The sequence below is a fragment of the Nicotiana tabacum genome, chromosome 7 (genome assembly GCF_000715075.1).
Source record: "Nicotiana tabacum cultivar K326 chromosome 7, ASM71507v2, whole genome shotgun sequence".
Taxonomy (NCBI): Eukaryota; Viridiplantae; Streptophyta; class Magnoliopsida; order Solanales; family Solanaceae; genus Nicotiana; species Nicotiana tabacum.
This window is the reverse complement of record NC_134086.1, coordinates 70,897,578-70,969,666: the sequence shown is the minus strand read 5'-3', so window position 1 is coordinate 70,969,666 and position 72,089 is coordinate 70,897,578. Positions and strand designations below refer to the sequence as shown.

At 38.6% G+C, this 72,089-nt stretch overlaps 1 protein-coding gene across 2 annotated transcripts; it reads left to right on the top strand.

The window, feature by feature from the left end:
- Positions 1–42,715: 42,715 nt before the first annotated feature.
- Positions 42,716–58,417, top strand: LOC107809474 (folate-biopterin transporter 1, chloroplastic). Of its 2 annotated transcripts, none has more exons than XM_016634119.2 (9): positions 42,716–43,093; positions 45,836–46,065; positions 46,500–46,564; positions 46,645–46,807; positions 54,409–54,557; positions 54,658–54,903; positions 54,990–55,158; positions 55,264–55,356; positions 57,920–58,417. In XM_016634119.2, the coding sequence occupies exons 1-9, from the start codon at positions 42,835–42,837 to the stop codon at positions 58,073–58,075; spliced, it is 1,530 nt and encodes a 509-aa protein (XP_016489605.1). In that variant the 5' UTR covers positions 42,716–42,834; the 3' UTR covers positions 58,076–58,417. The 2 variants fall into 2 exon arrangements, with proteins under 2 accessions (XP_016489605.1, XP_016489604.1); XM_016634118.2 differs by having other exon boundaries at positions 57,782–58,417.
- Positions 58,418–72,089: the final 13,672 nt, after the last annotated feature.

Genomic DNA, 72,089 nt, shown 5'->3' with positions numbered 1-72,089 from the left:
GAGATCCGTCGCTTATCGTGCTAGTTGAGGCTATTGAGGCGAATGAAGAACTGTCATATGAAGAAATTCCAGTTGCCATTCTTGATAGGCAAGTCCGAAAGCTGAGAAATAAAGAGATTGCCTCTGTGAAAGTGTAATGGCAAAACCAGCAGGTTGAAGAGGCTACTAGGGAGGCCAAGGAAGAAATGAAGAAAAAGTATCCTTACTTGTTTGAATAACTATGTAATCCTTTTACGAAATTGGCACATATGAATTTTGTATCACTTGATCACTTAATGTAAAGGTGTTCCTTTTTTATTATATGTTGCTTATGAGGTTGTGGTTAGTGTTGTTTTGATGTTATGCTACGTTATTGGATCATGAGTATGTTGTAAGGTTATGTTTCTTGGGCTCTCTGACAGGTGGGTAGGCCCAGTTACAAAGGAAACTCTTGCGAAATATTTGGAAATTTTGGGAGTTAGTCAAAATTTGGGACTGCTGGTGTGTAGTATGGTAGTTGTGTCGCATCGGATGCTAATAGTGAACCTTGACCCTCATTAGAGGACTAATGATCTTAAGTGGGGGAGGATGTAAGGCCTTGTAAAATTTCACCTAAAACCCGGGATTTTGTGGTGTCGAGTTAGGCTTATGTGTTAAAGGAAATGTTGGTAGAAAAAGGTTTTGGTGCCATTCTCGCAACCCATTATGAGACCGTAGAACCATTTCACAAACCGCACACTTATCGCAGATCCAGCATGGAAGAAGTGTCAGAGGGAGGTTCTGTAGTGCAATATGCGGTCGTAGAACAGGTCTGCGAACCACAGACTGGTCGCAGACTGAAGCAGAGAATACTTGTTCCGGAGGGCTAATTACGCGGCCCATTTTGTGGACCGCAGAAGCATTATGTGGTTACATATGCGACCGTAGATCTGTGTCAAGGCTCCTATTTTTTTAATTTTTAAACCCGACCCTATTTCATTAAAATATATGTTATGTCCATTTTGAACATATTTCTGATACTTTTAGAGTGAGAAAGAGTTCGTAGAGTGAAGGAGTAACCGTCAATTTATTATCCAACAATTCTTGCTTAGTTCTTGAAGATTATCAAGAAAAGTTCCCATCCTAAAGGTAAGAATCTATACCCTAGCTCTTAATTTCGAAAATCAACCAGAAGTGGGTAATTAGTAAGATGGTTCATGTGTATGAGAGTTGTTTATTTTGCATGCATGTGTGATAAAAGAGTGTAGGAAGATTGTTGGCTAAGAATGGTAAAAGATGGGTTGTGGGATGATAGAATCCTCCATATAAAGAGTCTTGAAACCTTAAGTCACACTTAGTGTTTGATAAAATGCTCAAGTGAGTTAGAACCATGATCGTTTTCCTAATTTTTAGTTCAATTTGTTATATTGCTAAAATAAATTGAAGTTTCTAAGAGTTTCGGAATATTGTAGAGCTTAAGAAGCTCAATTGAGGTATATATGGCTAAAAACCCCTCTTCTTAGAATTGAATCCCATGGTGTTCATGCAATCGGTGTAAGTCCCAAATTAATCATTATAGAAATTGTTATCCCGAATGTGCTTGCATTGAAAAATATTTGTGCAATATGTATTCCCATTCTTTCATAATATTATCTCACTTGAGGATGTGTTAAAAATATGGAATATGTGCTAAAAATGCCTAGACATCAAGTCAAATTCTAATAAAGATTGTTACGCCAAATTGTGTGAAAGGACTCTATGTGTCTTGGATTCTAAATTGCTCATGTGTGAAACCAGAGTCTTGGATGAAAGGACTTGTTGTTGATAATTATGATAATAATGTGGAATGTGGAAAAGAACTTGAATTATGAAATGCGGCCAAGTGCCAAAGTATAATGTTAAAATTATGGCCACTAGCGCCGATGAAACTGAAAAGATATGAAAGAAGAATAAAGCGAGATAATTGATAGAAACAGTAATGTCTCGGGTGAGGTGGCCTAGCCGATCGAGCCATGATCGGATGCCATGTCACACACATAGTGGTGACTGTGCTGGAAATAAAAATTGGAAATCAAAACTTGAATTATGATTGTGGTGGATGTCTCAAGTGAGACGACCTAGCCGATCAGGTCATGATTAGACTCCGTATAAAAGTACGGTGGTATTGTGAATGATGGTATATCGGTACTAAAGATGTCCCAACCTAAAGTAGTGGAAACTTACTTGAAAATTTATGTGATTTCTAATTTGATGTTATGGTATTGGTTATGGCTTCTATTGATTTCATGATTATTCCTTCTTGTACTATTGTTCATTCTAATGAGATGGTGTTTAGTTATATATAGTAGTACCATTCAACTATACTAACGTCCCTTTTTGTCGGGGGTGCTGCACCTTTAAATGGATGCAGGTAGTTCCCTAGCATGCAGTGTTGATCAGCGCTAGCGGTACATCCTCCTCCTAGCGGTCTTGGTGAGCCCCATTTCATTCCGGGGTCATGTATCTTTTGTTCCTTATGTATTGTACATGAGGTATAGCTGGGACCTTGTCGCCAGCACTTTTGTAGTACTCTTTTATATCTATTTAGAGGGTCCGTTGACATAGTGTGGGTTATTTGTATATGGGTGCTGGGAAAGTCAAACAGGTTATGTTGTGTTTTGGATTATCTATTCCACTTAAAACTATGAAAAATGTATGTATTTTGGAGACTAAAAAAAATGAAGTAACTAATGGAAATGATTTAGTATTGTATTCATGATCTCTATATCGCTTAAATTCATGAGAATACGTCTTCTCTTTATTCATGAGTGAGTTCAGGTAGAAAGAATCTAACAGGCTTGCTCGGCCGGGTTCACTCGGTTGAGCAACGGTCGCACTCCCCGAGTTTGGGGCGTAACATTAACCTAGAAAGGCAATAAAGGCAAGGTTTTGTTCAAACCCTCGAACACAACCTCATTATTTCATGCTAAAGCATTACAACATTTGTGAACACGAATGATAAAACCAAGGAAAAAATTTGAAAGCCGAAAAGGGTAGAAAGCCTTATATATATGTATAAACGATCGTTTTACAAAGTCCAAATTGGCTGAGTACAAAATTTACAACAACCAAAACGACCTCAAAACAGATACAAAAGAAAGCAAAAATACAAAGGCCTAAGGCTACTTTTACTTCAAGTTCAAGAGATCATCCTCGATCGCAAAGGCTAAAAGCTACTTTGATTTGGGTTCGAACAAATCATCTCATTTTGTATCTACATATAAAGCCTAAGGGCTACCGTATTTCAAGCTTGAGCAGGTCCTCACTCGATCATTAAGGGCAACCTCAACTCTAGTTCGAGTAATCACTCAGGGTCTATCGATTAGAAATGGTCGAGGACAGTACTTGTTATCGGTCTTTACCATCTCAAACCTTGGACCTTTGAATACAACTTCATAATTTTACGATAAGGCACTTTGACCCTTACATAAATAAAAAAAGGACAATAGATTTAGAAGCCATAAAAGGGAAAAAGGTTTATATATTCATCAAAGTCCTTTTTCAAGGGCCATATGGCCCGATTAAGAGTTCTTGCCAATCGGCCTCAATTGCCATGCCCCGAACTTGGGGAGCGATACCGACACTCGGTGCCTCACCTATCCTTACGTACCAACTTGCAACTAAGGGACTCTGAACATATCATGTCATACTTTGGCCATGGGCCACATTGCAAGACAATTTGCGAAGAAAAATATAAAATTGAACTAAAACTAATGCTGACTAAATATCAATATAAAGTTTGGCCGACAAGGTCGTTATAACTACTACAGCTGACAAACTAACCAAAATATACATACAAGGCCTACAAGCCCAACGTACTAACTAACAGGATATGTCCACAAGCCTCTACTGATGGATGTACTATGATCGGAACAGGGCCTCGACCTACTCATAACATATATACATATATACACAAGATGTACACAAAACTCTAGACCCGACAACTCTAAAGGACATGGAGCTTACCGATCAAGCTAAACTAGGGCAACACTTGCTAAGGAGGTCTACTTGTTGGTCTATCTGAATCTGCACGCATGAAACGCAGCGTCCCCAGAAAAGGGACGTCAGTACGAAATGACGTGCTGATTATGTAAGGCAATAAAATAACTGAAAGCTAAAACTAAACTGATAATATAATAACTGAAAGTAACTGGGAGTCAAATATGATCTGGAGATATACTTACCAACTGATACTGACTCTAACTCTCTCAATATAGTAAGTAAAACAAATGTTTGTCCCTATAAGGCTTGGAACGTGTAACTGCTCTGCCGTAGTAGGCTCGCTCATAGGCGCTCGGCCATACTAGGCTCTGTATCTCGGCCATTTTGGGCTCGTTCATAGGTGCTTGGCCATAGTAGGCTCGGTATATAACTTATCATTTGATCAGAGGTTGCCCAATAGGGGCCTACCTACTAATTATAGCACTATGGTGGTGAAAATACTGTAATATTGTATATATATATATATATATATATATATATATAGACCCTCTGCTCTCTTGACTAGAATAAGACAATACTCAATTGAATATAAAGTCCCTATAAGGGAGAATACTATAACTTATGAGACTAGGATAATGTATATAAATTCGGGAGTATGAACTTCTCTTTATGCCTCGTTATCAAACTCATGTAGTTACGAGATCATTCCAAAATGAAGGAAGGTCTTAGCCTTAACATGCCTGAGTCGATTCTCTTGACAATCCCTCTAACACACGTTAATTGCGACAAAACACGTGACAGCAAGATCGGACTAGGGAAAAATCCATACGATATTCTTGAGAAAGATTGCACAGTACTCCCTTAAAATTGCAAAATCTCACGTTGCTAAAATGCTAGGAAATCTGTTTGAAATTTTGTTTCAAGATCATCACTTCACAACCATATGAATCCATCTATGAAATAGCTGAAGCTTTAATCCCTCATATTGTAGAGATATCAATTTCCTTAAGTGATTTAGTGGGATTATTTTAATCCTTGGTGGGTGTGGGCCCCATTAGGTGATGACCTAGGCATCAAACTGTCTCAAATGTGCCACCTTGCAATTTAATTAAAGAGTCACTAATTTGAATGGTGGGCTGCCACGTGGGAGGCTTTGTCCCCACCTGCTAATTATCCACAAATCCTTAATTACATGGTTAATTTTCCATTAAACCAATAATTAACCAATTACCCACATAATTAATAATTATCTCAACTTATTTAAAATATTACTCACTTTTAACTCACTTTATACATCATACTATCATGGTCATGTGGTACCTTGTATACAACTAGTCCATAAATACCGGGTATTATAGCTTGGATCACATTTTATCCCAAAAATTCAAACGTCGACGAAACTTATTTTCTTCGATTTGCTTACCCTTTCACTTTCACGAATTTACTTATCACTTGTTTGAAATAGCATAATGCTTATAATCTCAAAATAATCTCATTCCCGAACTTATGTCGATTAACTTACACCAAAACTTTAACGTATGAAAATGCAGGATGTAACATCTCATTTCCGAGATTTCATTAATTTACTTATGGCGTACTCTCACGTACAAAAATATGGGTGTAACATCATTCCCCCCTTTGGAACATTCATCCTCGATTGTTGACTGATGCACTTATCATTTTCATAACCTATGTCTTCCGAATACTTTAGTACTCTTCTTGCCATCTAGGCAACTATTCTGTAAATAAATCCAAAGGCCAGGGCATTCCCCCCTTTAGGACTCTTTTTCACACCACGACTTATAGTTGGAATCCTTCCAATCTCGTAACTGTTGCTACCTTATATCGTGCAGCTTGTACGAGACTGACCTTGTAAGTGCGCATATGCGACTCTTCTCTCCTTTTTGCTCTAGTTTCTAACTAATCTTTAGGCCTCACTTTGTAAACATATATAGATCTTGCTAAAATGTCCCTCTGGGCATCTGTAGGTATACTGAAGTTCTTCGCTCGGTACTTTGTCGAACTTACCAGTATTGTTATACCTTATTTCATAGATCTGTTTATCCATCCATATGATATTACTGCATCTAGAAAGGTCATACTATACCATAACTCTTACTTTGATTTATCGTTACTGAGGTCTGCTACGAAACTCCAGGTTACTCTCGTTGCTTATCCTTAAGACTGATGGCCTAATATCATCTCATACTTTGTAACTTTTATCCATCCATTGTTGATTCACCTCAATATAGATCTACAATCTACCACTGATAACTTGAATCTTCTTACGTAATCACTAGGGCTGATGTCTCATTGGGGAACATCTAAAATGATTAGATTGATTCACCTGGGGGCGATACGATACTATACTTTCATAATCGTATTTAATAGCATCCTAACGTGATTCATTTTATGGGGGTATTCTAATCCCGTGTCGTCCATGAAATCTTTTCTTCTTCTATTTTTATCCCTTTTTTATCTTTAAATCATTACTCAATCGAAAGCCCAAACATCATTATTTATCTATCACAATTACACCCTTATTCTATTACCAGGGCAGCAATCCATCTCTTCTAAATGCTACTAGTCTTAGACTCCTTTGAGTTCATTCAGGCTATACCTAGCTTTCTATAACTTAGAGAAACCATCAGCTCTCTTTTTTTCATGGGCTTAATCCTGAGGACTTATCCATTCTCGTCACCTTCTCACTCGCCCTTTCTTATCCTTACTCCTGTCTTCCTAAAACCTTGTCGCAACCTTCCTTCAACTTGCTTTCATCGTAGATTTCCTTGTGTTATTCTAGAACATCAAGCGAGACATCATATTGTCTCTAACTCTTCTTTACTCTCTTGGCTAGATCTCTCGGTACCTAGAAACCATAGGCTGGAAGATATACCATTGACGATGCCTCTCATTCCTGGATACTGAATCCCAATGCTTTGTTACGCCCTGCAATATTACGTCGATATTTTGTCCCCCAGTATTATATTATGATGATGTTAGACCTTGCAGTATTGCATTACGATGATGTTACGCTTCGTGGTATTAAATTACTACGATGTTGCACCCTGTAGTATTGCACGTTGAATTTGTCGTAAGGTAATTGACATCAGTCCAAGGAAATGATTATTTGGAGATTATAAGGATTATGCTATTTTACAAGTGATGAGTAAATTCATAAAGGTGAAGGGGAAACAATTCAAAGAAAATGAATTTTTGTCCAAGTTTGGCATGTTGGGATAAAATTTGGGCAGAGCTTTAATACCCGATATTTATGAACTAGTACCATACAAGGTACCATATGACCGTGATAGTATGATGTATAAAGTGTATCAAAAATAAGTAGAATTTTAAGTAATTCGAGACAATTCCTAATTATGCGAGTAATTGGTTAATTATTGGGTAACGAGACACTAACTAATTACCTAATAAATGGATAAAGGTTGACATTTCCCACCTTACCCCCACGTGGCAGCAAGGAGCTAACCAAACAAATGACTAAGGGTCATTTGTGGTTAGGTGAAAACATAATATAATGATGTCAAGACACCTTATTCTAGAATTTTGAACAAAAAAACACATTTCCCCTTCTAACATTTTCAAAACAAAATATGACATGAAGATCTTGCAAAATTAGTATGTGACTTTTTACAAAATTCATACCGTTTTCCTAAAAATTCCCACAATAACATTAAGCAACGTGATTGCTACAAGTTTCAACAATTCTAGTGTGAATTATTTACACATTACCAAAGTAAGATTTTGCGATTCTAAGGAAGTACGGTGCTACCTTTTCCAAGAATATCATATGGAGTTTTCCCTACTCCAGGTATATTAAGGCTAAGCCCTTCCTTCATTTTTTATGATCTCGTAATTACACAAGTTTGATAACGAGGCATAAAGAAAAATTCATGTCCCGGAATTTACGTATATTTTTCCTAGTCTTGTAAGTACAATATTCAATTGAGTATTTTCTTCTTCCAGCCAAGACAGCAGAGAGTCTATATATATAGTATTACAGTATTTTCATTACCATCAAGCTATAATTGATGGGCAGGCCCCTATTGGGCAACCTCTGATTAGATGGTAAGTTATATACCGAGCCTACTGTGGCCGAGCGCCTATGAGCGAGCCCAATTGACCGAGATACAGAGCCTAGTATGGCTGAGCACCTATGAGCAAGCCTACTACGGTAGAGCATATATATATACCGAGCCTTATAAAGCCGGACAGCTATTTTATTTACTATATTGAGAGAGTTGAGTCAATATCAACAAGTAAGCATATCTTCAGATTATAATTGACTTCTGGTTACTTGTAGTTATTATATTATCAGTTCAGTTTTAGCTTTCAGTATATTTCCTTACATACTCGGTACATTATTTTATACTAACGTCCCTTTTCTAGGGGTGCTGCATTTCATGTGTGCAGGTTCATACAGACAGACATGTAGACCTCCTCATTAGATATTGCCCGAGTTCAGCTTGATCGTTAAGCTAGATACCCTTCGGAGGTGCCGAGTCTAGAGCTTTACGTATATCTTTGTATATATGTTATGAGTAGGTCGGGGCCCTGTTCCGATCATAGTATATCCATCTGTAGAGGCTTGTAGACATATCATGTCAGTTAATGCAGTATGTTGGTCTTGATGGCCTTTTATGTATATTTTATTGGTTAGTCAGTTGTAGTAGTTATGACGGCCTTGTCGGCCTAGCTTTATATTTATATTTAGTCAGCATTTGCATTTGTCTTGCAATGTGGCCCATGGCTAAAGTACGACATCATATGTCCAGAGTCCCTTAGTTGCAAGTTGGTACGCAAGGATAGGTGAGGCACTAGGTGCCAGTATCGCCCCCCAGGTTCGGGGCGTGACACGCTTCTAGCCTTTTGTCTGAAGCATGGCCAATTCACAACATTCTGCATTTGAGTATCTCGTACGTTGTTCACCCTTAACTTACTTACCATAAAAAATTTGCATCACATCTTCTATCTCTTTCATGATCTCCCTTTCACATAGGTATAATTCATATCCATAATTTGGAGCTCTATTATAACAATTGCACCTCTGGTGCATATACAATCCGGTGGGAGCTTTATATTGACTTCTTATAAGGCTGGTACTCTTTTAACTGGCTTTATCGTAGGGTCGTTGTAGAATATTGCTACTATACTATCTCTCTTGTACCTCTGATATTAAGAGTGATCCTGCAATGTTCTTAATCACGATTTCTATAATTTTCTGGGTCCAATAATCAGACTCCTGATTTATTTGGTTAATGTAACTCTTTACTTTCCTCTTCTTTCTGATTAGCCTTTATGTAGGCTTAAGCTATCTTCCGATCTACTGCTCCTGGTTTTAGTTATTACTTTAGCCTTTCATGGGCGCTATAGAATATCCATGATACAATCTTCTAATAATTCAATTTGTTGTCTATGCCCTGGGCTCAATTATTTATTTTAACTTATACTAGAGTCCTCTACAACTATATGAATGTTAGTATATATTTTGCATGGATAATATTCTAAAATCTTAAGTGCGTTCATGACGTAACTAACTCTGGATCACTGATCGAATAATTCCTTTCATTCTTTCACAGCTTTCTTTAAACGTAGGCAATTACTTTTCCTGGTCTTTGTGCCCCCTTGTTGCATGCATACTTAGCTTATCTTAGCGCCCATACATATTGGAATTCCATACAACTCATGTGATCTTGAATATCACTTCTGATTTTTACTTCTCGTCCATTAGCCACGGTAGGTGCCACTTTCTTATGGAGTGCATACAACATTGTTGTGAGATTGTTATAAGATCACTTCCTCTTTAGGTCATTGTGCTTAGGTTGAAACCTTCTTCCTTACTTCCTCCGCTAGTCTTTCATTGTAGTACTTAGGGAGGATCCTCTGATTCTTGCAAGGCTGCGAGCTTATTACATCATTTACCCGGTGGAATTTTTGATGTTCTTTCTTACTTGTAATTATCCTTACTTACTTACCTTTATGCCCTTATGCTTGTAGGGTTGCTTCTGAGATGATATTTTGATTGTCTTCACAGTGGCACTCTCTTTTATCTCTATAACACTTATACGGTACCTTTAACTACCCTAACCCCTATCTTAATATTTCTCAAGGTTACGATGTTATATTTGTGAGACTGAATTACCCATGTTGGGGTTTACTATGTTTATCTTGCATGATCTATTGATTTGTATGTACACTCTTGTCTAGTCATAACTAGGCTCTTTCTGAATTAGCTGATAACTACTCATTGGTCCATTCTCATATCAATGTTCCGCGGAATCTTTCTTGGGTTATTTCCTTTGTCTTAACTTACATCTCCTACTGGTTCCTTATTTATCAATAACATCCTGGGCAAGAACCCTTACTTCCTTTCCTTGACGTCGTATTTGCATAATGTTCTAGAATCGTAGCATATCAGTAGGAATTGAGTAAGTGTAATCTCATCCCTTTCTCATTTTTATCGCATTCTTCCTTTGTCATTCCATAATTACTAAAACCACTAAGATCTAGCACTACGATGATCTAGTTATAGATGTTTTACCTTTTCATTTTAGTATTTTCTCACATCATCGATGACCCTTACTCGCCTTGCGGTAATCCTTCTGCACCAAGGATAACAAGTTTCCTTACTCGTGAGGGTGAGACTTAGTGTAACTGGCACATATGGTCCTTTAAGCTTAACTTTGCTCACATTGTTTGCTTTAGGGAGCATCTCCCTGAATGATCATTCTCTGAATTTCTCATGAATCTTCTTTTGTTGTTCATTCTGTTATCACCAGAATGAAATCTGAAATTCTCATGATGTCGACCATTATCAACTCACTCAGTCCTTAATTCAAGTTTAGTTTATCTTGTTCACCAGCCCATATTGATTTCTAGTACTCTAGTTCTAACTTTTCCTTTTGGTAGTTGCATTGGAGTCACAAACTTATTTCTCGAAATGAGGATATGACTTTATGGCCTATACTCTTTTGTTGTCTCAAGGCCTGTCACCTCTCGTATTTTCCATCACTTGAATATAGACTCTTTAATACTGTTATCTTTATGGATCTACTGTTGTCATCCATGTATCACATCTTACTCATGATGCTTGATTAATTCTCTTCTTATTTCCCTGCTAACATTTACGCCTATAACCTTATTCTGAGAACTCCAACAAGATGTTTTTTTGCTTTTAGCTCCCCTTACTCCATTCCCTAGTTCTTCGGGTTGCCTAACATTCTCACTCCACTAGGGACGGGAGCCATACTAAGGTAATATTTAACCCTTCCAGATTTCCAGTGCCTATCTTTTGTAGTACTCATATCTAGTTGTACTATTTTAGACTATACCATCTGGGTGTCTCACAAGGAGATCTATTAGCACATTTTGCAACATCCTTCAAAAATATCAACTAACGCAACTAATCCATCTATTATTTTGGGTCACTCTAACCCCAGTCGGATCCTGATATTCGTCCTTCTCTTATACTACTTCTGTTAGCCCCCATGGGGCATAAATGAGATGGGCTTGGCCAATTGTACATACCTCTGTTATTATTGAAGGTAACTCAAAAGGCTTATATTCCTCTGCCTGAATTGTAAATACTGATAATGTTCATTAGCTAGGTACCTCGTACCCTTTTTCAACTTGCTTCTTTTACTTGCTGAAACTTATGTCTATCTTTCGATTTTCTTATTCTTTTTTACCGTAAAAGTGGATAGGCATTCTTGCCTTAGGGATACTTATTAAGAAACGTACACATCTTAGTATACACATGATCTGCTGGTACCTAATATTTATCCATCATAAGCATGATGCAAAAAATGAGTTCCTCTGACTCAACTCTTCCATGACTATATCTCTTACCAACCGTCTTTCTAGATGTAGGCATCGTCGTATCATGAATAAGATAGAGTTTATGAAATTGATTTCTTACAACTGAGCTTTACCACATGATCTAGAGTAAGAAGAACGAGTGACAGTCCTAAATGCCATGTAGCCTCCAGCTTATAAGTATGGTGCACAACACACCCATAAACAAGACTCTGCTAGACATGGCTTGTAGACTCCCTAGGACAGAACTGCTCTGATACAACTTTTGTCACGCCCCGAACTTGGGGATGAGATTGGCACCCGGTGCCTCACCTATCCTTATGTACCAATTTGCGACTAAGGGACTCTGAACATATAATATCATACTTTGTCCATGGGCCACATTGCAAAACAATTTGTGAAGCAAAATATAAAATTGAACGGAAACTAATGCTGACTAAACATCCATATAAAGTTGGGCCGACAAGGCCATCATAACAACTATAGATGACAAACCAACCAAAATATACATACAAGGCCTACAAGACCAACATACTACACTAACTGAAAGAATATGTCTACAAGCCTCTACTAATAGATGTACTGTGATCGGAACAGGGCCCCGACCTACCCATAACATATATACATAAGATGTACACAAAACTCTAGACACGGCAACTCCGAAGGACGTGGAGCTTACTTATCAAGCTAAACACGGGCAACACTTACTAAGGAGCTCTACCTATCTGTTTATCTGAATCTGCACGCATAAAATGCAGGCAATAAAATAACTGAAAGCAAAAACTAAACTGATAATATAATAACTGGAAGTAACTGGGAGTCAAAGATGATCTGGAGATATACTTACCTGTTGATACTAACTCAACTCTCTTAATATAGTAAGTAAAATAAATGTCCGACCCAATAAGGCTCGAACCGTGTAACTGCTCTGCCTTAGTAGGCTCGCTCATAGACGTTTGGCCAAACTAGACTCTGTATCTTGGCCATTTTGGGCTCGCTCATAGGCGTTCGGCAATAGTAGGCTCTGTATATAACTTACCATCTGATCAGAGGTTACCTAATAGGGTCCTGCCCTATGATTATAGCCTAATGATGGTGGAAATACTGTAATACTATGTGTGTATATATACATACCCTCTACTCTCTTGATTGGAAGAAGACAATACTCAATTGAATATAAAGTCCCTATAAGGGAGAATACTATAACTTATGAGACTAGGATAATGTATATAAATTCGGGAGTGTGAACTTCTCTTTATGCCTTGTTATCAAACTCATGTAGTTACGAGCTCATTCCAAAATGAAGGAAGGTCTTAGCCTTAACATGCCTGAGTCGATTCTCTTGACAATCCCTCTAACACACGTTAATTGCAACAAAACACGTGATGGCAAGATCGAAGTAGGAAAAAATTCATATGATATTCTTGAGATAGATTGCATCGTGCTCCCTTTAAATTGCAAAATCTCTCGTTGCTAAGATGCTAAGAAATCTGTTTGAATTTTTATTTCAATATAGTCACGTCACAACCATATGAATCCTTGTATGAAATGGGTTGAAGCTTTAATCCCTCGTATTGTAGAGACATCAATTCCCTTAAGTGATCTAAAGGGATTCTTTTAAACCTTTGTGGGTGTAGGCCCCGCTAGATGATGACCTAGGCACCAAACTCTCTCCAATGAGCCACCTTGAAATTTAAGAGTCACTAATTTGAATGGTGGGCTGCCATGTGGGGGGTTTTGTTCCCACCTACTAATTATCCACAAATCCTTAATTACATGGTTAATCGCTCATTAAACCAATAATTAACCAATTATCCACATAATTAAGAATTATCTTAATTTACTTAAAATACTACTCACTTTAACACACTTTATACATCATACTATCATGGTCATATTGTACCTTGTATGGCACTAGTCCATAAATATCGGGTATTATAGTTCGGACCGTATTTTATCCCAAATTGTCAAACTTCGACAAAACTTATTTTCTTCGATTGCTTACCCTCTCACTTTCACAAATTTACTTATCACTTGTTTGAAATAGCACAATGCTTATAATCTCAAAATAATCTCATTCTGTAACTTATGTTGATTAACTTACGACGAAACTTTAACGTACGAAAATGCGAGATGTAACATCTCCTTTCCGATATTTCATCAATTTACTTATGGCATACTCTCACGTACGAGAACATGGGGTATAACATCAATATAAAAATGAAAAATTACAAAAACTACAAAGCCTAAACAGCATAATCCTTATCAGAAGAAGCATCTTTGCCCTCAAAGTCTTCTCCACCGCCAGATTCACTCAATTTCTTGGAGTCTTCCTCGAGAAAAGCCAGCTTTCGAGCCTTTGTTTCCTCTGCCCTGGCAATCTCGATTTCAGCAGATATATCAAAGCTTTGAACACGGGCCCCCTCAAGGGCCTCCCTTCAAGCTTTCCACCTTGCATGATCCACCATGCTCTTGGACTACGCAAGGGTGGCTTCAACATCGACTTTGTATTGGGTCTCATTAGACTGGGCCTTAATATTTGGCATGGCCACCTCAGATCTGGCCACCTCAAGCTCTTTGGCCAAGTTGGCTAAATTGGACTGAAGCTCCTCAATTTTCTTTGCTTGTACCGAGACCTGCTCCCTTACAACCCGAAGTTGAGATTCGGCCGACTCCAACTCTTCCTGGACGACCTCCTTTTTTGAAGCTAAGATGTCCATACACCCCTTGAACTTTTCAGCTTCGACTCGTATTTCATTTATTTATCTTTGAAGGTCCTTGATCTGCTCGAGCCTCTATCAAACCTACCAAATCGGATCATTAGTTGTTGTCTCCAACTCATCTTCACTATCATGAAGCACTCAGAATACCTACTCGTATATCTCAGCATGCTCATCTCGAGCCGTCACTAAGTCTTCCTGAAGCTTCTCAGTGAGAAGCTTGTAGGTATCGCTTTTCTTAGTAAGGACCCAAACCTCAGCCTTGCGCTCCTCTCGGATTCGAAGGAAGGCCTTTTGATGCAACACCGAAGCCTACAAGTAAGGAAGAAAATGTTAGAAATATCTACAACTCAAAGTTTTAAAAAGATAATGGAATGGCCTTCTAACTTACCCGATTCAGAGCGTGCTGGGCCTCGTTGAACAAACAAGCAGCTTCCACCTCATCCATCTTGGCTTGGTCTTCTTCAATGACCAAGCATCGGAGATAGCTAGCCACCCTTATAGGGGGATAAAGAACCCGAGCATCCTCCGGGACCAATATTATAATTGATAGCTTACGCCCGGGATCGACACTGGGGGGCAGAAACTTATTGGTTAGTTTAAAGCTCGAGGAAGCCTCTCTCAAGCTCTTCCTCGGTACATCCAAGTTACCAAGACCGGTGACATCTTCCACTCCAACAAAATATCCACGGAAAGGGTCTTCTGTTCCATGGAACCCTTCCGCCTGAGCTTCATGCATCATCGACTCAGTGGATGAAGTAAATGAGGGGGAATCTCCGATATCTACCACCCCAAGTAAATATTTTGGGGCACCAGCATCGACTTCCTCCTCGATAGCCTTCTCACCTCGAGGTGAACTGTCTTTAGCTCTTTCTGGCTCAGGGACTTTGTCAAATTGAGGCAGAGTAGTTTCAGCTTCCACCAGCTCAGTAGTCTCTTGAATCTTGGTGCCAGCTCGTATACGGGCCACCAGGCCGGAGTCTTCTTCTTCTTCATCTTCTTCGGCCTCATCCCTTAGCCATTGGACTGACTCTAAAGTTAGAGGGATGACATTCCTTTTGGGTTTATGGGCTGCTTTCTTTTGGGGTTTCTGGCCCTTAGAGTTCGTGGAAGTCGAAGCCCTTTTCCTCTCCTTCTCCTTCACCGGCTTCAAGACAGGTGGAGGGGGAAGGGTTTCTTCTTCAGCAGATGGAGGCCTCATAGCTACATCCTTCCCAAGGCCTACAAAAGGAAAAATGACGAGTAAGTGCAATTCAAAAACCGAATGGAAACCACTATAAGAAAAAGAAGGTTACCATGATTACGGGCTTCCGATTGACCCTTGTGAGCACGTAATTTTTGCCCTATATATGAATAATTCCCAAAATTCCAACAAAATAATTTTTCCTTATTTTTACAATTTTTTGTGCATTTTGGTATCATTTTCTGATAGTGGTTGCATTTTATTTGTGCATGTTAATTCATATAAAACACAAAAATATGCATTTGCATTTAGGATATAATTTTATATTTTTAGGACCGATTAGGGGTTAGTTTGTTTTAGAACCAAATATGAAAAATTACAAAATAGCTCACTTTCGCATTTTAATTGTTTTAATCGTAAATTTGGCGTAAAATAGGTTTTTAATAAATTTAGAATTTAATTAGTCTAGTTTTGAAATATATTAGGACTTTATTTTAATTGTTACAATTTTATAAAATCAGAAAAAATAAATACAAAATTACAAAGTGGAAAACAAAATACAAGAATAGATAAAAGAAGAGAGGAAAGCAAGCAAGAACAAAATTGGGCTCATCTCAATTTAACCCAAATCCTATACCCAAATAGTGCCCAATTTCGGATCAGCCCAAATGCCCAAAACCCTTACCAGGTCTTCCTCCCAGTCGATGAAACGACGTCGTTTCCCCAGCCCTCAGTCACGACCGTTGGATCTCATCAATCCAACGGTCCGGATCTAACCAGGATGTTTGGTATATAAATGTCCGAAATGCCCCCCCCCACCCCCCACCCCCATTCATATCGTCTCCTTCACCCTCACAAACCCTAATCCACGCCGCCCCCAATCCCTCGCCGGCGGTGAACGTCAACTACACCAACGGTCACCCAATTAACACCATCAACACCCCTCTTCCACCTCTTTCCAGTCATGTATTTGCTTTTCCTCGAATCCGGCCAGAACTCGTCGAATATCGATTTTAATTTTCCGGCCAGTTCGCATGTTTGTCCAAACCCGTCCAAAATCATACCACACTATCCCCAGACTTCCCTCAACCCAAATTCATGACTATTTTCCTTCAAATACCGGTGAAGTAGCTCGGATTTCAAATATGAAAATTTTGGTCAAAACCCTAACACAAAATCTTGCGATTTTGGACTGTACTATCCTTAACCATGTTTTTATGGTGAAAACACATGCTTAGGGATGTTACGAGTCAAAAATCTGGAAAGATTCGGATGATAGCAATCGGCTTGAATTTCTCGTGCTTCAGTGAACTTTCTTCTTTCCTTTTTACTTGCATAGTTATAGTTTCTGATTTCATTAAGGTGTTCTGTTTTACAATTTTATTTTGTTTGCATTAGTATAGTTTAAATTTTCTTTGTTCCTTGATCAAGTAAAGTATCTTAGCATTTGTGATTTAGATTGAGGCATGTGTCGTTTATTAGTTAATCATAATTTCAATTGTTAATTAGTTTGGATTCAGTACCATTTTTTTTCTTTCCCATTAATATTGACTGATCCCGTTTCTTTAAGTTGTTTGGGTTTGGTTATTTGAACAATTAGAATTGTTTAGTTCAATTGGTTAATGTCTGACTTCTAATTAAGCAGTCCTGGTTAACTTTGAATTAATTCAGAGGATTGGTTAGCTGCTGAGAATATAGGTAGAATCATTGATTTGGAGAAGCTTTCAGGGGTAGTTTAGGCATGAAAAAGGGCAGTTTCTTCGGGAATAGTAATTTCAAAATAGGGGTAAGGGTAGTATAGGTAGTTTAGGGGTAGAAGAGCATCCTAGGGCCTTCTAGAAGGGTATTTTAGTGTAGATTTCAGCCAGCTTAGGATATTAGCCTGGGAAACAAGTCAAGAAATGAGGGACTAAACTGGAAATAGGGGAGGGACCAAAAAGAAAACCAAAAATCTGATGAACCCTTTTGGGATCACCTATAAAAAGGCATGAAGTGCCTTGAGGGAAGGAAGGAATTTTGAGCCCAAAAAGAATCACACTAAATATGTTCTTCAGTTTCCCAGATATGAAATTCTATTAGCAGAATTACAACATTTTTTTTCCTGATTTAATTTCGAATGGTTTTGAAAATCAAACAAGTCAAATTGGGAATCATTTATCTAGGGTTTTAAATGGTTGGTATGTCTGAATGTGTTTTGGGTTGATTCATTGAGTTTGCCCTGCATTTCAACTCATTTCTGCTGAATTGTTGAATCTGGGTGGGCTGAAATGCTCCTTCACTGACTGTGACTGGGTTATTACCTTAGTTTCTGAGCTGTTGAACTGTTACTGCTGCTAATCTCCTCTTCTCTATTTACATTCTAATTTCCAGGTACATTTTCAAAATCCCCTTTGATGTAATCACAATTTGGGATGAAATGCAATTACCTTGGTCAATCTGTGTTCGTTGGATGTATATAGTTGTAATCAGTTGATTGATAAATGGCTATATATTTGATTCATTTGGATTGAGTTGTATTAAGGTTTATTAATTCAGACCATTTCTAGACCGTTCAGACTGTGCATTCCATGTTTATGTAATTGTAGCTTTCAGTTTTGCTTAAGCTCCATAGTCTGCTGAAGTTAAATTTGCAAAGTTACAATTGATTTTGAGTTCAATACACGTGATTGGTTTCAATTTTGGTTTTAATCTGAATTGTATATTCAATAGCTTCGTACTGGGCCAGTTTTCATTGGGCCTGGGCGTATTAATAGGCAGCCCAGATCTGTTTTGGTTAGGTGGTAACTTGAATTGGGCCTAGGCGTATTAAAAACTTAGGCAATTAGTTAAACAAAAAGGTGCCCCCAAGGGCTCAATCCCCGGGCTTTACAAATGCCTATCTTTGGTTTAAAACTTTGGCCTGCATTAGGCCTAATGCCTGGAGCTATAAGATTTTTGAGCTCGCATAATATGAAACTACATGATTTGGGCCTTATGGGCTCAAGACCCATTTCTCTACATTCTCCCTGGATATTTGAACTTGGATTCGAAAAGTATGACCTTAACCCATCAGGATTTTTAGGGACAAATTAAGTAGATAACAGCATAATTATTTAAATGACTAAGTTTGGAAAGGTTGTTTAGCGAATTTCACGGCCTTCCCCAAAATAATAATACGTTAGAATCTTTAGTCACTTTTTAATTAAATTACTTTCTTAAACTCGGGTGCACATTGATGTGACCCAAATCCAAATCTCGACGAAGTCGAAATGTGTTGACAACCACGGGTGCATTGATTGCAACGTGGTTCGAAATGCGTTTTCACGACGTTGCAATTCTTTTAAATAAATAATGATAAAAAGCGGTTTACGAATAAAAGGCACATAAGCTAACAGGTATTAAAATCAGATAAAATCAAATACAACAGTTAAGCAACCGTGCTAGAACCACGGAGCTCGGGAATGCCTAACACCTTCTCCCGGGTTAACATAATTCCTTACTCGGATTTCTGGTTCGCGGACTGTTAACAGAGTCATAAATTTCCTCGATTCTGGATTCAATCGGTGACTTGGGACACCATTAATCTCCCAAGTGGTGACTCTGAATAATTAATAGTTAAATCCCATTCCGATTGTCCTTTAATTGGAAAAAAACTCCTTTACGCCCTTATGGGCGTAGTGAAAAAGGAGGTGTGACAGCTCTGGCGACTCTGCTGGGGACACGAACCAAGAATCTCTAGTTCAGGGTTCAGAATTCGACCTTAGATAAATTGTTGTAATTTAATTGTATCTGATTTTCTACATGTTTTATGCTGAATGTGCTAAATGTTACCGCTTTGATATTATCTGAACTGTATATAAACTGTGTCGACACCCTTCTCTCTTCACCTCCGGGGATGTGCTTACTGGTTGAGACTCCCTATTCTGTTAGTGTCATACCTTGAAATAAGAAAGAGGCCGGACAAGTTACGAAGCCGGATGGCCTTTTGGTTCCAGGTAAGTTGCCCCCTCCTTGATTCGAGTTGTCCGCTCGGGTACACAGTCTAGAACACCGACCCAGGTTTTGAACATAAAATAACGTGACTTCATGACGGATCCCTAGTAGGAACGCTTATTTGCATCATGTTGCATTTGACTTAGGGGACTCAACACAGGGGTTGGGTCCGTCTAGGACTAGCAACCGGAAATGAAAAGACCATCCTGATGCATTCTCTTGTGTTGTGCATTTATTTGTTCCGGACCTGCATGTCGACTGGTTTCTAAATCTCGGGAATGTTGGAAAATTGAGAAAAAAAGAGAAAAGAGGAAAAAAAAGAAATATCGGTTAGGGAGTTAATTGATTATTTTAGAAATAAAAATCATTTACTGGCGAAACTCTGCCGAAATTTTAAAAAAAAAAAAAGGGAAATGTTTTATTTTGTTTTACTAAAAAAAAAGCAAAGAAAAATAGAAAAAAAAGTCTTTTATTTTTTGGGAAAGTTGGTTGTTGAAAAAGAAAAGGATAAGAAAAGTTTTTGTTTTAGTTTGAAAAACATAAGTTGTTTCATTATTTGTTGAAAAAGGAAAGGAAAAAAGAGTCTTTTATTTTTAGTTTGGAAAATAGGTTGTTTTATTGTCTGTGGAGAATGAAAAATGAAAAAAGAGTCTGTTATTTTTAGCTTGGAAAAATAGGCTGTTTTATTTGTTGAAAAGAAAAAAGAAAAAGAGAGTCTTGTTTGTAAAATTAGTTTTTATTCGCTTATGAAATGCCAAAAATAAAAATGGAAAAGAATCATGTTTTAAAATAGTTCGGTTAATTTGCCCGAACTATGCATGGTTTGATTCTCACAGGGCGTGGGATACGTAGGCAACCCTCATCGGGTCCCACCTCCCCTTTACAAAAATAGCCCCAAAAAAATGTCAAAATTTTTATTTTCGTCGTAAATAAGTTGGGTGATGCCGTTTTGTCAAAAATAGCCAAATGTTCCCAAACGGAACGGCGGAAGGCTGACTTTGCAAAACGACCATCTTGGTCAATTTTGATTGTTGACCGGTTGACTCTTGCAGCCTAAAAATCTTTGTTCCCGAAGTACCGAAAGGCCGCGTTTGAGAATCGAGTCCTTCATTTAAAAAAAAAAATTGAAAAAATATAGATAGTTTTTATTTTGAGTCGAATAAAAGTTTTTTTTTTTTGCTCAAATGCTTTAATAAATGTGCAGGATGAGCACGATGATAAATGAGCCCTTTTCAATAATGACCAAAATCCCTTTTGAGCTGCAATTATGGTGGAATGATTTAGGCAAAGAGGGGCAAGACGAAGTGAAAAAATATTTGAAAGACCTTCCGGATTTATTAAACATTCAGCCTCGGGGAAATATTATCAGGGCATTGGTCGCCTATTGGGATTCGACACATAATGTATTTCATTTCTCAGACTTTGAGCTCACCCCAACATTGGAAGAAATAGCGGGGTATATTGGAAGTGATCAAGCTCCATTGAGGTTCAAGTACTTGATTGCTCCTAGGGCCATTACCATACACCGTTTCTTGGATTCCTTGAAAATACCCTGAACAGTTCATCATCCAGATTTTGCAAAGGGTTTCTGCAGTTTCCGCTTCATATATGATAGATATGGCCACGTGGGCGGGTTCAATAATCCAGACTTTAAGCTATGCAGTAGAAGTAACCGACAAAAATGGGAGGAACACAGATGGGTGGCATTTATGATAGCCTTTTTGGGCCTCATAATATTCCCAAGGAAAGATGGTAATATTGATTTGAAAGTAACGGGGGTCGTCAGTACCTTGCAAACCATGGGGAAAAGCACTTTAGCACCTATGATCGTGGCTGACGTCTTCCGGGCCCTCACTGCGTGCAAAGCTGGGGGCAAATTTTTTGAGGGATGTAACTTGTTGTTACAAATGTGGATGACTGAGCATTTGTGCCCTCGCTCTCAGCTATTGAGTTATGGTTCAGTTGAGAAAACTTGTATAGGAGAATTTTACACAAGAATCAAAGGGGCTAGTCTACCTGAAGGAGTCACGGCCTGGACATCATTATTTCGGAACCTCAATGCCATCCAGATACAGTGGGTGCTTGGATGGTTGCCTGTCGAAGAAGTCATATATATGCCAGCAGCCCGGTCGCATTTTTTGTTGATGGGACTCAAAAGCATCCAGCCCTATGCACCATATCGGGTTCTGAGGCAACTCAGGAGGTATCAAGTAGTACCGAGAGATGAATATCTGAGTACCCAAGTGGTCGAAATTAGTCCTGACGGTCAGTTCCCCGAGGAAGAGGTTCGCCAAATCTGGAGTGAGTGTCAACATTTGATGGCGAACACTTGTGTGTCAGGTAGGGTCAAAGGGGAAGCTGCCCCAGGGTATCATAATTGGTTCAGAGGTGACGTGGCATGTAGGAGACCGGCTAAAAGACCTCATCTCGAAGATTTCGCCAAGTCGTCCCAAGAGCAGTGGGATTGGTTAGCAAAGGAAGAAGGTTATCGAATTGAGATTGGTAAACTGAAGCAACAAGTTGAGAGTCTGAAATTCGAGAACAGTGTACAGGTTGCCGCAGATCAAGGTGAAAAGAACATACTGGCTCGAGAAAACGAGGCGCTTAGGGCCCAAATCAGGCAATTAAGGATAACCGTCGATAAGCAACCAAGGAGCCGATCAGATGAGCAATTGATAAAAAAGCTGGAAAACGAAGTCAGGGAATGGCAGGATGAATTAGAAAAATCTGAGAATATCATGGCAGAGCTTAAAACGCAGTGGGCTACAAGAACAGAGGAGCGTCGCCAGTACTTGAATCAATTGAAAAGGGACCAGGAGAAAATTGTTGCCAATTTAAAGAGAAAACTGGTTGCCCTTGAGGGTAAAGCGGTTAGGCAGGCTAGAGATTTTGGAATTGAAAGTGGACACTGTTACGACTTGTTGGCCCAAATAGAGGTAGAAGTGCAGCAGTTGCAAGATCAACACCTGTAGGACTCTCGAGCTTTAAAGCCGTGCAGCGATCAGATAAGACATGCTTATAGAAAAGAAGCAAACAAAAGACAGGATTAAAGCCATTGCTCATGCCATTTTCAGGAGATGTCGGGTTTGTGAAGACATGACCTATAGTACTTTTGTCTCAGCAGTAATGATCTATGTGAAACGAACCATGAATGAATTAGAGCAGCTTCAAAGGGATTTGGATCCTAGGCCCGCGGAGAGGCCGAACGACGCCCCGCGGACACCTAAGTTTGAAGCACTAGAGTATGCATAGTCCGTGTCTGTAATTTTCTACCATTTTGAGTCAGTCTTTCGTATGTCCGTTATCTTTCCAGGTCAAGTATGTCTGCAGTCTTAGAGTTTGTATTTGCTTTTAATTTGCGTCTGTTAGCTTCATTCCGAAAAGTGTTTAGTTTGTAATAGTTTGTTTTAGTAATGAAAATTGAAAATTTCAAAAAAAAAATTCTTATTTTCACCCTTCATTTTTGCATTTATTTTCATGAACTACGCTTGGTCTAATTCGTGCGGGGTCACGATACGTAGGCAATCTCCATAGGATTCACCGTAATCGTAAGAAAAAAAAAAGAAAAAAAAAAAGAAAAAGAAGAAAAACCAAAGAAAGAGAGAAAGAACGAAAAGAGCGGAAAAACAAAAAGAGAAATGAGTGAGAACACAAAAAGAGAAAGAAAAAAAAGAAAGAGAAGAGCACAAGAGAGGGATGAGGTGATGAAATTTGAAAGAAAGGTAAAAAGAAACAAGGAACGAAGTGCCGGGATGACGCATGCAATCGAGCAAACGCATAATAGAAATGATTAACTGTATAAGTGCATTCATGCCAACGTGCGGTTGTTAAATCTGTTAAAACTTAATCGCTAACAAAGTGGTTGTCTAAATGTGTGAGTCCAGGCAGGTGGTTAGTTGATTGGCAATTCTGGCAACTCACCCGTACAACACCCGGTCGAAAGATAAAGTAAAAATGACAGGGCAGGACTCGAAAATCAGCATCGTAGACCCTTCGAATGAAGTTGAGGTAACATATGTGGGTGCTACGAAAGAAGAGATGAGGAAACTAAAAGCACAAATGGCTGAAATGCATCGGGCATGGTCTCAGGGACATCCGGCACCACTATATCCCGCTAATCCATCTTACATCCCACCCCTGGCTCAGGCTCAGGAGCCTACCACTCCCCACGCATCTTCAGCCTTCCCCTATCACGCCCAGGGCTATGGTACCACTTCATATGCTCCCCCAGCTCCACCCCCCAAACAGAACCCTCCCCACCCATGGTTCTAGTCTTTGTGGCACCTCCCCCAGCCCCACTACATATATCGTCTAGTGAGCCGCTATTCCAAGCTCACGACACCCAATATTACCCTCCCAAACCCACTTTCAAAACGCCTGAGCCATATACCTATTCTCCCCATTTTGAAATACCGGGAGAGGTTGAGAAACCGATTAAGAATACAGAACAGGAGGAAGTGATTCGTAAAGTCAAAAGCCTGGAGCAATCCTTCAGGAACATGCATGGTTTAGGTAACCAAGTCAGTGTCGCATACAAAGATTTGTGCCCTTTCCCTGATGTTCAGTTGCCTGCGGGGTTTAAAATGCCGAAGTTTGACTTGTATGAGGGGCACGGTGACCCAGTAGCCCATCTGCGTGGCTTTTGTAGCAAAATGAGAGGTGCTGAGGGGAAGGATGAATTGTTGATAGCATATTTCGGTCAAAGCCTGAGCGGATCCGCACTAGAATGGTACACGAGACAGGACCCCGGTCGATGGTATACATGGGATGATTTGGCACCGACATTCATTGGCCATTTTCAATATAACCTTGAGATAGTCCCCGACCGTCTGTCATTGTTGAAACTGAAAAAGAAGCCTGGAGAAAGTTTTAGAGAGTTTGGTTTCCGCTGGAGGGAACAAGCAGCAAGGGTTGATCCTCCAATGAGGGAGAGTGAGATGGTAGATTACTTCTTGCAAACATTGGAGCCTATCTATTTTGGTCATCTAGTGACATATGTCGGAAAGTCGTTTAATGAAGTGGTAAAGATGGGAGCCATGATTGAAGAAAGATTGAAATCTAACAAGATCTTGAGCTACTCGGCGTTGAAAGCAACCACCCAGGCCATCCAAAGCGGTACTGGTGGTGTGCTTGGAAAGAAGAAGAAGGAAGAAGTTGCTACGGTTGAAGCTAGTGCTTGGTCCAGGCCCAATAACCCTCCACTCTACTACAACCAACCCAGACCCCACCACCCAAACTACCAATATACCCAATATGGCCCACCGCAACACTACTATCCACCATCAGAACCACACTTTTCTATCCACCACGCCCAGACCTACACTCAGCCTCTGGTGCACTCGCAATGGCGTGCACCGAATCCTCAAAACGCACACCCACCCCCACAAAACACCTATCCACCGCCTAGGGCAAACAGACCAGGAACTAGCTTCCGCCCAAACCAAGCTTTTAGAAGTGAGAAGGCCCCAAACAGAAAAACATTTACTCCGCTAGGAGAATCTTACACCGCTCTCTTCCATAGATTGAAACAGTTAGGAATGTTGACCTCAATTGAGTTCAAAGCACCAAACCCCCTTCCCAGAAACCTGGACCACTCTGTTAGCTATGAGTATTGCTCAAGGATGCCGGGGCACGATACTGAAAAATGTTGGAAGTTGAAAAATGCAATACAAGAACTCATTGATAATCGCCGTATTGAAGTACAGGCTCCAGAGGCCCCAAACATCAATCAAAATCCGTTACCGGCGCATTATGAAGCCAATATGATTGAACTGATACATGAGGGGATAGAGCCTAAAAAACCCTCGAAGACGGTTATGGTGATCCGTTCTACGGAAGCCAAGGTCAAAGAAAAGACAGTGAGCGCAAGGCCAGTGGTTCAGCTAAAAGCAATAAGAGATAAGCCAGTGTTGGTAACGGGAAAAGGACCATTTGTTGCTGCAAAAAAGCCAGAGCCAATCAAGTTAGTGGTACCAGGGTCATCATCTGCACCCGTCGTTGTTGTGAAAGGGGCCTACATAGAACCAGTTGTCATAAAACCGGTAGTCCAATTACCCGTGGTTGATAGCAAAGCCGTACCGTGGAAATATGACAAGGTAGTGGTGACATACAAAGGAAAGGAAATTGAGGAAGAAAGTTGTGAAGCACAAGGACTAACTCGGTCGGGACGTTGTTTTGCTCCCGAAGAGTTGAGAAAGGCTAAGGGTGCTAAAGACAATCCAGTGCTAGTCAAAAAAGCTGTGACGGAAGAAGAGGCAGAAGAGTTTCTGAAAAAGATGAAAGTGCAAGATTATTCCATTGTTGAACAATTGAGAAAAACACTGGCCCAAATCTCATTGTTGTCATTATTGATCCATTCTGACGAGCATTGCCGAGCTTTGATGAAGATATTGAATGAAGCTCATGTGCTCGACAAAATTTCAGTGAACCATCTGGAGACAATTGCCAACAAGATCTTTGAAGTGAACAGGGTAGCATTTTCTGATGATGAATTGCATGTGGAAGGCACAGAACACAATAAAGCTCTCTATTTGACGGTCAAGTGTGAAGGTTCAATGGTTACTCGGGCACTGATCGATAACGGGTCGAGTGCTAATATTTGCACGTTGTCCACATTGAACAAGTTGAAGATTGATGATGGTATAATCCTCAAAAATAGCATTTGTGTTCGAGGGTTCGACGGAGGGGGAACAAACACAGTAGGGGATATTGTACTCGAATTGACTATTGGCCCGGTCGAGTTCACTATGGAATTTCAGGTGTTGGATGCTGCAGTGTCCTACAATCTTTTGTTGGGTCAACCATGGATCCACGCGGCAAAAGCAGTGCCTTCCACACTGCACCAAATGGTCAATTTCGAGTGGGACAGACAAGAAATTGTATTATATGGGGAAGATCCCACATGCGCCATGAGTGATGCCATTGTGCCCTTTATAGAAACTAAAGATGATAAGGGACCATGGGTTTATCAGGTCTTCGACACGGTCCGGTGAGCAGAGTGCCCGAGGGTAAAAGCATTCCATGTCCCGGGATGGCAGGTGCGACCGTCATGGTAGTATCAGAAATGCTGAGTAATGGGTTCGTGCTAGGAAAAGGTCTGGGGGCTGAACTTCAGGGCATTGTTCAACCTGTTTCTCTGCCCAAAAATCTGGACACCTTCGGATTGGGGTTCAAACCAACGGCGGCAGATGTTAAAAGGGCTCGTAAATTGAAAAAGAAAGCTTGGGTTCTTCCCAAACCAATTTCACGCTTGTCCAGGTCTTTCGTCAGGCCGGGTAGCAAGAAACAGTCATTGGCAAAGGTGTCAGGTTCACTGATTGGGGCAGAGGGGAACTTGGATAAGGTGTTCGAGAGAGTATTTGCTGAAGTGAACATGGTTGAGGTCGGGGAAGGGTCAAGCAGAGCAGATATACAGTACATCGGACCACATGCTAACATCAACAATTAGGAAGCTACTCCTCTTCCAATTCGGAGGGAGTCATGGTAGTGGGTTTTGTTTTCCTTTTGTCACCTGGATTATTCCAGGGTTTGTAATCCAGTTGCTATGTTCCGTCCGTTTGGATGAGTTAAAACCTAGTTATCTTTACATTCAATGAAATGCAATTTTCTTCGTTCCTAATTTTGTTTCCATTTTTTCTTTTCTTTTGTACAGTTCTTTTTATGCTGATATCAATGATATGACATGCATGAGGAATCTTCGGCCCAATTTTAAAAGCCAATCTAGCTCGGAAGTAATAATACAAGAATTCGAGTGTGATGATGGGGTGGATTGTAATAATGATGAAGCTTATGAGGAAATTAGTAAAGAATTAAGTCATTTTGAAGAAAAACCCAAACCTAACCTAAATGACACAGAAGCAGTTAATCTAGGGGACCAAGACAATATGCGGGAAACTAAAGTAAGTGTTCATCTGGAGCCACAAATCAAGGAGGAGATAATTAAAGTATTGCATGAGTACAAAGATGTTTTTGCATGGTCATATGATGATATGCCAGGTCTAAGCACCGATTTGGTGGTTCATAAATTACCCACTGATCCGGCACTCCTCCCTGTCAAGAAGAAGTTGAGAAAGTTCAAAACGGACATAAGTGTGAAGATCAAAGAAGAGATTACCAAGCAGTTTGAAGCAAAGGTCATTCAGGTTACACGGTACCCCACTTGGTTAGCTAATGGTGTACCTGTGCCGAAGAAAGATGGCAAGACCAGGGTGTGTGTCGATTATCGAGATCTTAACAAGGCAAGTCCAAAAGATAATTTCCCACTGCCCAACATCCATATACTGATTGACAATTGTGCCAAACATGATATTGGCTCTTTTGTGGATTGTTACGCGAGTTATCATCAGATTCTAATGGACGAGGAAGATGCAAAAAAGACGACATTCATCACGCCGTGGGGAACGTATTGTTATCGGGTCATGCCGCTTGGTTTAAAAAATGCTGGGGCAACTTATATGAGGGCCATGACAACCATATTCCATGATATGATACACAAAGAAATCGAGGTGTATGTGGATGATGTGATCGTGAAATCTAGACAGCAATCTGACCATGTCAGAGATTTGAGAAAGTTCTTTCAAAGGCTTCGCAGGTACAATCTTAAGCTCAATCTTGCAAAGTGTGCTTTCGGGGTGCCATATGGGAAGTTGCTGGGGTTTATAGTCAGCCGGCGGAGTATTGAATTAGACCCGTCGAAGATCAAAGCTATTCAGGAACTGCCACCTCCAAGAAACAAAACCGAGGTGATGAGTTTGTTGGGAAGATTGAACTATATCAGCAGGTTTATTGCTCAGCTCACGACAACTTGTGAGCCGATTTTCAAATTGTTGAAAAAAGACGCTGCGATCAAATGGATTGATGAATGTCAGGAGGCTTTTGATAAGATAAAGGGGTATTTGTCGAACCCACCCGTGTTGGTCCTACCAGAACCAGGGAGGCCTTTGATTCTATATCTGACAGTTTTGGATAGTTCATTCGGCTGTATACTGGGGCAACACGATGTTACGGGCAGAAAAGAGTAGGCTATCTACTATCTCAGCAAGAAGTTCACATCTTACGAGGTTAAGTATACTCATCTGGAAAGGACATGTTGTGCCCTAACTTGGGTAGCACAGAAGTTGAAACATTATTTGTCATCATACACTACTTACCTCATATCTCGCTTGGACCCGTTGAAGTATATTTTTCAGAAGCCCATGCCCACAGGGAGGCTTGCAAAGTGGCAAATACTGCTCACAGAGTTCGACATTATCTATGTGACATGGACTGCGATGAAAGCACAGGCACTAGCCGATCATTTGGCTGAGAACCCCGTCGATGAAGATTATGAACCTTTGAAAACTTATTTCCCTGATGAAGAGGTAATGCACATTGATGAATTGGAACAAGCTGAGAAGCCGAGATGGAAACTTTTCTTTGATGGGGCTGCAAATATGAAAGGTGTGGGAATAAGAGCGGTACTTATTTCTGAAATAGGTCAGCATTACCCTGTTACAGCTCGGCTTCGTTTCTACTGTACGAACAACATGGCAGAATATGAGGCGTGTATATTGGGATTAAGATTAGTTGTAGATATGGGTGTACGAGAAGTCTTGGTCATGGGTGACTCGGACCTACTAGTACACCAAATTCAAGGAGAATGGGAAACATGGGATTTGAAGCTTATACCGTATCGGCAGTGTCTGCATGATCTTTGTCAACGGTTTCAGGCCATAGAATTCAGGCGCATTCCAAGGATTCATAATGAGGTTGTCGACGCTTTGGCTACTTTGGCGTCGATGTTGCATCATCCAGATAAGGCTTATATTGATCCATTACAGATTCAGATCCGTGATCAGCATGCTTACTGTAATGTGATAGAAGAGGAAATTGACGGCGAGCCGTGGTTCCATGATATCAAAGAGTACATTAGGTCGGGAGTATATCCGATACAGGCCACCGGTGATCAGAAAAGAACAATCGGTGATTGGCAAGCGGGTTTTTCTTTAGTGGAGGAGTGTTGTACAAAAGAACTCCAGACCTCGGGTTGTTGAGATGCATGGATGCAAGACAGGCCATATCTATCATGACTGAGGTACATTCCGGAGTTTGTGGACCGTATTTGAGTGGGTACGTTCTAGCAAAAAAGATTCTCCGAGCATGTTATTATTGGCTCACGATGGAGCGGGATTGTATCAGTTTTGTGCGTAAGTGTCATCAATGCCAAGTGCATGGAGATTTGATTCATTCTCCACCATCAGAATTACATACGATGTCCGCACCATGGCCTTTTGTTGCATGGGGCATGGATGTTATTGGGCCAATTGATCCAGCAGCGTCAAATGGGCACAGGTTTATTCTGGTAGCTATAGACTATTTTACCAAAGGGGTGGAAGCTAAGACGTTCAAGTCTGTGACTAAGAAAGCTATAGTCGACTTCGTGCACTCAAATATCATCTGTCGGTTTGGGATTCTGAAGGTAATCATCACGGATAATGGAGCTAATCTTAATAGTCATTTGATGAAGGAGACATGTGAGCAGTTTAAGATTACCCATAGGCATTCTACTCCATACCGTCCCAAGGCAAATGGTGCGGTTGAAGCAGCCAATAAGAATATAAAGAAAATACTCCGGAAGATGGTTGAAGAGTCTAGACAGTGGCATGAGAAATTACCGTTTGCATTGTTAGGGTACAGCACCACAATTCGTACCTCGGTGGGGGCGACTCCTTATTCATTGGTGTATGGCACCGATGCAGTAATACCTGCAGAGGTGGAAATCCCGTCTCTGCGAATCGTTGCGGAGGCCGAGATCGATGATGATGAATGGGTGAAAAGCCGTCTTGAGCAGTTGAATTTGATTGACGAGAAGAGATTGGCATCAGTGTGTCATGGTCAACTGTACCAACGAAGAATGGCAATAACATACAACAAGAAAGTGCGTCCAAGGAAATTCGAAGTCGGACAGTTAGTACTGAGGCGGATTTTGACTCATTGGGCTGAAGCAAAAAGAAAATTTGCCCCAAACTGGCAGGGACCATTTGTAGTAACCAGAGTGTTGTCTAACAGAGCATTGTATTTGACAGATGTGGAAGGAAAATGTATAGAAATGGCCATCAATTCTGATGCGGTCAAGAGATATTATGTATGATTTCTTTATTTCTGAATGTATCTGTTTGTATTTGGCATATCTTAAAGATTGAAATGATGAAGGCGTTTTATCCTGCTATCCAAACACTTTTATCCCTTGTCATCCCCTTTGAGCCTTACTTATTTTTCAAACCCCTCTTTCGGAATCAATAGCACTATCAGGGAACACAGGTGCCGAACATAAAAGAAAGAAGAGAAAAACAAAGGAAAAAGAAAAAGAAAGAAAAGAAAAAGAAAAAAAGAAAGAAGAAGAAAAGAAGAGAAAGGAAAAATGAAAGCGAAGGAAAAATGAAAGCGAAGGAAAAGAGAAAGAGAAGAAAAGAAAAAGAAAGAAAAACACAACAACAAAGGTAGTTATGATACAGTGAACTACGTTTGACTTGATCCCGAAAGGGTACATAAGCAGCCTTACTCCGAGGTTCAGTCATACCAAAATAAAAATCCAAAAATCCCCAAGCAAGAAACTGGGGCAGAAGTTGTGATTTTTGTGAAAAATTGGATTCCGAAAGTTGTAATTTAAACCCATTCAAATTGTTTTGAGCCTTTTATACCTTTCTTTCTAACCCAATCCAAAAGTCTACACTACGGTCCAAAGAAAGACCTTCTGATCAATTTCTAAGAAATGCCAGGTCGAGCAGGTAGCGGTAATTCGTAGCAATGGCAACACTCTGGTTCAAGCAAGAAAGAACAAAAATAAAAATGAGAGAGTCTTATTGGTGAAAACCTTCACGGGCACCGTAAGGCGACGGGAGCTGAGAGAAAATAAAATGAAAGAGTCTTAGTGGTGAAAACCTTCACGGGCACCTCAAGGCGAAAGTGAGTTGAGGGATGGTAAACTGAGAAAGGTCTGTTGATGGAAACCGTTGCGTGGTACTACAGGAAAACAAGGTTAAGGTCTGGGTAATTCAAACAATTGATGGAAGTTCTAAGCAACAAAATATGGCAATTGGAAGTTGGTTAGTTGGCCAGATTGGGCCGATTAATCAAAAATTCATGTCATGACCATTGGTACCAGTTGTCTCGCTCAGATAAGTTTCTTTTCCTTTTATTTTTAAACTGCCATCTGGTTTTGGATTCTTCTTATCCTTAACTCAAAAAATCATTGCATCTCATTTTCTTTTGAGGGTTTTATCTAGCTAAGATTTTTCAGTGTCAGTCTTGTTCAATGCAAGCAAAAAGGACTTCAAAGCTCACTACCATCTTCCGAAAATGGTAAAGCTTAATGTTGTTAGAGCATGGCAAAGCAACATGATGTAAAATGGAATATGGGAGGTCGTAGGAAGTTTCATCGGTGGAAGAATTGGGAAATGTTTCGGGAAATGTAAAGGTTCAGACAAAGGGGTCGAGGGTATGGAACAACAGCACGGGTACAAAACATTCGGTTTGTCAGAGGTTGGGGAATTCGAAAGTCAGTCAGAAAGTCGGGCGGTTCAGGGTCAGTTCAAGGAAGTCAGTCAACGCAAAGCAAGGCAGTGGAAGGATTTTTCAGCAAGAATGCCATCAACTAACCACCGTTTTAAACTAACGAAATTTTCTTTGATTTAAACGGGGACAGAAAAGTTAGTTGTCGAGGAGGAATTCTCCGTGAGGGAAGAGCAGATATTAACCCAGTTTAATCGCAAGCGTGGCATGGTTAAAATACAAGAAAATGAAGAGTAGCATAGAGAGATGTAAGTTGTTTCAAGTCTGCATTTTAGAGCAAAATGCACAGTGTTGAGGTGGGGAGCCCGCCCCTATAATAGAGGAATACATCTCACTCTGTAACTTTTAAAAGCATGCAAGTTTAGTTTTTAACCCTTCTTAGTAGGTGGTAACAAGCCCCAGTTTCCCCAAACTAGGGCAGAAAGTTTTCTTGGTTCGTTTATTTTTGAAATCAGGAGTCTGCCTGGAGAATAGAGACATTCAATTTCAAATTCAGAAATCAGGAGTTCGCCTGGAGAATAGAGACATACCATTCAAATTTTAAGCAATCAGGAGCCCGCCTGAATAACGGAGGTGATACAATTCAAGTTTTTAGCTTCCCATCAATCTCTTTGTTTATTTTGAAGTCAGGAACCCGCCTGGAGAACAGAGGTACAGAATTCAAATTCAGAAGGCAGGAGTCCGCCTGGAGAATAGAGACACTCACCCATACACCCAGCTTCAAAACTGGGGCAGAAAATTTTCGTCGGTTGATTATTTTGTTGAAGTCAGGAGTCCGCCTGGAGAACAGAGACATACTTTTCAAGTTTGATGTCAGGAGTCCGCCTGAAGAACGGAGACATACAGTTTAAATTTTAAAAGTCAGGAGTCCGCCTGGAGAACAGAGACACGTATTTTGAATTTTAGCAATCAGGAGTCCGCCTGGAGAATAGAGATATACAATTTAATTTTAGCAATCAGGAGCCCTCCTGAAGAACAGAGGTCACACAATTCAGATTTTAGTTTTCAATCAATTTCTTGGTGTGTTCGAAGTCAGGAGCCCGCCTGGAGAATGGAGGTGTTAAATATTTTAAGCAGTCGAAGTCAGGAGCCCGCCTGAAGAATGGAGGTGTTAAATTTTTAAGTAGTCGAAGTCAGGAGCCCGCCTGGATAATAGAGGAGTAGTTTCAATTTTAAGTTCAGCAGTCAGGAGCCCGTCTAGATAACAGAGGAATACATTTGAGTTCGAGTTTATTCAAGTTCAGCAGTTTGGAGAGAGGGAATAACATCTCAATTAACCAGGGGAAATAGCAACAGGGAATTTTATCGAGAAAGCACAAGACAATGAGGCAACAAGACAAAGTATAAGAGCAAGTTTGAAGAATCTAGATAGGACTTTTTGTAATTCATAGAGCACAGATAGTTTAGCTTCTTTTATTTTTACACGGTGTAATAAGGGAAGTCATCAAGCAGCAACAACAGCAATCGCAGTGAAATCACAGCTCCTGGTAGTCCCAGCTACCAGACATTCCCGAACTACACTGACCTGATTCCTGTTTAGCCCAGGATATGTAGGCAACCTCTGAAGTAGGGTGCGGTCAAACTTTTCAAAAATGCTTCAACGGAATATTTGAACGGGCAAAAATCGCTCGTATTTGCTCACTTATCTTTGCCCGAAAACATTTCATGTTTTCGAGCAAAGAGGGGCAACTGTGAGCACGTGATTTTTGCCCTATATATGAATAATTCCCAAAATTCCAACAAAATATTTTTTTCTTATTTTTACAATTTTTTGTGCATTTTGGTATCATTTTCTGATAGTGGTTGCATTTTATTTGTGCATGTTAATTCATATAAAACACAAAAATATGCATTTGCATTTAGGATATAATTTTATATTTTTAGGACCGATTAGGGGTTAGTTTGTTTTAGAACCAAATATGAAAAATTACAAAATAGCTCACTTTCGCATTTTAATTGTTTTAATCGTAAATTTGGCGTAAAATAGGTTTTTAATAAATTTAGAATTTAATTAGTCTAGTTTTGAAATATATTAGGACTTTATTTTAATTGTTACAATTTTATAAAATCAGAAAAAATAAATACAAAATTACAAAGTGGAAAACAAAATACAAGAATAGATAAAAGTGGATAAAAGAAATAAAAGAGAAAGAAAAATAGAGTGTGAAAGGGGTGGACTTTCAAAAGACCCCTGGGCCATTTTTTGATCTAATGCCCTTAGCCCAATACCCGTTTCCACCGGCCAAACAACCCAGGCCCAATCCCTTACCCGGTCTTCCTCCCAATCGATGAAACGACGTCGTTTCCCTAGCCCTCAGTCACGACCATTGGATCTCATCAATCCAACGGTCCGGATCTAACCAGGTTGTTTGGTATATAAGTGTCTGAAATGCCCCCCACCCCATTCGTATCGTCTCCTTCACCCTCACAAACCCTAATCCACGCTGCCCGCAAATCCCTCGCCGGCGGTGAACGTCAACTACACCAACAGTCACCCAATTAACACCATCAACTTCCCTCTTCCACCTCTTTCCAGTCCTGTATTTGCTTTTCCTCGAATCCAGCCAGAACTCGTCGAATATCAATTTTAATTTTCCGGCCAGTTCGCAAGTTTGTCCAAACCCGTCCAAAATCATACCACACTATCCCCAGACTTCCCTCAACCCAAATCCATGACTATTTTCCTTCGAATCCCGGTGAAGTAGCTCGGATTTCAAATCTGAAAATTTTGGTCAAAACCCTAACACACTTGCGATTTTGGACTGTACTATCCTTAACCATGTGTTTATGGTGAAAACACATGGTTAGGGATGTTACAAGTCAAAAATCTGGAAAGATTCAGATGATAGCAATCAGCTTGAACTTCTCGTGCTTCAGTGAGCTTTCTTGTTTCCTTTTTACTTGCATAGTTACAGTTTCTGATTTCATTAAGGTGTTCTACAATAACAACAACAACAACAACAACAACGACCCAGTATAATACCACAAGTGGGGTCTGGGGAGGGTAATATGTACGCAGACCTTACCCCTACCCCGAAGGGTAGAGAGGCTATTTCCAGGAGACCCTCGACTCAAAAAAGCAATAGGATATGATATATTAGTACCATAAAAATGCATAATAAAAATAACAACAATATATAAGAGATATGAAATATAGAATACGAAATACGAAATACGAAATACGAAATAGATGGCTGGTATAGTACAACTAGAAGGTAAAGTCCTGCATCAATAGACGACCAATGACATTCCTAGTCTAACTCCTAACTGGATAGTCTCACTCTATTGTGCTGTAGAAATATTCACACTCTCCCCTAACCTACAACATTAATGCTCGACCTCCATAATTCCCTATCAAGGGCCATGTCCTCAGTAATCCTAAGTCGCGTCATGTCATGTCTGATCACCTCTCCCCAATACTTCTTAGGTCGTCCTCTACCTCTCCGCGTGCCCACTACAGCCAGTCGCTCACACCTCTTCACCGGTGCATCAGTTCTCCTCCTCTGAATGTGCCCGAACCATCTGAGTCTTACTTCCCGTATCTTGTCCTCCATGGGGGCCACACCCATCTTCTCTCGAATATCTTCATTCCTAATCTTATACATCCTTGTATGCCCGCACATCCACCTCAACATCCTCATCTCTGCTACTTTCATCTTCTGGATGTGTGAGTTCTTTACCGGCCAACATTCAGTTCCATATAACATGGCAGGCCTAACCACTGCACTATAAAACTTACCTTTTAGTAATGGTGGCACTTTCTTATCACACAAGACTCCCGATGCTAACCTCCACTTCATACACCCCACCTCTATACGGTGTGTGACATCCTCGTCAATCTCCCTGATCCCCTGAATAACCGATCTAAGGTACTTGAAACTACCTCTCTTGGGAATGACTTGAGCGTCAAGCCTCACTTCAACTCCCGCTTCCGTCGGCTCCACTCCAAATTTGCACTCGAGGTATTCCGTCTTCGTCCTACTCAACTTGAAACCTTTAGACTCAAGAGCATGTCTCCAAATCTCTAGCCTCTCGCTGACGCCGCCTCTTGTCTCCAATTCCATCTTCCGTCTTCATTAAGGTGTTCTGTTTTACAATTTTGTTTTGTGTGCATTAGTATAGTTTAAATTTTCTTTGTTCCTTGATCAAGTAAAGTATCTTAGCATTTTTTATTTAGATTGAGGTATGTGTCGTTTATTAGTTAATCATAATTTCAATTGTTAATTAGTTTGGATTCAGTACCATTTTTTTTCTTTCCCATTAATATTGACTGATCCTGTTTCTTTAAGTTGTTTGGGTTTGGTTATTTGAACAATTAGGATTGTTCAGTTCAATTGGTTAATGTCTGACTTCTAATTAAGCAGTCCTGGTTAACTTTGAATTAATTCAGAGGATTGGTTAGCTGCTGAGAATATAGGTAGAATAAGTGATTTGGAGAAGCTTTCAGGGGTAGTTTAGGCATGGAAAAGGGCAGTTTCTTCGGGAATAGTAATTTCAAAATAGGGGTAAGGGTAGTATAGGTAGTTTAGGGTAGAAGAGCATCCTAGGGCCTTCTAGAAGGGTATTTTAGTGTAGATTTCAGCCAGCTTAGGATATTAGCCTGGGAAACAAGTCAAGAAATAAGGGACTAAACTGAAAATAGGGGAGGGACCAAAAAGAAAACCAAAAATCTGATGAACCCTTTTGGGATCACCTATAAAAGGCATGAAGTGCCTTGAGGGAAGTAAGGAATTTTGAGCCCAAAAAGAATCACACTAAATATGTTCTTCAGTTTCCCAGATCTGAAATTCTATTAGCAGAATTACAACATTTTTTTTCCTGATTTAATTTCGAATGGTTTTGAAAATCAAACAAGTCAAATTGGGAATCATTTATCTAGGGTTTTAAATGGTTGGTATGTCTGAATGTGTTTTGGGATGATTTATTGAGTTTGCCCTGCATTTCAACTCATTTCTATTGAATTGTTGAATCTGGGTGGGCTGAAATGCTCCTTCACTGACTGTGACTGGGTTATTACCTTAGTTTCTGAGCTGCTGAACTGTTACTGCTGCTAATCTCCTCTTCTCTATTTACATTCCAATTTCCAGGTACATTTCAAAATCCCCTTTGATGTAATCACAATTTGGGATGAAATGCAATCACCTTGGTCCATCTGTGTTCGTTAGATGTATATAGCTGTAATCAGTTGATTGATAAATGGCTATATGTATTTGATTCGTTTGGATTGAGTTGTATTAAGGTTTATTAATTCAGACCATTTCTAGACCGTTCAGACTGTGCATTCCATGTTTATGTAATTGTAGCTTTCAGTTTTGCTTAAGCTCCACAATCTGCTGAAGTTAAATTTGCAAAGTTATAATTGATTTTGAGTTCCATACACGTGATTGGTTTCAATTTTGGTTTTAATCTGAATTGTATATTCAATAGCTTCGTACTGGGCCAGTTTTCATTTGGGCCTGGGCGTATTAATAGGCAGCCCAGATCTGTTTTGGTTAGGTGGTAACTTGAATTGGGCCTAGGCGTATTAAAAACTTAGGCAATTAGTTAAACCAAAAGGTGCCCCCAAGGGCTCGATCCCCGGGCTTTACAAATGCCTATCTTTGGTTTAAAACTTTGGCCTGCATTAGGCCTAATGCCTAGAGCTGTAAGATTTTTGAGCTCGCATCATATGAAACTACATGATTTGGGACTTATGGGCTCAAGACCCATTTCTCTACATTCTCCCTGGATATTTGAACTTGGATTCGAAAAGTATGACCTTAACCCATCAGGATTTTTAGGGACAAATTAAGTAGATAACAACATAATTATTTAAATGACTAAGTTTGGAAAGGTTGTTTAGCGAATTTCACGGTCTTCCCCAAAATAATAATACGTTAGAATCTTTAGGCACTTTTTAATTAAATTACTTTCTTAAACTCGGGTGCACATTGATGTGACCCAAATCCAAATCTCGATGAAGTCAAAATGTGTTGACAACCACGGGTGCATTGATTGTGACGTGGTTCGAAACGCGTTTTTATGACGTTGCAATACTTTTAAATAAATAATGATAAAAAGCGGTTTACGAATAAAAGGCACATAAGCTAACATGTATTAAAATCAGATAAAATCAAATACAACAGTTAAGCAACCGTGCTAGAACCACGGAGCTCGGGAATGTCTAACACCTTCTCCCGGGTTAACAGAATTCCTTACTCGGATTTCTAGTTCGTGGACTATTAACAGAGTCATAAATTTCCTCGGTTCGGGATTCAATCGGTGACTTGGGACACCATTAATCTCCCAAGTGGCGACTCTGAATAATTAATAGTTAAATCCCGTTCCGATTGTCCTTTAATTGGAAAAAAACTCCTTTACGCCCTTACGGGCGTAGTGAAAAAGGAGGTGTGACAACCCTTTGACAACTCCGTATAAGAACGTTCGGAGTATGACTTCTGCGACACAAAGCCCTCAACCCATTTCTTAAGATCGAGGATTACTTCTGGCACATGGGCCACAACTGGAACATAGAAAAAACAGAGACGAGGAAAGAAGATGAGAAGTAAAACGGCAAAGTTAGATATTCAAGGCGAAGTAATACTTACGATTCATGTTCCATTTTTTAGGGAACTGCATGTCTTTGGCGGGGATTAGGTATGATGTCCTTATTCGGACAAATCGACCCATCTAACCTCGATCTCAGGTCTCGTCTATGCTCAAGAATGGGGGTTTGGTGGCTCGGCGGTAAAGCTTGATCAATCCTCCCTGATAAAGCAGGGGACTGTAGAGACGCATAAGGTGATCGAGGGTAAAAGGATGCCCCTCGATCTTGCTTACAAAAAGTCGGAGGAGGATCACGATCCTCCGGAATGATGGATTAATTGGCCAAGGGTCACATCGTACCTCTTGCAGAAGGCAATGATGATAGGTTCTAAAGTACTCAATGTGAAAGGATAAGTGTAAACACTAAAAAACCCTTCCACATGGGTAGTGATTGATTCCTCAAGCAAGGGAACCACCACATGCTTGTCGACCCAGTTGCAGTCCTCTTTAACTTGGTCGAGGAGATCGTCTGTAATTGTGCATATGTACCTCGACATCGGTTTGTATCGACCCGGTACCGAGGATGTATTCTCTACCATAAAATTGACAATAATAGGGCACTTTGTCGAAGCAAAGTCCTCTAGGGGAGGTTCCTCCACAGCTCTGTCACCGGCGGGCCTTGATGAAGAAGCGTTTTCCTTTTGAGGAACAATTTTTGAAGTCTTAGCCATTTTATTTTTACGAATGACGAAGAATGGAAACTGAGAAGAAACACTTGGTATTTTGTAACGAAACAGGCGAAGAAACACTAGAGATCTGAAAGCATAAAGCTTTGAGGAAGGCAAAGGAATTTTGAAAATTAGGGCAAAGAAGATTTGAAAGTAAAGTTTGGACAAAAGAAGAAAGATACATTTATAGGTTTAAGATGATGATTCAAATCCGGTAGTGGCCGACCGTCGACTGGCACGCATTAAATGCTTGGGAAACTTTATCGACGAAACGTTTTAGTTGCTTCTGTTGCTTACGTCATGATGCTTATGTCACGGTGTATCGAGGTGAAGATTGAGGGATCAAATCGTTTCTTGTCATCACTCTCCAAAAAATGAGGGGACTATTTATATACGGTCAAAATTGAACTTGCCTTTTTTGTGCGACTGATCGAGGTTGGAGCATGATAAATCAAGGATCGGCTTTGATTTATATCAAACTATGGTGCGGACATAGGTTGTCAAGCTTGAAACCTTGAGACCGATTAAGCTCGAGACCCTGAGACCAATTAAGATCGAGACCGATCAAACCGAAACCGATCAAACCGAAACCGACCAAGATCGAGACGGAATAAGATGGAATTCAAGGGAAGCTTACTGGGTCGAATAACAAAAATATGAAATATCCGCAATCGGGCGAAGATCACGGTGCGAATCTCGGCACGTATCAAGAAGAGGCCGATTAATTAGCCAATCTTGGGATTTGTTATTGTATTTAGAATTATACCAAAAGCAGGACTCCCCTACTATAAATGGGGCTTGATCATTTGTAAAGGAGAACACATTCACGTTACATAAAGCAATATACTCTCTTTTTCATAAGCTCTTAATACTCTATCACTTTGTTCATACTTTCCAATGAGATAATTGTTTGGTTTGTTACTCTGTTATTGTGTTCTTGTATCAACTAAATCTCCATTTGGTTCAAGGGTGATCAAATTTGAGGGCCAAGGCTACTTGGTTCGTTTGGTTTGCTTTAATTTCTATTTGCTGTCAATTTCAATATCAATTACATTTTTGCTCAATTTGTACTAAGTAAAATCACGTATCCTTAAAACCACAATACAAATTTAATTGTTTTTCGTTTTTAGGGTAAACACACGCGAATCTATGAAGCTCCCTTGGCCAAGCCATCTTTCGCAGTTGTGCATACTTGGCCGCACTTGCGGCTCCACTCCTACGGTCCAAGGTTCGCATCTACGGACTTTCCCTAGAGCTTCCTTCTTCGCTTTTGCGATCCTTCAGCCGCACCAACGGCTCCGCATCTGCGGCCAAGCCCACCGTAGATGCGACCACACCAAGAACCATAAAGCTTCAGTAATTGCTACTTGTTTGATTTATTCATTTCTCGCTCAATATCTGTTTACCTACTATATGTTCCTACCTGAATTAATTGTATAACATCATTGTTTCATGTTTTACTCTCATTTATTGTCTTTACATTACTTGTTGCACTTTATTATGTTATTTGGATTTGTAGGAGTTCGTTAGCTATTCTTGTATTGGTGATGTATAGAGAATTATGAATAAGAGGCATTGGTTATCCTCTGTTTGTACTGGTAGTTCCTCGATATTTTGTACGTTTTATTTCCCTTTCGTGTTGAGATTCCGTCATTGGTTGTGTTGAGTTGTTTATATTTATGCATAATGGGTTGCGCGCCACAACAATATTATAATGAATTAATATTGGAATTGGATTGTACGCCATAATAGATAATAATATGATATGATATTGGGATCAAATTGCACGCCGCAACAAATATTATGATAAATGTTGGGATCGGGTTGCATGCGACAACAAGTATCTTGATAATTATTGGGATTGGGTTGTGAGCCGCAACAGAGTATGGTGTACTGTAGTTGTTAGTAGTTGTAGATTTTTTTCTCAGTACTATGATATGAGATTTGAGATCATATTATTCTGGGGCCCTCTGGTAGTTGACACTCGGATCCGTTTTTATGAGTTCACTGTTTTATCTATATTTCCGCATTTTGTCATTGTTATTCGTACAGGTCTATTATGAGTGTCTTATTATAGTCTCGTCACTACTTCGTCGAGGTTAGGCTCGACACTTACAGAGTACATAAGGTGGATTGTACTCATACTATATTTCTACACTTCTTGTGCAAATCTCAGTATTGATCCTAGCGATACGTAAAGGAGTCGCTCGGATTAACTTGTCTGGAGACTTAAGGTAGAGCTGCTTGGCATCTGCGGTCTCTGAAGTCCCCTTCTATCTTGTTTTATTGTTACTCTAGTTTTAGACAGTATTGCATTTCATTTCAGATCATATTTATAGTATTCTAGACACTCATGTATTCGTGACATCGGATTTCTGGGATTAGTATAGACTGTGGTATATATGGATTTATCATATATATCTTAGTTTTTACCAATCGTTAGTTATTATTGTTACCGTTATGCTTTTAAACTGTTAAAAATGGTTATTCAATTAGCTAATGTTGGCATTCCTAGCAAGTGAATGTTAGGCGCTATCACAGTCATATGGTTGAGATTTCGGGTCGTGACAATTTATTTGCTTATCAACGATAATTTTTTTTTTTTACAGTAAATCTGTAATCTTATATCTTTAAGATGAAATATCTTTCATACCCACGTGAAACGCAGCTAAATTCACTATTCTAGAATACAGAAGGTTTATTAATAAACTGGTAGAACTTGCAAGCAATTTAATAAAAGGTGGAATGGAGATAAAGCTAAATTTTATCATTCTTATATAACTTGTGAACAATTAAACAACACATGCAAATTTTGTCAATCCACAAGAATTTTGTGAACAATTTGTATCAAAGTTATGATTGCTCATCATAACTTGAGAACAAAATAAATTTTGCTAATCCGTCATAATTTTTGTGAATTGTTTGTAACAAAGTGATGACTTACCTGACATAATTTGTAAAAATATTATATTTCATTCCTCCGATATAGCTTGTGGAAAAGTTAAGATTGGTTTGTAAAACTTATGACCTGTCAGATTATTATTTTTTCATAAATTTTTTAAACAGAGACAATTTAAACAACTGCCTTAAATGATCCCATTTGTTCAATTTTTCCCACTTCCTCATAAGCTTATTGGCAGAAGGAAATGGATGTATTTCTATTGTCGAAGCCCAAGGAAATGGATAAGTGGCGAAGAAATCGCGGTGAAGCTAATCAGGGGCAATTCCGACATTTGGACTGGACGCGGATCATGTTATTCTTTGGTACATTTGTAGTCGTTAAAAGTGCTCATAAAGTGTGCGGCTGTGTGCTCATTTTATAATTTCTCAATTAAAAAACATCAGACAAGACTGTACGAATCGAAACTTTTCATAAATTTAAAAAATGGCTACAATAACTACCAATTCAATCTCATTCTCGATCTTGCCTTCCGTTAATCCTCTTTTCCCCTTCCTCTCCCTCTCTCCACTCCTCTCTCGTTTTCGCCGTCGGAAACCGCCTTCCTTCACCATCGCCGCCGGCTCCTCCCGCCGGAAACCGCCTTTCGAGCCACCGGACTCCAAAATGTCAGTCTCAGTTCAGATTCCGGCAGCTTCCACCCGGCGAGATCTCGAGACTGAACCGTTGCTAGATTCTAGAAACCGTGAGTTACTTACAATCATAAAAATGATTTAATGATGTGGATGTGATTAATTTCAATTTTAATTACCTCATTTTTATGTTAATTTATTTTTAGTTAACTCAATTTATCAACTATACCTCACTCCTTAACTGGCTGGATTGAATCCTCTTATCGTATATACTTTATTCCACATTTTGCTTAGTAGAATTATGAAAAATGAAATGTAAAGTTATTAGCTTTTCTTTTAAGGCTTTTGTTTTTTCTCTGAAATCAAGGAAAGTAAATAGAACGAGTTAACAGCTTCTGAATATATAAATCAGGTTCGAGTGTGTGGTTGTTGATAGTTATAGTTTCGTGTTGGGATAGCAGGCAATTGAAGTTTTACTGTTTGTTAATATTCCGTACCGGATTAATAAGGTCTTGCGGTAAAACCATGTAGTCATGGTATGTATTTCCAAAGAATATTAATCATTTAGTGCATCTGAAGTAGTAGGAGCACAGTGTTGGTTCAAATCGAATTGTATGGATAACATTCTTATGCATGTATCGTTCAAAGGAATGAGAAGGGCATCACAGTACACTAAGCTTCCGCTATGCGCAGGGTCTAGGGAAGGGCCAAAACACATTGTGTTTTCTGTACACAAGCCTACCTTGTATTTCTGCAAGAGGCTGATTCCGTGGCTTGAACGTGTGACCTCTTGGTCACTCGGCAACAACTTTTACCGTTGCGCCCAAGCTCACAGGAAGGAACTTGTAATAAGATTTCCTTGGTTCTTTGAATGCGTCAAATTCAGGAGAAAATCTTCGGGATGTAGAGGAGAAGTTTAGAGGTGCAGAGTGATACCTGGAACATTGGTGTTAGTTAACTGTTTGATCGATGGATTCAGGAAAGCACCAGGATGTCTTCAGCTTCTTTTGAAGTCAGCATGCAATCCGGTTTGTTGTACTTATTAACGTGGGGACTTGTAGGAAATTGTCCCACATTGGACTCTCGGCACTTAAGAAATACATCTCATGTAGACTGAAATTTTTTCACTTCTCTTCCCCCTTTCTAGCTAACATGGCCGCAGACACAGACAAGGAAATCATATCTGACATGGAACCAGACATGCGGAATTTCAATAATTAGGGAAGAGATATCATGAATGTACATGATATTAAGTGTAATATGTATAACTTTCCTATAATTCTAGAATAATCATAATAAGCATAACATAGGTAACTGGTTATCACTTTGGATTTACTATCTGTAATTTTTTGTCCCATATCACCCCTTCCCATCCCCTTCCCTCAAAAGGAAAAATGGCTCTGATGTTAGGGTTGTAAGAGAGACTTTTAGAGTAATTATTCTTCAGCTCTATTTCAATTGTCATACCATTCATGAGCGCATATATTACACGTGGCATCGAAGACAAGTAATGTAGTCCAAGAGTCTGCTGGAAATTTAAGCAGAAAGCGCAATTAAAACACGAGCGTTAGTGAAGATAGGTGCAGATAAATAAAAAATAAAATTGTAATCAAAGAAAAAACAAATGAAAAACAAGCGATAACTATATGGATCAAAGCCCTGAGAATCTATAATTAATTGGAATACGTGAATTAAAAACCGTGTCAATCAACTTCAAGAATCACTTTAATTGTGATACGAAGCAAATTTGTTGTTCAGGTTAGCAACTACTTTTGTCCTTGAGCCGAGGGTATTCAGAAACAGTCTCTCTACCTCCACAAGGTAGGGTAAGGTCTGTGTACACAGTATCCTCCCCAGACCCCATTTGTGGGGTTATAATGGGTATGTTGTTGTTGTTAGGTTAGCAACTACTTTAATTTTTACTTCATTTCTAATTCTTATTCCTAATCACTAATATATTATCTAACTATTAGTATATCGCCTCATCGCCTACTTTTATGGTTTAATATTGTCCTTTTTAAGACAATGCCTGGGGCATTGAAGCCGGCCTGTAACAAAGAGTAGGTGCTTAGGACATAATCATGCCTCAAGGGCCTTTAACAACTCTGGAACAAATGTGAAGATTCATCAAGTCCTTTTGTGATTGCATCCTAAGTTCCGGTTAAAATGACTTTCAACCATTTCGGATATATTAAAGTGCGGTCAATTTCTACATTGTTGTTTGTGCAGATCGGGGAAGAGTGAGTTGGCATGCACTATGAGGAAATAGTTTAACACAAGAAACTAGAAAGCATTATAGGATGGATTAAAATGAAACTGGAGTTTTAAGGTCATATAGAGGGAGCATATGATTGTCATATTGGAGATTTTAAATAATCTTCCTTGGAGAAGGATTCTTCCCAGGATAATTTATAGTTGAGTGTGGATTGTACCTCATGGCTCTTGATGTTCAATCATCAGGGATATCCACGTCTGATCATAGCTGAGAGAGCCAGTGCACCTTAGACTAAAGCTACCAATTTTCATTTTTCATGGGTTGCCTACTAGCCTCCCACTTATGTGCTATGTATAGTTATCAGTATAATTTAGCAGATCTTAATCTCTTTAGTTTAGACTCTTTTTGGAAAACTTCCTAAATATAACCTGCCCTTCTATGAGCGAGAAATTGCTGTTATACGTCATTTCCGTTTTTGGTGCTAGTATTCAGTAGGTTGTCAAGAAAAATGTTTCAAGAGTCTCATCATGGATTTAGCACCCTCATGCTCATACATGGTGGCTTATGTGAGCTCCTTTTCTACTATTTCTTTTCAGCTGTCTCACTCTTATTTTACATTCTCCAATATGGTCATATGCAGGAAAGGGGGATCAGCTGACAACCACTGTCCAAGAAGATTCTGTCTTGTCCAATAAAACTATTCCTCACAAGAACAAATATTCTCTTCGTCCAATCAGTTGCTTTGGAGTGGATCTAACCCCAGATAACATTGCTGTTGCTATGGTATATTTTGTTCAAGGCGTCCTGGGCCTTTCTAGGCTTGCTGTTAGCTTTTACTTGAAAGATGACCTACACCTAGATCCTGCAGAGGTACGTCATCTTGATAGGGTAATTTGTTTCCGTCGTTTGTTAATCTTCCCTAGTTTAACAAAATCATCTTCATCAGATTCAAACTGCAGATTCTAGCCAAAAGTGCTTTTAATATATTTTGTTTTCTAAATTTGGATAGGTAACTTTGTCATACAGAATTATGAGTTGTTACAGAATTTAGACTACAGTTACATTCAGTTATTTGAGATACAATTCTCTCTCGAACTTAGACTGCCACGACACTCAGTTATTCCTTCTTTTTCAATTAAAACTATCCTTTCCATTTTGTGATTATCCGAAAGTGTCCGAAAGTGTCCACCTTCTCGCACGTTTAAAAGGAAGACTTCTTTACACGTTTCTTCTCACTTCTCCCCTCACCATTTTTGTTGAGTACACAGACTGACTCACTGACAAATTTATATGTGACTGACTAGACAGCTGTCATATCTGGTTTCTCATCATTGCCGTGGCTCGTAAAACCATTGTATGGGTTCATCAGGTTGGTATCAATTTTCCTTTCATCCTTATCCATCTATCTATTTAATGAAAGATTTCAATAAATGAGTATTTCCCGTGTAGCGATTCCTTCCCTCTCTTTGGATATCGGAGGAGATCATACTTGGTACTCTCAGGGCTCCTTGGGGCATTCTCATGGTTTTTGATGGCCACCTTCGTTGATAGCAAGTATAGTGCTGCCTTCTCCATACTTATTGGTTCTCTTTCTGTCGCTTTCTCAGACGTTGTAAGTTTCTCTTGTACCTAGTTAGTTTCAACAAATTCATACTAGTGTTGTTATGTTCTTTGCATGGTTATACTTTTTAACTGGTCCGAAGGTTAACGACAATCTGTTTGCCTTTTGACCTTTAGTTGAGTACTCGTTATGCTCTCATTTTTGTTCCTGCAGGTATTTCATTGCATTAATAAAGAATTCTTGCTAGTTATACATGACCTAGCTTGGCGGAAGTTTGTTATGTCTTTTGAAATATTGAAGGAAATCCTTAATTGCAACCTTGGCAATAGGGCCGTAGGTAAGATCAGAGACTCAGTTGTACCTTAACATGTTCTAAGTTTTCAGCAACTCATTCGAGAGAAAAACTTATCAAACTAGTATGATAAAGGATGTCTCAAAAGTTCAGAAAGGTTGTCTAGAGTTCATCGGTGTGTCAAATATGTGTCAGTAGGTAGTACACAACTACTCGGCTTTTAAATTTTTATCTCTTTTTGTTTGTTGTATCCCTTATCATTTCCGAGTTTTCATTGCTTGTTCTTAGAAGAAATGAGGAGAACGAAAGGAAACACTTTGTGGTTTTGGGAATTTCAAATTGGAAGTAGTCTAAGGACCTGCTTATGATTTTGGAAACACTCTCCCTTAAGCTTAACCTAGTTAGACAGTGCTAGCTAGCCACACTAAATGACCTTTACAGCACTGATGCACTGCACGTATCTGCTCTTCTTTCATTCTGAGCACTACTTCTTCAAAAATTTTGAATTTGCAAAATCATGTGATTGCTCTCCACAGATGTTGTTGGCGTTTCTCCAAAACTAACCATTGATGTGCTTGTGCGAGTGGGCAAGTCCTTCTTCGCATCGACTTTGTCATCCTTGATTGTGCGGTAGATAAGGAAATCACCATCTTTATGGGAAGAACATTCCTTGCAACTAAGAGCACTTATGGACGAGAGAAAAATAAAATTAAATTCCATGTAAATAATGAAGAGGTGACTTTTCAAGCCAGCAAAGGCATAAAGCTACCAAGTGCATATGAGAACCTCTCGATTATTGATGTTGTTGATGTGGTAGGGTAGCCCGATGCACTAAGCTCCCGCTATGCGCGTGGCCCAGGGAAGTGCCGAATTGTACGCAGTCTTACCTTGCATTTCTGTGATAAGCTGTTTTCACGGCTCGAACCCGTGACCTCCTGGTCACATGACAACAACTTTACCAATTACGCCAAAGCTCCCCTTCATGTTGTTGATGTGGTTGAGATGGAAATGGTAGAAGAATGCCTCGGTGAAGCATTGGCGGCAATCTTGGTGAACTTTGATGGTGATGATAGGGAAGGGCATGTGGAGACCGTGAATGCACTTGAAGGGTTAGGTTCGTACACCTACAAATCAAAGAAGGTTTCTCTTGGCTTAGAGAAAACGGGTCACTCCTCTCGCCAAGCCATCAATTTTTGAGCCACCACAACTTGAGCTCAAACCACTACCACCACACTTGAGATATGAATTTCTTGACCTTAATGATACTTTACCCGTAATTGTTTCTTCTTTCTTGAATGATGTGCAGGTTAAGCGATTATTAGAAGTTTTAAAGGGCTATCGATGGGACAATAGCGAATATTCGGGGAATTCTCTCTGGTATTTGTGAGCATAAGATCCAACTTGAAGAGGATAGCAAGCTGAGTGTGGAGCACCAAAAGAGGTTGAGTCCCACCATGCAAGAGGTGGTGAAGAAAGAAATCATCAAATGGTTTGATGCCGAGGTTGTCAACTCCATTGCGAATAGCCCGTGGGTGAGTCCCCGTACCATGTGTTCTAAAGAAAGGAGGCATAATCGTGGTGCAAAATGACAAAAATGAACTCGTCCCAATGAGGACAGTAACCAAATGGAGGGTGTGCATGGATTACCAGAAGCTTAATGGAGTTGCTTCCAAAAACCATTGCCTATGCCTTTTATTGATCAAATGCTTGATCGGCTAGCAGGAAGCTCATTCTATTGCTTCTTGGATGGATATTTCGGCTATAATCAAATCAACATAGCCTTGGAGGATCAAGAGAAGACAACATTTACTTGTCCATATGGGACCTTTGTCTTTAGTAGAATGTCGTTTGGGTTATGCAATGCCCAACCACATTTCAACGGTGCGTGGTTTTATCTTCTTGGATGTGGTGAAAGACTTCTTGGAGGTGTTCATGGACGACTTCTCCGTGGTTGGTAATTCATTTGAAGATTGCCTTGATAATTTTGATCAAGTCCTTAAAAGATGTGAAGTAACCAACCTTGTGCTAAACGGGAGAAACACCACTTTATGGTGGATGAGGGAAATGTCCTTGGTCACAAGATTTCCAAGCGAGATATCGAGGTTGATCGAGCCAAAATCGAGATTATTTCTAAGCTTCTTCCTCCTACCCCCGTCAAGGGTGTTAGAAGTTTCTTTGGGCAATGCCGGATTCTATCGGCGATTCATCAAAGACTTCTCAAAAATTGCAAACCCCATGGCAAGCTTCTTGAAAAAGAACCAAGTTGCGGATCATCTATCTAGACTTGAGGAAGCGGGGAGACCAAACAGAGAACTTGAGATTAATGATGCTTTCTCGGATGAGCAACTCTTGGCATTGTCTAATACTTTATCCCCATGGTATTGCCGATATCGCTAAGTTCTTGGTTAGTGTCGACGAAATAGAATCTTATCAAAAGAAGAAGTTTTTTAGGGAGTGTAGGTACTATTATTGGGAAGAGCCCTATTTGTTCCGAATATGCGCCGACACGACAACATCATTAGGCGTTGTGTCCCCGAAGACGAGGTGATGCCTATGCTCAAGGCATGTCATAGCTCTCCGGTTGGGGGTCATTATGGTGGAAATTGGACTGCGGCAAAAGTTCTTGAGTGGTACTATTGGCCATCCATTTACCAAAGGTAAGGGTCGATAGGCATGAGATGACTTTAAACTTTGTAATGAAGGTGAAAATATTTGATGTGTGAGGGGATTGACTCTATGGGTCCCTTTGTGAGCTCGTATGGCATGACATACATCTTGGTGGCCGTAGGCTATGTATCGAAATGAGTTGAAGTGGCACCTTTGCCAAATAATGAAGCGAGGAGTGTGTCGACCTTCTTAAAGAAAAACATCTTTACTAGATTTGGCACCCCAAGGGCTATCCTTAGTGATGGTGGAGCTCATTTTTGCAACAAGGCCTTCGCAGGGTTGGTAGAGATTTATGGTGTAAAGCATAAAGTGACCACTCTATACCATCTTCAAATGAGTGGCCAAGTTGAAGTCTCAAATCGAGAATTCAAGAGCATCCTAGCCAAAATGGTTAATGCAAATAGGACTGATTGATCGATGAAGTTAGATGATGCTCTTTGAGCATATAGGATAGCGTTCAAGACTCCTATTGGGACTTCACTTTACTGATTGGTTTTTGGTAAGGCATGTCATTTGCCAGTTGAGCTAGAGCATAAAGCTATGTTGACATTGCAGAAGTTGAACCTTGAATAGAACGAAACGGCTAACTTGAGAACATCTCAACTCAATGAGATGTATGAGTTTTGATTCCAAGCTTACAAGAGTGCATCCATGTACAAGGAGAGGATGAAGCACTTTCTTGACAAAAAGATCTTGAAGAAGGAGTTCCAACTCGGTGACTTGGTCTTACTTTTCAACTCTAATTTCCTCACCTTTGTGATTGCCCACATCCTGAACTTTAGCTTTTTGAGGAACTCTTTTCAACTTCAACAACAATAGGAACCTTTTACATGTGCCTTATCTTCTTTTTCTACATCTTTCACTTCAATCACTTTCTTACTCTCATTTTGAAGTAGTCTCCCACTTCGAGTTATAATAGCTATGCAATGAAATGTTTGGCCACCCCATTACCCCTTAGATTCGCAATTGTGTCACTCGGGAGCGTGCTTTTTTGCTTTAAATTTTCTTTCTTGAAAGATCTCTCATTTGCAACTCCAATTTTTGAATAGAAGTGGTGTGAGAACACACACGTTCGGACATGTTCTTCATTGAAATGTTGGACTTCTCTTGGTTTTGCAAACCCCTTTCAAGCACATTCTCCAATTTGGAACTAACTTGATAATGTTGAGAGTTAGAATATTGGCCTTTCGGTGGAACATATGGATTTGAGCTCTGATTCCTAAAGTTTTTGTTATTGTTCCAATTTCCTTGATTCAGATTACCTTGGTCGTTTCGCCATTGTTGGTTACGTTGCCCTTGCAGGTTAGGTCTCCATTGATTCTTTTGCCCCGACCCTAATTTTGTATTTGATACCCTCCTTAAGAATTGTTGACATAAATCACTTCCTCATATTCCATCTGAGGGTATTCTTGGTATTGGCCTTCTTGATTTTGATAGTTAAAGTTCGGCATCGATTGCACATCTTCCCCTACATTCACCTTCTTTGTTTGGTTTTCCGTGAATATTTTTGTCAAAACATTCACATTGGTGGCAAGACCGGTAATCACTTGGTCTCTCTTAATTTTCCTTGATGATAGTGGTCAAAAAAGGGGACTCATATGAAACACCACAATTCGTGTCGCTCGAATGCCATGCTTAATTATGTTTGGCGACCTTGTCAAGGATTTGGATGATTATCGCAAATGTTATCCATGAAAGACCCATTGGTCGCATTGTTAGCTACAGATTGGTTCATGGGATCCAAACACTTGTAGAATTTCTCCAACAAGATGTTCTCTGGAAACCCATGATTTTGTGTTCTTACCAAGTATTGCTTGAATCTCACCCAAGCTTCATGAAGTTGTTTCCCTGGGAATTTCTTAAAAGAAAAATTGTCTTGGAGTTCCGCCCTCTTGCTTGGTGGAATCCATTTCTCGAGGAAGACATACACTAGCTCGCCCCAACTATGGATGGAGTCTGGAGGTTGATTGTGAAGACATGTTCTTGCCTCTCCAACTAGAGAGTATTTGAAGACTCTCAACCTCAATGCATTATCTGACACATAATTTTGCTGGTGCAATGACGCCCAAAATTTTTTTGAGATGTTGATTTGGGTCATCATCGGTAGAGTTCCGAAAGAACCCCTCAACTTTTGGTATTGTGTAGAGACTGACGTCCAGCTTGAAGGTAGTCACATCAACTCTCGGAGGGACAATGACATTCATATCATCAATAACTTGATCCATATTCGCAAACATATTGTCGGGTTCACCCATGCTTGCCTAATTGCACAAAATAAGGTAAATAAAGTGTGATGGAATAGAATAAAGTCTTCAAGTACAGTACACACTAATTAGTAATTTTAAAGTCATATTCCCCGGCAACGGCGCCAAAAGTTGATACACTCAAATTACACCTATATAAATGGTGTAAGGCGGTTGATGTCAAATATAATATCCCAACTAAATTGGGGTCGAATCCCATAGAGAATAGGCGTGAAAAGTTTACTTTACTAGTGTGGTACTTGACTATGGTTGTAATTCTTTCCCGTTTGTTTGAAAAGGGTTTGATATTGCTAAGCTATTTAAGAGACGCTATTGTGTTAAAAATTTTAACTATTTGGATTAAGAAACCAAAGTTGTGTCCCCTTTAATGAAATGTAATGCTATAAGTGTTAATATGATATATTTCTAATGGAAATTTCTAAGTGACTACCCAATATTTTTCCATAGTTTGATTGAATCTCCTCTTTATGATTTTTCCAAATACAAAAGAGTTACAAATAAGAGTGACCAATTTATGGCAAGTAGAATCCTCTTATTCCTTAAGTGATTCCTATTAAACAAGGTTTAAAGCCTTGAGTTCTTGCTATTCACTTTTACCAAACCCTGACCCACTAAATAAAATGGCATAGGTTAATGGTTGCCACCACCAACCATAAATGAAGCAAGAGAAGATGAATAGAAATCAACAACTCATTATATGTATATTCAATGGTAAACACACATTAACATCATGATAATTAGAGTAACAACACTAAGCATTAAAATCTTATAGCTGAGAAAGTAAAGGAATCTTCTTCTCAAAAGCTTCAAAGGAATGGTGTATTCAATCATCCAAGAGGGACACTTTTCAGACCAAATACCCCTACAAAAATCCCAACTATACTATTTATAATGGTCCAAAATGCGACAATAATTATGTCAAAAATGCCCCCGCAGTGTCACATACAGTCTCTTGAGCGCATATCGAACATGCGGTCCGCATGTCGGGGTTGGCTTTCACATGTTGAAATTAGGGCTTCTAGACTTTCATCCGCATCTTGACTTGCGGTCCGCATCTTGGAGCAGCATGTCGGTCTTCAAACTGTTGATTTTCAGGATCTTCAATAGGCGTTTGAGATGAGGTTCGCATGTGGAATATACCATCCGCATCTTGGCTCCACATGTCAATCTTCAGAATGTTGACTTTCAGGATCTTCAGCAAGCATTTGGGATGCGGTCTGCATGTGGAATGTTGCAGCCCGCATCTTGGCTCCGCATGTCAATCTTCAGAAATTTGACTGTCAAGATCTTCAACAGGTGTTTGGATGCGGTCCACATGTGGAATGCACGGCCTGCGTGTTGGCTCCGTGCCGACCTTCAATTGGACAATATTCAGTACTTTTGGGCTCTCAACAGACTATGAATGTACAATCCGCATGTTCCCTATCTCAAGCCTTCAGTTTCCTTCTTCTCAGCTTTAATCTGCATTTCACTTGCATCCCGTGCCTTCAAGATAAGATCCATATGTCATCAAATCTGGGGCACTTTGTGCATTTTCGCTTGTTTTTACCATTTAACCTCAAAATCCCTAAACACAACAATTATCATAAAAAACGACACAAAATATGCTTAAAGAATAGTAAAAACTTATGCAAATGATATCAAATGTGCTGTAGTTTCATAGCACATCAACCAATCATTAGCGAGTGATGATCTTTTAAATCTAAGTGATGAATAAAGCAGAAGTTATGATGTTGCAGCTCCTTTTTGTTTAAAGGAAAGGGCATAAGAATAATGAGGTCTCAGGTCAAATCTCAGCGAATGTAAAAACTACTAGGCGATTTCTTCCCATTTGCCTAATTCTTGGTGGGTAGAGTTACATGATACTTGTGCTGGTAGGAGGGAGTAGGTACCCAGTGGAATAGCCCAGGTGTGCGGCTGTGCGCAAGCTTAGCCCGGACACCACCGTCATAAAAAAAGGGTGGAGGCATAAGAACTTATTTTAGATTAAGCCTTCATTAGTTTGAAATTGAACAGCACCACTATCGACTTTTAATGCAAATCCAAGAGTTGTATAATGTAGTGTGGATGAACGGTATATTCTTTGTTGGACATGTTAGTGAAATTATCGGGTCACTAATGTATTGTGGGTGAACCTTTTTCTCCACCCACTGCCTTGAACACGCTGCAACATATCAACCGATCCTTGTGTTAAATCTTGAAAATATTAATGCCACTTGGGAATTATTGGACTTGTCATTTCAAAAAAAAAAAATCATTTCAAAAAAATTATTGGACTTGATTTTTTGCTGTTACGCTTGTTCATAGAAAAGGAGTTACCGGCCAAATGAATCTGAGTTGATCTTTTGCTTCTTTGTAACGCTCCTCTTCCTGTAGCTGGTATCTTTCCACCACATTCTTCTGGCATATATAATTGAGCAATCATGTAGGTTGTAGATTCCATGGTTGTTGAGAGGGCACGTGGTGAGTCTCAAAGCATGTCAGGATCTCTTCAGTCATTGTGCTGGGGTTCTTCCGCATTTGGAGGAATTGTGAGTGCCTACTTTAGTGGCTCCCTTGTGGATGCTTACGGTGTGAGGTATGATACTTGGTCACTCTTTCTAAATATCATGTGATTGTTGTCTTGTGAGTAGTAATGGTCCGGATGGATTAAGTCTAAATATTTTTGATTTCTCCAGGTTTGTTTTTGGTGCAACATCATTACTTCCTCTTATAACATCTGCAGTATCTGTACTTGTGAAAGAGCAGCCAGTACGAGGCCCAGCGAGGGGAGTTTCTTTAGGCAATGGCTTCATCGAGAGCTCAAAAAACAATTTTATCCAGTTATGGGGAACTGTTAAGCAGCCCAGCGTTCTACTTCCCACCCTATTTATTTTCTTATGGCAGGCAACACCACAATCAGATTCTGCTATGTTTTACTTCACGTATGCTCAGTTTCAGGTTTAAATTTTAATTAATGTAAACATACATGAAAGCTACTAGTTCTAATAGAATTTTGTTCTGATTGTAGGACAAACAAACTTGGTTTCACTCCTGAATTCCTTGGACGTGTTAAGCTTGTCACTTCAGTTGCATCACTTATTGGTGTGGGGCTTTATAATTGTTTTTTGAAGAAAGTTCCTTTAAGAAAAATATTCCTCGTAATGACTCTCATTGGTACAGCTCTTGGGATGACCCAGGTACATATCCCAACACATCTTTTCTACTTCAGTTTTATGATTTTTCTTCTGTTTTGGGGTCATGGTGGCCTTGATTTACTTCAAAGTATGATGGTTTTGTATAAGGTTCTGCTGGTGACTGGATTGAACCGGCAGTTTGGCATTAGTGATGAGTGGTTTGCTATTGGGGATTCCTTGATTATAACTGTTCTGGGTCAGGTAATCTTTTTCTTGTACTTGGTTCCATACTTGAGAATCCGTTCATATTTGGTTGATCTAATTAATATTTTTTTCTGAATACATAGTAATATATAGAGTAAAAGCACTCTGAAGCTCAATCTTGCTTAGTTCGAAATCTGAAAGCATAACTTAAGAAAAGAGTACTAATCATATAAAGATGCACAGCGAAGGCACACAAAACAATTGAAGGATATAATGGCTAACTTGCGACTTGCAAGAAACTCACCGAACCTACCTATAGAGATGTATTTGTCTAATGAAAAACAAAAAACTTGAAGAGTTTTTTTCTTCTTTCATTGAAACAATCGAACTGGGACATAATGACAGTGATCAAGTAATTTTTCATGTATGTAGGGTGTCTAATGGATTCCAATTAGGTCTGCATTCCAATTAATAACTATAGTCTATAGCAGCCATAAAGACAATTAAATTTGTAAAAATATACTTGCACATAAACTATATAGTAATTCTTTGGGATGCTAATTTCAGGTAAATGATATGAATTTAAAACTGTGTATTTAGGACTGCTATGTCATGTAAAACTAGATTTTCTTTGGCCAGCATGAGTTTTGATAAAGTAGAAGGTAGCTCTTCATTAAGGTTCTGTTTTATAAAAACTATATCTCTACTGTTGAATTATATAGTCTCGAGTATAAAAGGGCATTTAAAGAGATTTATCAAGGTCTTGGATACTTTATTATTACCATAAGGTTTTGTGTTAGACTTTCAGTTTCTTTTACATGGTATTAGAGCAAACATTTGGCAAGAATATTCTCAGCCCCGTCAATCCACATTAAATTTACTGTGAACACAAAATCGCATTACCTATACGGGAGATTGTTGAGTCTCCCACATTGGATATAGAAGGGCATTTGACGGGGTTTATAAAATATTTTGGTATACTTCTCCCCTAGTTTAAGATTCGTGTTGGATGCTTAGATTCTTTCACATGTATGTTTTTTCCTTGAGTTTTCGTATAACATTAGTTTTCAATTTATATTCTGTCTTCTTGTTTAGGTTGTGTTAGGATAAACCGTTTCAAAGTAGCATGCATTTGTGGGTGGTTGAATGGAAGTTACCTGAATAAGGTTAAGATATCTCTACACGAATTGTACCTTAAGGAAAAGAGCTTAAGTTTTTGAAGGCAAAAACCCTTAAGATCTCGCATGTATCCTGGCATTTATTGCCAGAAGGGGTTGAAAACATTCTCTGAATTTCTTTTTTCACCGAACACCATATTGTGCAAAAACTGAAAAACTATAAACTGCAAAACACCTCTGGAGTACTTTTCAGTTTTTGCAAAGACTGAAGAACTTTTCTCTGTTTGGTTGAAAACAATTTTAAAAATCTTTTTCAGTTTTTGCAGCCAAAAAAAAAGGCTTTTCTCAAAGTGGTGGTTTTTAAGACACACCAAATTTTTTTCGTCTTTTACAACCAAAAAAAAAAAAAGTTCCGCAGCCAAAAAAAAAGGCTTTTCTCAAAGTGGTGGTTTTTAAGACACACCAAATTTTTTTCGTCTTTTACAACCAAAAAAAAAAAAAGTTCCACCTGTTTCTGAACAACGCCACCAGTATAGGGAGAAACAAATTAAAAATGTAAAGTTGTAAATATCATGAAAACCACAGCCAACAAATTATCCGAACCCAGTTACATAAAACTTCCAGATACTTGAGATACTCTTTCGCTTCCGTTAAAAATTTCTTGGTAGAAATTTTATTGATGTTTTAGAGCTTTTTTCTATTTGTTTGAATTTCTTTACATTTGTTTCTCAGTCTTTTATTTGATTTCTGGACCAATATAAACTGCTAAATAACATAGTTAGTTGAAGCTCAATCTAAAGCATGAAACAGAAATCTGAATGAAAAAGCAAGGAGCAATCTTGTGTCACTGGCACTGTGAAACATTTAATTCATACCAGAAGTATCAATTTCATGTACCAAGCTGGACGCCCAAAGATGAATGGTAAATGTAATGGTTTTCAGAATTCTGAAAACAGAAGTTGAAGTACGAAGGAGGAAGTTTCACCACATCTACTGAGCTAGACTATGTGCTTGATGCATGTGAGAGAACAAATAAAAATAGTGTATGGCTTTTTATAGAACACTAACATTGTTTTAACAATAGATTTTTCGGTGCGTTTAGAGAATGGTTATCTGATAAGAGTAATGGAGGAAACATGGGTGTTCTGTTCGAATTTTTGTGATATCACCTTCTTGAGGCACTTCATATACGAATTGTAAGAAGATAGCAACAGGTAATCTTTGCACATGAGTGATTGCATAAAAAATTGCATTATTTATTAGTATAGATGTAAACTGAAATTGAATGGGTAAACTTCTATATTCTAATATAGAATTTAGAGTATTTTGGCAACACGCATCATCTAACTACTTACCTGTTTCAGGCATCTTTCATGCCTGTTCTAGTACTGGCTGCTAGAATATGTCCACAAGGAATGGAAGCAACTCTTTTCGCAACCCTTATGTCCATATCCAATGGAGGGAGTGTCCTTGGTGGTCTAATTGGTGCTGGTCTAATGCAGGTATTTGGTGTCACCAAGGACAGGTTTGACAACTTGGCTTTTCTGATAGTTCTCTGCAATCTCAGCTCCCTATTGCCTTTGCCCTTGCTTGGTCTTCTTCCTGATGATGAGCCGGATACAAAAGAAAATACCGATATAGAGATGAAATCTAATTGAATTCTTGCCTGCTGTGCGCATCCTGAGTCTGGCTAAGCTTTTGCTACAGCTTTTTGAGAAAACAATAGGAGAGAATACACGTGTGAATACAAATACTAATATCGAATGACTGAACAGATGAGTAATGTGAATTAATCACCCCCCATAGAAAAAGCTTAAGGGACTAGTGATCTTTATGTGTTTCGAGAAGTTGAGTAAAGGGCGAGATAGATCTTGAGCCTCGTTGATCCTTAACGTATGTAGTGCTGGATGATCGTGTAACTTGTAAGTCTTGAATGCCCATTGAGAAATTGAGTAACTTTTGGTATTTCATGATCAAATCTTTGCCAAAAGGCATTGAACTATTTATAGCATTGACCGTTCCATATAGGAATACTTACTGTTGGTATAGTATGCCAATTGCTTCTAGCTTCAAGTTAATAAAAGTACTCTTTGAATTTGCTTGTTACTTTATCTTGGTGTCAAGAAGTTGGTGAAAAATGTATATGCATTTATCAAAGTAAAGGAAAAGGAAAAATCTTTTCTGTACACCTTTATCCGAAACAAAAAGGCAAGATGGGTTGACTCGGTGTACTAGCCACAATGGGGAGTGCGGGGGAACCGGGCGCCCTATTTGGTCGCCCTCATTTAACCAATATCTATTTTTTTAAAATTTTTTAATTTGTACCCACTTTTTAAACAACTTCAGCCCCCTTTTTCCTCCTCCTTTTCCCAGTGATCTCCATATCTCTCCGGAACATTAAAATATTCGGTCTCAATCACACAATTCTCACCAAGTTATATAATAACATACTCAAACAGTTGATTTATTTGGATCATTTTGTACAATTTTAACTTTTTCGTATACTCTTCAAGATGAAATACTGTCCATTAGCCAGGGCGACTAATTAGAAGTGAAAAATTGGCATTTTCTTCCTTCCCTGTTTTGTTTTTTTAACAGAAACGTGCGGGGAAATCAATTTTTTTAACCTATTCAAAACTTTATTGTTCGTTTACTAGTTACAAAAAAAAAATTATAGATAAGCCATCTTACTATACATAAGCTCTAGAGCTGAAGTTCGCCAGTTACAAATAAAAATTTCAACTCTAGAGCTGAAGTTCGCCCGTTACAAAACAAAAACTTTAGCTCTAGAGTTGAACTTCAGGCCCGACTACTAGAATGCTAAAGTTTTGCGTGATTACCTTTGCTATTTCAACCCTGTATGCTGAAGTTATGCGACAAAAGCGGGTACGCTTGCAATTATTTTTGGCAAAGCGGGCACAAGTTAAAACGTGACACAAAAAGCAGGTATAGATGCAAATACCCCGGGGGAACTAATATGGATAAAAGAACCTGCAATAAGGAAAATTTAAAATAAAAAGAACCATCTTCCTCAAATTTTTTAACTTTTTCTAGGCTTAATTTTGGGGGAAGTTCTATTATTAAAAATATGGGCAACATTTTCATTACTTTTTTACTTAACAAATGCACAAATAACGCAGTTTAGGTTGTAAAAATTGCACGGAGCGTCCTATTTGGTCGCCCTCATTTAACCTATACTCATTTTTTTTAAAAGTTTTAACTCGTACCCACTTTTTAAATAACTTCAGCCCCTTTTCTCCTCCTCTTCTCCTCCTTCGTTTTCTTCTTCTTCTTTTTTCTTCTGCTGTTGTTGGTGCTGCTAAAGCAACTGTACAATTGTAATTGTGAACTTTCTGGCGGATGGAAGCTTAAGTTTTGATAACTTCGTGTAGCATCATTGGAAATTTATTTTTCTGCTTTAGTCATGTGTGTAGTTGTCTTTATCACAGTTCCTTTTTGGATATGTCCTGGTGCATCGGAACTCAAAAACAATTCATCAGGATCACAGGCAAAGCAAAATAGAACTATTTAAAGGACACGGTTCCTCTATACCTTGGTTAATTTTGATTCCAAAAGCTGAATTCTTGAATGTTCCTCACAAATCGTTGGCTATTGAACTTTTTCTTGATGTAAAAACTGGTTAATGTTACACTTGTCCATATCAATGCAATTTGTGCTTTTAAGATGGATACTGGTTCTTCAAAAACTTCAGCTTTTAGTGCTAAAATTATTTAGTTGAAGTTTTTAGAAATGAACTAAATAACTTTAGCATCTTCTGCTGAAGTTTTTAAAAAAGCTTATCCATGACAAAAAAACTTCAGCTTATTTAGTGATGAAGTTTTTATAAATGAACTAAATAACTTCATCATCTTTTGCTGAAGTTTTTGAAAAAGCTTAACGACAAAACTAATGAATCCAGACCAAAAAAACTTCAGCTTATTTAGTGCAGTTACAAACAAAAATTTCATCAAATAGAGAACAAAACTTCAAACAAAAACTTCAGCAAATAGAGAACAAAACTTCAGCTACTATGCTTAAGTTCAGCAATTACAAACAAAAACTTCAGCACACTTACTACTTCAGGCCCGTCTACTAGAATGCTGAAGTTTTGCGTGATTGTCTTTGCTACTTCAGCCCTGTATGCTAAAGTTACGCGAAAAAGTGGATACACTAGCAATTTTTTTGCAAAGCGGGCACAAGTTAAAACGTGACCTAAAAAACGGGTATAGATGCAAAGTTCCCATCTAGGTTTGAGCTTAACCATAGAATAATATCTAGATATTTTTGTTACTCCTAAATAACACCACAACACCCCCTAACCGCCCTCATTACAGATCTGTTAGTTGTTCACCTCAAATCACCCTACATCGTCTCGAATCTTCAATCGAAGATTCGAGCATAACCTAGACCTACCCCAATGTACCCCAAACCCACACCAGTCATTCTCCTAACCTCACTCGTAACCAAACCAAACTTGGTTTGGTTCGAATCTGACCAGAAGCGGTTGAGCCCTAAATCAGATCCTCAAGAACCCTAAAATCCCAGATCTTGGAATCTGCCCAAATTAAATAGAAGGTTGAGGTCTAATCGACCTTAATCGAAGTATTTTCAGTTGAGAATACTTCGACTAAGGTCTGTTTGATTTCAAAGTGTCCGAATCAGAGTTTCAAAGATTGGGTCCGTATTGATTCTGTTATTATGAGGTATTTTCCTTCTTTCCTTCGTGTTTGTTTTCATTATTTACATATCTGTTTATTTACCATGTTGATTTTGGTTGTTATTAAGTCATATTGACTTTGTTCATTCTTCAAAGGACCTTTTATTTGGTTCGATTTTGTCTGTTATTTATAGTCGCCTTAACTGTATGTGTTATGAATTGTGAAATCGAGTCCTAAATTGCGTCGCTTAATTAATTCCTTGTTAGTCTATAAGTTCGTCAATAACACTGTTTGATAGTTGCCTTGTTACTGATTTGTTTAAGTGTCAATTGTAATACGTAATCGATTAATTGAATAGGTCGTTCATATAATTTGAGTCACTTGGCATCTTGTTGATATTAGTGTCTGAGTGGTCTCATGTGTGTTGTGTTTAATCCTTTTTCTCTTAATTAGTCATCATCTTGCTGCATATTGTTCCGTTCAATGTGTTTACAATGTTCTGTATTTAGGAATTGTGTTAGTTTACTCCCTGTATATATGCCATTTGTCATTCTAGTTAATTCAATGTGATTATTTCCTGATTCATTGATCCCTATCTTGATACTACTTGATCTGATTTGGTTATAGCTGTTCAATCAGAAACTAGTGTTGATAATTAAGTTTGAACAGATTGTAAAATCTGCTTTGTATTGGATTCTGATTTTATATTAGGGGCAGTATTTTTGAGATTTTTTAGAAGTAGTTAAGGGTTAGTTTGGGGAAAATAACCTACATGAATACTTGTTTAAGGGCTGCTGAATATTTAAACCTATTAGTGGACTGATTTGAGACTTTCCTAAGTGGGTTTGGGTACATATAATAGACAACTAATGGTAGGGTTCAATAATGTATTTGTTTAAAGAATACTGGGGAACAAAAGAAGATGGGGGGGGGGGGGTGTGAAATTAAGGGAAAAGGTGTCCTTAGTGGCTTGATTAAATGAAAATTCAGACTTAGTGCTATTTGGGTGGAAAAAACTGATTTGAAAAGAATAAGGAGGGTCCGGGCAGTAGGCTGGAAGAGGAGGAAACAAGTTATATGAGAAAAATAATTCAATGAGTATTTTCTTATAGTATTTAATAAAAATACTTGTAAACCTTGAAAAAGTACTCCTAAACTTAAAAAAAAATAGAAGAGGAAAATAGGGACACATATACCAAGAAAAGAAAATAAGGACTACTAAACCTAAATTTTTATACCAAAAGAATACTCGTAAACCCAATATAAAATAATACTCATAAAAATGCTTGGAATTTAATACCCTAAATCTAAATAGAGTTTATATGAAGGACTCCAATTAAATAATATGATTTTTTAGATCAAAGTCCTAAGAGTTAGGGAAATAATTAAGCGAGTATTCCTAAATATTAGGAAAATATTTAAATGATGATTCCTATAATTTAGAAAAATAATTTAAATTATTATTTTGTCCAACGAGAAAGCTAGTTTTAAAGGGTAAAAAATATGAATCATTGCGTGTGAACACTCTCTAGATGAGTATGAAATATTGAACTATTACATAAATATTCTATTAAAAATTATGTTTGAGAGATAAAATAAAAGTTATAGAAAAAATATATGTTCTTGAAAATAGTGATTGTTGAACCTATCTTAGCTAACACAATAAGCAAAGAAACTATACCCCATATAAGCCCTCAATCATGTGAGTCAATATATTCAACTTAAAATTATTATAAGTTTTATAATATCATTACTTTCACAAACGATCATTCTTCATTTTTAGTTTTAGGAAGAATGCATAATCATTGAACATTTAAGCTATTACGTAAAATTTATGTCGCGGTCCAAGTTCTCCCTCTGTGAACTGTCGTGACGGCACCTAGTCTCTACAGCTATGTAAGCCTAACAAATTGCAGAAAATAGATTAAAGATGCAAAACTAGCCAACTAACAGGTAAATATAATTAAAAGAGTTGAAGATGCCGCTCGGTATATACAATAGTGACACTCTCGACTGAATATAACACTCTCAAAATCCGAAATCTCATGGATCACAAGCTAAAGAAAAATACATAGTATTCTAACTCCAGAAGTCTAAACGAAGGAAAAATACAAGAAGTCTATATTGAAGGGAGAATAGAGAGGGACTTCTAGGTCTGCGGACGCGGCAGATATACCTCGAATTCTCTGGATCGCCTCGCCTCACGGGTAGTATGGCTGAGCAGAAGAACCTGGATCCGCACACGAAAAATATGTGCAGGAACGGGCATGAGTACACCACAGCGGTACGCAGTAAGTGTCGAGCCTAACCTCGGTCGAGTAGTGACGAGATCAGGTCAGGGACCTATTGGTTATATAAATAACAAGGTAAAACAATATGAAATGTGATAGTATAATTAAAATACTAATAGTCAATAAAGATGAAATCAAAGAAATAAATAACTCAATACATAGAGATAGCAACAGGGGATCTCCCAAGATAACGTCCTGTTGTCCCAAACGTAAAGGTTCAGAGGATCTCCCGGGATACCATCCCGTAGTCCAAATCGTAAATGTGCAGGGGATCTCCCGGAATACCGATCTGTAGTCCCAAAGTAAATATCCAGTATAGGGGGATCTCCCGGGATACAGTGTCGTAGTCCCAAATATAAATGTGCAGGGGGATCTCCCGGAATACCGATCCGTAGTCCCAAATAAACATGCAGGGTGTCGCGGCCCCTTTTTCCCTCCTCGCGGAGAGAGGTCCGACATGTGACAACTCTTTTAAATGGGTATTAAAAGAGAGAGTCGCCACCTAACGGGTTTGAGGTGTGTTAGAGAACCTATTTTGCAGATAACTCTATTTGACTAGTCAACATCACCAAAGATCGGGTAAGGGCTCAAATTATCTCAAAGAGAAGGTGTTAGTCACTCTTCGAGGTCCACAACTGTGGGTTCCGGTCGAATTTATACTATGTGAAACTATTGAATTAAACTAGGATGTAGATTGCTAAGTTGTAAATTAATCCTAAATGGTCAAGTATATACACCAATTTAAAAGCAATTAATTAAAACCAGTCATGAAAAAATGTAAGGATTGTAAATCGTAGAAAGCCTACTTAATTACATAAAAGGGGGCCCTAAATTTTTAAGCCTGATGGATCAACTCCCATGCAAAAGTCTACTAAGACTTTTATAGCCAAATGTACAATAGCTATCGGGCAATTTGTGTATCATGTCCGCTACCCTCATTACTATCTTTAAGTTGTTAACTTAAGAGCACACTATTTAATTCTAAATCGCGTCTTAATTCAAAACTACCCTTCCTACAGTCCAGGAGGCTTTGGACACTATTCTAAAGGGTCGGTTCTAGACATAACGAAAATCTCAAGTTTCTGTTTCTATTCTCATTAGCGTCACATAAGAGGGAGCACATTAGGACTTAAACAAATGACAGATAAGGCAAGTAAGGGCTCATGTTGGCCTCCGAATTTATTAAGCAATTAGTTAAGGTGGTGAAAATAAATAAATCTTAAGATAAACGAAGTTATTTGATGTAATACTCAATGATTAGATACATTGAAGCAAATATAATTGAGAATAAGTATGGTAAAAAGACGTATTTAAATAATAAGCATGGCAGAATATTTATAAAGGTAATTTAAATCTTTTAATGGCCAATATATAACTAAGAACACATTACTCATCAAAAGTTTGTAAAGCCAAGTGGGATAAACGTGCTGATAGGAAAAAATTAAGTAAATGATATGATTGAATGGCAAAAATACTTGCAAAATTCATCTTGATTTTTCGGAACCAAGGCGCTTGTAAAGAAATTTCAGATTTAAAATATAGCAAAATAGTGCTTATAGGAAAGAAATGATTTCAGAGCTAGAAATATGTTTCAATTCTTGCGAATAGTTTAAAATAGACTCAAGTACTTGCAAAATAGTTTCATCACTAGAATAGAGCTCCAAATGAACTAAAATAATACTTGTAAATTTAGGCAGTAAACATCAGAAAATTAAAAAAGATGCTTTAAACGGTCTATGTTGCTATTTATGATTAAAACTTGACCAATTCTCTTAACATATAGATAGCACATAGGAAATCTGATTTTTTTTCCTATTAATTAGTCCATATAGACATGTATTTAACGATTTTAAAAGATAACAAGTAAATAATTTAAGCATGCCAAAACATGAGGACAAGTAATGAACCAAACAAATAGCAATTAGCACATAACCCCTCTTACTACAAAGTGTTCATACGTATGGAACAGTCATATTATCCTCTCTTTTTTTATGAAAGACAAATTAATCAATATACTAAAGCATTCTTCTATGTGTTAATGCATTCACAGTAGAAATCATGAAAACATATGGATATTGTTCATGATTCTTTGGGAAAAAGTTAAAGTATGGAGTATTAACAAATCGGGTGGTATCACTTTCATTGATGCAATCTTTTAATCCCAAATATGATAACTAGATGATCCGAAATTAAATAAATTTAGGCATACAATTTCCAGTGCGTGAAAAGTCACATGTAATTCAAAGAATCACAACCCACAAAGAGTTTGAGGGATGTACCTGGGCGCTTCCAAGATGACTGTTTATAGTACTCGAGCAGAGTAAACATTTAAACAAACTACTCTATGTACAACTACCACGCATGAAACTAAGAAAAAATATTGAAAGCTACTATTCTATACTTAACTAATACCACAACAGGGAGACTAAAAATAGAATGACAAGAAACTAACCTGTTGCAAAGTGCCAAATTAATAAGAAAACCTGAAATCCAAATAAATAGCCCGCGAAAAGAGCTTCGACAGCAAAAATAAACCAACGATCCCAGCGATGAACTTTGAATAGCAGGAACATGAAAGAATCCAAATATCGAGAGGGATGAAAAGAAATAAACTTTGCCTCGCCTTACAGCCGGCAAAGCGAGAATTAAAGAGCAACTGGTGTAATGAATCTTAGTAAATAATATGTATGATAATCGCAGGGAATAGCTGTGATCAAAATGTAGTCCTCCCCGTACGTATCCTACTGATGTATTTATAAGACTAACTCAACACTAGAGTTCAAATTATAAAAGGGAAGTAGAGAAATTAGGATTCTGCAAAATATGGTCTTGAATTAAAAGGCAAAGAGCCGTTAGAGTGAGTGCCGATCAAATAAAGATTGTGTGCAGCTTTAAACTTAAAAAAAATCACATGAAAAGATTCGGACTTTTTATAACCAAGATAGGTAAAAAAAAGAAGAAGCAATCATCTGTAAAGGAAAGAAAAAATGGAAAAGTACCAAAGCTTTTATCTTACTTTGTGAGAGATCTTGAATTTGGACAGATTCTCCAAAAAGATTCATACCCCCAAATGTTTTGCTAAAAATCGTTCTTTAAAGGAAGAAATACTTTCTGATTTGAGTGATTAGGGAAGAGATTGTCAATGACAATTATTAAAAAAAATGAAAAGGATAATTAAGGCAAGAAAAAATAAAAATAAAAAAAGTAAAGAGAGAAAAGCTAAATAAGGTAAATGGATCAAATAATTGAAGGAGGAGAATAGGGGTGTTCGGTGATGGGGTTGACGGGAAATTGGGAAGAAGAAGATTTGGAATAATTTTTGAGATTAGGCTTAGGGAATTTTGGGTAAAGTATAGAATGACCTAGTAATAAAATAACTGGGAATGGTAATTAGTAAATAAAATACAAGAAGTTGAAGAAAAAAAATCCTATTTTATAAAATATTTGATCAAGCTAAAAATAAATTGTAAATGCTTTATATTTTTTAAAAGTTTCTATATGTAGAAAAATTCTTTTAAAAAAATGTAAAAATAATAACAATAACAACAACGCCAATGATGACACTATAAATAATGACAATATTAAGTTAAAGAAGATAATTAACAAAAGGTAATTCAAATACTTGCATAAAATATGTGAGGCGGAAATAAATATTTAAATAAATACACATTTACATAAATATAATTAAAAATAAATTATAATGCCTTATATTAAGGGAAACTATTAATTTAACGAATAAAATATGTAGCAAAAAATATAATAAAGGTAAAGGATGAGCTTATAATACTCGAATTAAGATAAAAATATTAAAACTATCATTATGACTTTTTAAAGTTAAAATAGCAGCTCAGTATGACAAATTCGGGTATAGGAGGACAAAATTGGGTGTCAACACAGGGAGATCTCCCGGAATAACGTTTTGTAGTCCCAAAATAAATATACAACCAAATCAATATACGCAACATTCTCGAGAAGGAAATCTACAGTTCTATTCAAGTTCGTATCAAATAAACAGGTAATTTCTACCCTAAACATGCTACACAGAATCCAAGTAAAACAGTTTAAGCAGATAAGACAGTTAAGCCACGTAAGCATGCTTTCCTAAGCTAAACAGGAGGCTTCATATACTAGTATTGCTCCATTAAAGGAAAACATAGATATTTACTTAATGAAAACGAGTTTTTTCAATAATTAGCACATGTACGCACTCGTCACCTCACGTACACGGTATTCATATAACAACAGTACCAAAATCCTAAGGGGAGTTCCCCCACACAAGGTTAGGCAAACCCACTTACCTCGAACCAGCTCAAAATTAATCCAATATCACGCTCTTGCCACGAGTATCCAACTCCGAGTGGCTCAAATCTAATCAAATCAAATACATAACATAAATAAAACTACAAGCAACTAATTTAACTAATGAATTTAAAGCTACAACGAGAAATTAGAAATACGCCCAAAAATCCTCCCCCGGCCCACGTCTCGGAACCGGCAAAAGTTACCAATTTAAAACACCCATTCACTCACGAGTTCACTCGTACAAAAATCATCCCAATCCGACGTCAAATTCTTGTTCAAAACTCAGATTTCTCATTGGGGAACGTTTTCCCCCATTTCCAAAGTTCTACTCTCAAATTTCTTAATCAGATGAGGAAAATAACAATAGATTAATGTATTAGAACCAAATTAGAGTTAGAATTCGTTACCCAGAATTTCTCTATCACGAATCGAATTTTCCACCCTCGGGAGTCGTGATGGCATCTACTTGTAAAAACTAGACAAGCCAAGTAATACAGATTTTGTTACCTTTTTTTCCCTTAATTTTTTATCATTTATGAATTAACAGGTGATCAACAACGGAATAATCATAATAAACAGAAATGCGGAAGACTAAATATAATAGTTTAACTAAATACTAATACAAAAATCCAAAATACAATTCTACCCAGAATTGGTGTCACAATGTCACGGACTATCTACGAATACTACAAACAGTGGTCAGAATGGAAAATACAAATATGTCTCTGAAATATATAAAAATAGAATGGAAAGATAGAATGGGATGCCAAGGCCTGCGGACGTCTGCAGGACTACCTCGGGTCTCCGCTGGACTGAAGGCAACAACCTCTCTACTGCCCAAATACTCCAGCACCGGGATCTGCACACTGTGCAGATTGCAGTATCAGCACAACCGACCCCATGTGTTGGTAAGTGTCGAGCCTAACCTCGGCAAAGTAGTGACGAGGTTAGGACAAGACTACTAAATAAACCTGTGCAGTTATATCATATACAACAAATAATAACAACAGAAACTAGCAGTTAAAGATGGGAAGGGGAAACATGCTCGGGGGAATATCATGTACAAACAGAAATTTAGTAAAGAAGCATACGGAACACCAAAATTCAGCTATAAGCAAGAATAAGGAGAACAATAACAAGTGCACGACATCACCCTTCGTGCTTTTACTCTCGTTCTCACCATAAGAATCAATATATTTGGCACGACATCACCCTTCGTGCTTTTACCTCACATAATCATGGCACGACATTATCCTTCATGCATTATCACTCATATTATGGCACGGCATCACCCTTCGTGCTTTTACATTTACAATATCGGCACGGCATCACCTTTCGTGCATTAACACTCACTCACAAATATCACGCACGACATCACCCTTCGTGCTTTTACACTTTTCCTTACCCAAGCAACAATCATAAAGCAATTTGGGCAAAGGAATCAATAAAATCACAATAGAATCCCGGCAAGGGAACAATAGTATAACAATAATATCCCGGCAAGGGAAACAATATCATAAGCAATAACATCCTGGCAAGGGAAACACTATTATAAGCAATAACATCCCGGCAAGGAAAACAATATCATAAACCTCTTCTCTTTTTCACAATTACTTCACAACTCAATTCTCAACTTGAGCCAATGCTCTACAATGTTCAATTACCAAGAATACTTCCATGAACCTTGTTCAACATTAGAAATCATCATATTAAGCATGGACAATACATAACAGAGTCACAACAATTATAGTATAAGACTCACGGGCATGCTTGACACCGACGTATAGATACTCGTCACCACACCTATACGTCGTACTCAACAATTAACACATAGCAAATAAGACCACAACTCCTATTCTCTCAAGCTAAGGTTAGACCAAACACTTACCTCAATGCCACGAACATAATCAAGCCTCAATTACCGCTTTACCTCTTGATTCCACCATCAATTTGCGTGCATCTAGTCACAATTTACTTAATAACATTAATAAATGCTAAATAAACCAATTCTAATGCGTGAAAATAGGTTTTCTAATTATTTCCCCAAAAAGTCAAAAAGTGACCCCGGACACGCTTGGTCAAAATTCGGGGTTCGAACCAAAACCCGATCGCCCATTCCCCCACGAACTCAAATATATAATTTGTTTTGAAATCGAACCTCAAATCGAGGTCCAAATCCCCAAAAATTGAAAATCTTAAGTTCTACCCAAAATCACCTAGTTTCCCATGAAAAACCCTTGATTTTGAAATGAAATCATGTAAAAAGATGGATTAGATTGAAAGAAATGAGTTAGAAATGACTTACCAATGATTTGGAAGCGTATATGCCTTTGAAAAATCGCCCAAGATGTTTTTTAGGGTTTGAAAAGTTGTAAAAATAAATGAAATCCCGTCTAAAATTTCATTTAGCAGATCTCAGTTGTCGCAATTGCAATCAGGGTTCGCAATTGCGAACCCCTTTGGAAACCTGGCGCCTTCGCAAATGCAAAGAAACTGTCGCATTTGCGACCCCTGTTGAATCCATCCATCTTCGCAATTGCGAAGGAAAGGTCGTATTTGCGATGGGGTGGGCTTCCAATTCCCAGCCCAGTGTTTGCATTTGCGAAAAGGGCTTGCCCAGGCTTGGTTCGCATTTGCGACACTGGGGTCGCATTTACCAAGCTTGTCCACTTCGCAATTGCGAAGCCTGATCTCGCAATTGCGATATCAGAGGCTTGGGAAAAACTACCAGATACCAGCAGTTTTTCCTAAGTCCAATATCACTCCATGGCTTATCCAAAACTCACTCGAGCACTCGGGGCTCCAAACAAAACATGCACTCAAATCCAAAAACATCATACGAACTTGCTCGTGTGATCAAATCATCAAAATAATATCAACAACCATGAATTAAAACTCAAATTCATAAATTTACTCAAGAACATCAAATTTTTTATTTTCTCAACTATAGGTCCGTTTTATACCAAATAAATTTCGATCTTTACCAAATTTCACAGATTCAACTTAATTATTTTTTTAAACTTGTACCAGGCTTTGAACCAAGATACGAGCCCGATACCATCAAGAAATTACATCAATTCACTTCTAAAAGCCTTTATATTTTCCAGCAAATAATTTTCTTTAAAAACTCTTTTCTCGGGCTTGGGACCTCGGAATTTGAATCCGGGCATAGGCCCAAGTCCCATATTTTACTACGGATCCTACGAGACCGTCAGATCATGGGCCGGGGTCCATTTACAAAGAATGTTGACCAAAGTCAGCTTTAATTAATTTTAAAGGCCAATTTCCTTATTTTACTTATATTTCACATAAAAGCTTTCCGGAAACACGCCTGGATTGTGCACGCAAATCGAGGTGAGACAAAAAGAGTTTTTTAAAGGCCTCGAAACACAAAATTTACTTTCAAAATCTCACTAGAAATCGCCTTCCACCAAGCTCTAAATCATTTTTTGAAGTTATGAACTCAAACCCTCGAAATTTCATATTTCTACCCAGCGATTACCGCATCTGCGGTCAAGGGGCCTCTTCTGCTATCCCGGTTCTGCGGCTAGGGATCCGCAAATGCGGAATTTCATTAAACCCCCAGGTGCCGCACCTGCGCTCCATTCCTCGCAGATGCGGTTCCGCTTCTCGGTGCTTGAGCCGCATTTGCGACCAACTGACCTCATGCCTTAGACCGCATCTACGGTCACCAAAACGCTTCTGCGGCATTGCACTTGCGGCCCCACATACGTAGGGGCGGTTATAGCAGGTTCAACAATATCGAAAAATGCCTAAGTCCAAATTCCAATCTATTAAGCATCCGAAACTCACCCGACACCTCTAGGACCTTAACCAAACATACTAACCAATCCTAAAATATCATACGGACTCAGTCGAACCCTCAAATCACATCAAACAATGCTAAAACCACGAATCACCCTCCAATCCAAACATAATGAACTTGAATTTCCAAAATTCTACAACCGATGCCGAAACTAACCAAACCATGTCCGACTGACCCTAAAATTTGCACACAAGTCATATTCAACACTACAGACCTATTCCAACTTCCGGAATTGAATTCCGATCCCGATATCAAAATTTCACTATCGGTCTGGAAACTCCAAAAATTCAACTTTTGGCATTTGGTAGCTTAAATAAGCTACGGACCTCCAAAACACAATCCATGTCGCGCCCTCTTTTTCCCCTCTTATGCAATCGGGAGATCGGGTTTGTGACATTTGGTATGGGACAACTCATTCCTTTTGGGAACTGGGTTTTGCATTTTGAAAAGTCGTCACCTAATGATTTAAGGTGCATTAGGACACCTATAAGATCTAATCCTAAGCTTGTTTGATAACCAGAGATCGAGTAAGGGCTTGGAATTATCTTAAGGGAAAGTGTAGGCACCCCTCAAGATCCACTAGTGTGATTCCCGG

Coding starts and splice junctions, on each gene's coding strand:
- LOC107809474 (XM_016634118.2), top strand. CDS start 42,835: ATGGCTACAATAACTACCAATTCAATCTCATTCTCGATCTTGCCTTCC. Junction 46,066..46,499: donor TACACCTAGATCCTGCAGAG/GTACGTCATCTT, acceptor GTGACTGACTAG/ACAGCTGTCATATCTGGTTT. Junction 55,357..57,781: donor TTATAACTGTTCTGGGTCAG/GTAATCTTTTTC, acceptor TACCTGTTTCAG/GCATCTTTCATGCCTGTTCT.